This window comes from Trachypithecus francoisi, unplaced genomic scaffold (assembly GCF_009764315.1).
Source record: "Trachypithecus francoisi isolate TF-2019V2 unplaced genomic scaffold, Tfra_2.0 Lachesis_group1, whole genome shotgun sequence".
NCBI classification, from domain to species: domain Eukaryota; kingdom Metazoa; phylum Chordata; class Mammalia; order Primates; family Cercopithecidae; genus Trachypithecus; species Trachypithecus francoisi.
The window spans coordinates 59,946,672-60,018,760 of NW_022681454.1; the positions used below are offsets into that span (position 1 = coordinate 59,946,672).

Below are 72,089 nucleotides of genomic sequence, written 5' to 3' on the forward strand. Positions count from 1 at the left end.
GAGACTTTTACATTACTGATTCAATATCCTTATTCATAATTGGTCTTTGTAGATATTATGTTTCTTCATGATTCTGTCTTGGTAGTTTATATGTTTTATGAATTTATACATTTCTCTATGTTATCCAATTGTTTGGCATATAATTGTTCATAATAGTCTTTTATTATTTGTATTTCTGTAGTTATCAGTTTGAATGTCTCCTGTTTACTTTTTGATTTTGTTTATTTGACTCTTTTTGTTAGTCTAGCTGCAGATTTGTTGATTTTATCTTTTCAAAAACTTATCTTTTAGTTTCATTATTCTTTTAATCATTTTTGTAGTCTCTATTCCTGTTATTTCTGCTCTGATGTTGACTTTCCCTCTTCTACTAACATTGGGCTTAATTTTTCCTTCTTTTTCTAGTTCCTTGACGTGTAACATTACTTATTTGAGAGCTCTCTTTTCTTTCTGGATGTAAGCATTTATTGCTACAAACTTTCCTCTTAGAACTGCTTTTGCAGCAACCTATAAATATTGTATATTGTGTTTTCATTTTTGTCTCAAGACATGTTTTAATTTCTCTTTAATTTCATTCTTCATCCATTGGCTTTGTTCAGGAACACGTTGTTTAATTTCCACACATTTGTTACTTTTCAAGATTCCTCCTGCTATTGATATGTAGCTTTATACCATGGTCAGAAACAATACTATATATTATTTGTATAATTGTGATCAGAAAAAATAGAGAAAAAAAAGCCATGATTGCAATCCTAAATTTGTTAAGACTTCTTTCATGGTCTAAAGTATGATCTATCCTGGAGAATGTTCCATGTGCATTTGAGAAGAATGTGTATTCTGTTGCTGCCGGATGGAATGTTCTATATATGTGTGTTAGGTCCATATGCTCTGACATGTAGTTCAAATCCAGTGTTTTCTTAATTCTGTCTGGATGATCTGTCCATTGCAGAAAGTGCTAGAGTGTTGTATTGCAGCATATCTCTACTTTCAGATCTTTTAGTTTTACTTTATTTATTCAGGTTCTCTTATGTTGGGTAAATATATATTTGTCATTTTTATATCTTCTTAATGAACTGACCCTTTTACCATTATATAATGATTTCTTTGTCTCTTTCTTCAGTTTTTAATTTAAATTCTATTTTGTCTGAAATAAGTCTAGCTACCTCTGCTCTTTTGGTTTCCATTTGCATGAAGTATCTCTTCTACCCATTTACGTTCTGTCCATGTGTGTCCTTAAAAGGGAAGTCAGTCTTTCATAGGCAGCATGTAGTCTTATTGTTTCTTATCCATTCCAACACTACATTTTTTAAAGAATGTAATATTTTTACATTCAAGGTAATTATTGATGGGTAAGGACTTTCTATTACCATTTTGTTCATTGGTTTCTGGTTGTTTTGTAGATCTATTGTTCTTTTTTTCCACTCTTGCTGTCTTCCTTTGTGGTTGGATGACTTTCTGTAATAATAGACTTTGATTCTGTTCTTTTTCTCTTCCATGTATTTACCATAGGTTGTTGTTTTGTGGTTATCATGAGGCTTATATAAACATAGTACACTTTAAACAGGCTATTTGAAGTTGATAACAGCTTAATTTTTGTTGCATGCCAAAACTCTACCCTTTCACTTCCACACACATATTTTATGTTTTTGATGTCATCATCTACATCTTTTCATAATATATATACCTTCCCAAATTATTGTAGTTGTAGATTTGTTTGTTTGTTTGTTTTGAGACAGAGTCTCGCTCTGCCACCCAGGCTGGAGTGCAGTGGTGCAATCTTGGCTCACTGCAACTTGTGCCTCCCGGATTCAAGCAATTCTTCTGCCTCAGCCTACCCAGTAGCTGGGATTACAGGCACACACCACCATGCCCAGCATTTTTTTTTTTTTTTTTAGTGCAGACGGGGTTTCATCATGTTGGCCAGTCTAGTCTCGAACTCCTGACTTTGCAATCCACCCACCTCAGCCTCCCAAAGTGCTGGGACGTGAGCCACCGCATCCAGCCTGTAGCTGTAGTTTTTTAACAGTTTTGACTTTTAACCTCCATGCTAGAAATATTATTTATTTACACACCATCATTACAGTATTAGAATATCCTAATTTGACTTTTGCTTACTTTTATAGTGAATTTTACACTGGGCAGGTGTCCTCACAGAAGTATTTCTTGTGTACGATTGTGGTGGCCTTTGTGCAAAGTTGTAATTTTTGCAGAGTATTTTGTGATAGGTCTTGTTATTATACATTCATATATGAGAACCATCTCTTCATGGCCTTCTCAGCTCTATTTTTCAGAGTATTTAATGCATATGACTCTATTTTGATTCTGAAAATTTCTATAGAGCTTAATTAGTTTCTTTTCATAGTGTTGTAATTCCTTGATACTTCATAATCCTGGTGTGTTGGCATTATGTACATTTGAAAAGCAGCCAGCTCTTTTGGAATTTACAGGTGTTCTTTGGCATGGAGAGAACTTCACTATTTAGTCTAGCCTGGGATTCTGAATGGGCCAGCTGGTAATTACCACAGGCAGGCAGAGTTTGCTGTGACTTCTCTATTTGGACTGGACTTTTGTTCTGACATCAGATGGGGCTGCTAACTTGGCTGCACTTTCTGTGTAACTACTGGGTAGGCACTTCAGTTAGGGAGAACTGATAAAAAGGCATTGCTATTATCTATGACCAGGCAGGTTTGTAGACTGTGTTTCCTGGCCAGGCAGTACTGCTGTTTGCGTTCTTCCATCGGACAGGGCTGTGCACTGGGCCCCGTGTTTAAGCAGAGTTGTTGCTTGGAACAGTCATTAACAGAGCCTATGAGTCAGAGAAGTGCATAGAAGGTCCTTGACCTTTGAGAGTTTGATTATAAATATGTCTTAGGTTAGTGTTAGCCTTTCAATTTTCTCTTTATGTTTCAAGGCTGTCTTGGTTATCCTAGATCCTTTACATTTCCATATGACTTTTAGAATAAGTTTATTAATTTCTAAAAAGAAATTAGGTGATTCTGATTCAGCTTGCATTAAACCTACAGATCAACTTAAAAAGAATTGATATTTTAAAATTATTAAGTTTATCAACCTGTGAATAAGATATAACTCACTCTTTCTAAATGTCTTCTTTAATCTTCCTCAGCAATATTTTGTAGTACATAAGTTATTCACATCTTTTATAACACTTATCTCTAAGCAGAACATATTTTGATGTCATTATAATATTTTTAAAATTAAATTTCCAACTTTTTGTTACTAGTATATAATATGCAAATGATTTTTGTATATTATTCTGCACCTTTCTAAACTCACTAATTAGTTCTATTAGTTTTTTGCAGATTCCATTGGATTTTCTACACCAAAAATTAAGCTATCTTCAAATGAAGACAATTTTAGCTCTTTATTTCCATTCTAGATGCCTTTTGTTCCTTTTTCCTGCATGATTTATTGTTAAAGCCTCTACTACAATGTTCAATAGAAGTAATGAAAGCAGATGACCTTATCTCTTTTCCTTTCCTTAGGAAAAAGAATTCAGTCTTTCACAACTAAATATAAACCTAGCTGTAGGTTTTCATTTATGACCTTTATCAGGTTTAGGAAGTTCCATTCTGCTTTTAGTTTGCTGACATTTTTATCAGGAATGAATACTGGATTTTGTCAAATATGTTTTCTGTATCTATTAAGATCATTATGAATTTTTTAAAACAATAAACATATTGAATTACATTCATTGATTTTTTCAATGTTAAAGCAATCCTGTATTTCTGAAATAAATCTCACTTAGTCATAATATATTATCTTTTTGGCATTTTGCTAGATTTAATTTTATCTATGTTCATGTGCAGGGGTCAACATACTATGGCCCACATGCTAAATTCAGCTTGTAGTTCATTTTTGTATGGCTTATGAGCTTAAAAGGTTTTTACATTCTAAAGTATTCAAGAAGAAGAGAATGAAAGAGGAGGAGAAAGACCACGAGGAAGAGAAGAGGGGAAGGAGGAGAAAAAGAAAGAGAAGAGAAAGAGGCAAAAGAAGATGAAGATGAAGAAAAAGAGGAAGAAGAGGAAGAGGAAGAGGAAGAAGAAGAAGAGGAGGAGGGAGGGGAAGAGGGAAGGATGGGGAGGGGTAAGGGAAAGGGGAGGGGGAGGGGGAGGGGGGACGATGATGACTGTAAATAGGCTGCAAAACCTAAAATACTTACCGAACCTTTTACTGAAAATATTTGCTGACCCCTGTTCATAAGGACTATTGGTCCATAATTTTATTTTTGTGCATTATCATTGTCTTATTTTAGTATCGGGGTAATCCTGGCCTCATAGAATGAATCAAAAAATATTTCCATCTCTTCAATTTTTTGGGAAGAGTTAGTATAGAATTAATATTATTTTTCCTTAAATGTTTAGTAGAATTCACCATGAAGCCTGGAGTTTTCTTTGTGGGAATGATTTTAATTAAAATTTCAATTTCCTTAATACATAAATAACCATGTTAACTATTTGTTCTTGCATGAGCTTTGGTAGGTGTGTCTTTCAAGGAATCTGTCCTTTTCATGTCATTGAATTTATTGTCATAATGTTTTCTTCACAACATTTTCTTCTCATTATTTTAATACTTGTAATACTATCAGCTCTCTCATTCCCAACACTGGTAACATTTTTCCCTGAGAAATCTGGGTAGAGGTTTATTAATGGTATTGATCTAAAAGAACCAGCATTTGGTTGCAGTGATTGTATCTGTTGATTTCTTCTGTTTTCTATTTCATTGACTCTCCGTTGATCTTTATTATCTTCTTTCTCATGACTAGTTTGTTTTTAATTTGCTCTTTCATCTCTAGATTCATAAGGAAGAAGCTAATGTCATTGATTTGAGATCTTCCTTCTTTTCTATAACACATAGGCTTTTAGCGGTATAAATTTCCTTTAATTTAAATGTCACTGTTCTAGTGACATTCTATAAATTCTGCCATGTTTTCAATTTTCATTCGGGCAAAATGTGTTTTTTTTTTGAGATGGAGTCTCGCTCTGTCGCCCAGGCTGGAGTGCAGTGGCCGGATCTCAGCTCTCTGCAAGCTCCGCCTCCCGGGTTTACGCCATTCTCCTGCCTCAGCCTCCCGAGTAGCTGGGACTACAGGCGCCCGCCACCTCGCCCGGCTAGTTTTTTGTATTTTTTAGTAGAGACGGGGTTTCACCGTGTTAGCCAGGATGGTCTCGATCTCCTGACCTCGTGATCCGCCCGTCTCGGCCTCCCAAAGTGCTGGGATTACAGGCTTGAGCCACCGCGCCCGGCCGCAAAATGTTTTTTAAATATGCTTTTGATTTCTTTTTTGATTAATGAATGTTTACAAGCATGTTACTTAGTTAATAGATGTTTGGGGACTTTCTACAGATATTATTGTTATTGATTATTAATTTAATTCCATACTATGGAGCAATTCTCTGGACCCTTCCTTAACTCTTTGTTTTGTTTTTTGTTTTTTTTGTGGGGGTGGGGGACGGAGTCTCGCTCTGTCGCCCCGGCTGGAGTGCAGTGGCGCGATCTCAGCTCACTGCAAGCTCGGCCTCCTGGGTTCACGCCATTCTGGCTAATTTTTTGTATTTTTAGTAGAAACGGGGTTTCACTGTTGTTAGCCAGGGTGGTCTTGATCTCCTAACCTCGTGATCCACCCGCCACGGTCTCCCAAAGTGCTGGGATTACAGGCGTGAGCCCCTGCGCCCGGCCTTTCCTTAACTCTTTGAAAGCAGCATCATTGGAGAAGACAAATTCCTTATACAGTAATCCACAAGTTCTGGGAAAGTAGGCATGAAAGAGATTGGAAGACTTAATTTTTAACAGTAGCTGTTCTGCACCCACCTGTTTTCACCAGTCTTTTGCCCCAGCTGGAGTTTAGTTTAGCCTTATCCCAATATTATGCTGTGGGCACCAAGTAATTTGAGCTACTGCTTCTGATTTATGTTTCACAGTGGCAGTGAAGCAAGTGGCAGTCTTCTTTGTAACTTAGTGTATAGACAAAAGTGCAAGTTAAAATCTATCCCCCAAACCTACCTACCATCTTTCAAGCCAGCTACTCTAGAATGCCACTACTCCCTAATTCTCATTCTACACAACACATACACACATACGCGCATGCGCGCACACACACACACCAGTCTTTAACATCTTCAGTGGTATATTATAGTTTTTATGTTAATTTCTTAGGCCTGTGCTTTTTTCTTTCTCTAGTGTGGATTTTATTAGAGGGAGCTAGCAACCCCTCTAGTTTCACCACCTTATAAGAAAATATAGCCCATGGCATGTAGTATTCCTCCACATATTCAAATAAATATTTATAGAATGGCTATTATGTTTCAGGCACTGTTCTATATGCTGAAGATAGCAGAAGTGAACAAAGCAGACAAAAGTTACTGTTCTCATGGAGCTTACACTCTAGTGAGGCATACAGATATTAAACAAGTAAAATCTAGTGTTTGTCAGATGGTAATAAGCAATTTGGGGGTTGGGAATGGTGCTTCTGAATTGAAATAAGGTAGTTGAGGAAAACATCATCATTTAGCAGATGACTATGAGTAGAAGCTTGAAGTTGGTGATGAAGGGAGCCTCACACGTATCTGAGGGTCTTCTACACCAGAAGGGTCATGAGGGCAAAACCTTGAGCAGGACATTCATTGGTAATTGAAGAACAGCAGGGAGACCTCTGTGTCTGAGCAGAGGAGTAACAAAAAATGTCAGAAAGATATTATCATGTAAGGTCATTGGACAGACTTTGCATCTTACTCTGAGAGAGGTGGGAAGCCACTAGAGGATTTTGAGTGAAAAAGTGACATAATGTTCACTTTTGAGAATAGGGTTGAGGGTGGAGCAAGGGCATTTGTAAAAATACCAATTAGGAATCTATTGCAGTAACCCCAGTGAGGCATATGACTGTGACTGGTACCAAAGTATTGAGAAATAGTCAAATTCTGGATACTTTTTAAAGGTAGAGCTGACAAGCTTTGCTCATAGATTGAATGTGAGGGTGGTGTGCAAGAGAGGGGTCATCAACAAATCCAAAATGTCTGACTCATAAAAACAGACAGATGCACAAGATGGTGGTACAAGTTTCGGACAAGGAGTAGATTCACATTCAATTTGTAATGTGCTAAGTTTGTATTATCTATACATTATCAGCATGGAGATGTGAGGGAGGAAGCTGACATAAGAGCCTGGAAGTTGAGGAAGAAATCCAGGCTGGAGCTATAAACATGTGTTGTCAACATCTAGATGGCATTTAATGCATTGAGTCTGGATGAGTGAATTTAGGTCAAGGAAGAACTCTTCTGGGACACTCTAACATTTAGAGGTCAAAGAGTTAGGAGGACATAGCAAAGAAGATTGAGGTGAAACAGCCAATGAGGTTGGAAGAAAGCCCGAACACCAAGTGAGGAAAATGTTTCAAGGAAAAGAGAGTGATCAATTGTGTCAAATGCTACCGAGAGAACTCAGATAAGCTGAAGACTAAGAATCCACTGTTGGATTTTGCAGTGTGAAAGTTGTTGGTAATCTTGACTACAGCAGTTTAATACCCTGCGTCTTTATTTGCCTAACTTGTTCTGTTAATGAGGTAAAGATGTTTTAAAATCTCCAGTTTGGCTGAGCACGGTAGCTCACGCTTGTAATCCCAACACTTTGGGAGGCAGAAGCGAGCGGCTCACGAGGTCAGGAGTTTGAAGCCAGCCTGGCCAATGTGGTGAAACCCCGTCTCTACTAAAAATACAAAAATTAGCTGGGCATCGTAGCATGTGGCTGTAATCCCAGCTACTCAGGAGGCTGAGGCAGGAGAATCGCTTGAACCAGGGAGTCGGAGCTTGCAGTGAGCCGAGATTGCGCCACTGCACTCCAGCCTGACAACAGAGCGAGACTCCATCTCAAAAAAAAAAAAAAAAAAATCCCGAATTTACAGTTGTACTGGTGTTAATTTGTCCTTGCGCCTCCAATCATTTTTTCTTTAAATATTTCAACAAAATATCATTTGACTCATAAATCTTAACAGTTTTACCTTCATTGTGCTTTTCCCTTAAAAATATTTTTCCTGTTTAATGCTTTTATACTGAATGTGATTTTATTTTATTGTGATCTTTAAATTAATACCTTTTAGAATTACACCAAAATCAGACAAAGTTCATAAATGTTGTAGTACAATTGAAAGCAAAATGTCAAGTAGAAAGTGATCTAGTTAGAACTAAAAGGACTAGGTGTAGTGGTTCATGGCTATAGTCCCAGCTACTCAGGAGGCCAAGGTAGGAGGATCTTTTGAGCCCAGGATTGTGAGACCAGCTGGGCAACATAGTGAGACTCCAACTCAAAAAAAAAGAAAGAAAGAAAGAACTGAAAGCACATTTTATTGCTCTGAAGCCTTTGTTTTGTCCCAGAGCACAGGCCAAGCATGCATGTAATATTTAGATTTCTATTCAAAGTTAATAAGATAAACAGCTTCCCTACTGGTGGACTGGTCTTTTTGTCACCTCTTGCTGACTTTGCCCCTCTCTACCCTTTTCCCTGCCCCATTGCCCATTCTCCATATCTCATGTATTATCTTCCTCAAAGCTAATTATTAACAGCACATCTCTGCTTAGATATCACTTTGGTCCTCTGTTACTCATAAGATATTGTCCAACCTCTTTAGAATAGAGCCATGAGAGTCTGACTTAGCCCTCCATAGCTTCCACATCCTGCCTGACATTCTACATCTCTACCCTTCCTACCTACCCTGTACTCCTCTAAAACTATTCATCATGCTTTGTCATACCCAGTACCTCTGACCATGTTCCCCTCTTTCATAAAATGGACTTCTCTTTTACTTGAACTGATGAATGCTCATTCATTTTCTAAGTCTCTTCTTACATATTTATGGTACCTTCTCTAGTCAGAACCGATGTCACCCACCCTTTGTTTCCCTCAACAATTTGTTGTCAAATTGTGGTCATAATCTGAGGCATTCTTTCTGTGTTGCTTCCTTCTCTACTGAAGCGACTGGAGAACAGTGACTGTACCCAGCACAGGGCCTGGTACTCAGTGAGGGCTTAGTAAACATTTGTGGAATAAAAAATTAATTTATGAAATTATTAATTATATTCAATCAAAGCTACAATATATTTATGTTTTAAAATGTCTGTGAATACAGAACTGTGTAAGATAGAGAAAAAAATAGTTGTGAAATTTTCATAGATCCCATAGAAGAATAATAATTTCTTTTCTCATCTCCAGATTATCTGTTAGAATACTTCAGTGATGGCCATTTAATGAACAAAATGCCCTGGCAGTATCAAATAGTGTTTAACTTGGGAACATGTTTTCAGCTCACCAAGTGATCTAGTACCGTAAATCCATGCTTGGATGGCTTTAATCTCCTATAATAACCAGTACTTAATGCTATTTTAACAGAATCTGCTTCAGACAATGGTATACAAAACTAAAGAAATTATCTATAACTTTTCATAAATAAGCAGACGTGGAAAAGGAAACATTTGGAGATATTTTATTTCTATGATAAGGAAATCTCACATAAAAGTATCATTTCATTAATTCACAAAAAGTTTTAAATCAGTTAAAATTAAAGAGAAAAGTTCACACCAAATGAAAGACTCCTTTTGTCTTCTCCTCCCCTGCAATATGAGCAAAAATATATTAAATATTAATTAAACTAATAACTGCAGTAAGTAACTGATTCTATTATTTTATATCAGAGAAACATTGTATACATAGGAAAGTCTTCTGATAGCATTTGTTTAAGCCTTTTAAATTACCTAAAAGGATTTTGCATAGTTGAGCCACTAATTTAACATGGTGTGCATAATTTTGTTCAAGTGCTTTTAATATAAACTTTTTCTTGAATTCCATTTATTTTTAAAAGAATTAATGGCAATCCTCATGATCTGTCTTATTATGGATTGATATTTCTGGAGAAGCAACATTATATTCAGTCTTGTCTGAATGTTTTGTTACCTGAAGTAATTTAAACTCCCAAAGCAGCACGAGTTTTTGAAATCAGTTTTTGTCCCTGAAAATTAAGAATAAACATAATCAGATAAAGAAATGGATTATTATACCAACCATACAGTTAGCACTCTACAATCTGGGGTGAATTTACAGGTTTGTAGATTAACTAAGTTAAAAATGAAGAAATACATCTCTGATGCCAACAATCTAGGATAGTAAAAGCCAGGGAGAAAACAATATTCATTCATATCGACAGTTTTTTTCTATAACAATCTCCAAATCTGTGCCTATTCTGACTCAATCTTTCCCCTTCCTCTACAAATTACAAGTTATTAAAAATTAAAAGGTTTGCAGATAAAGTACTGCTACTGTTTGTTCATGTTCTCTATATCCAAATAAATGTCTTCTCAGATTATAGAACATTAATCTTGTGTCATGTTTTTCAGAAATGCTTTACATCAAATCTGTTTTACCAGTTTTATCTAATTTGATTATCTATGTCCCACCCCACCTGATCCCACCAAAAACACACACATATACTGATAAGTGCACATATTCAAATGCATCTAATTATATTATTTATAGAAAAACTCTACATTTCTAAATACATCTGTCTTTGGATTTTACATGGCGAGAAACGTAAAATTGACAAAAAGGCTAAGTTATAGAATATCTTTTTAAAGTATAGTGTTGCTATATTCAAATATATGTAGCAATACAAACTAAAAATTTGTAAAATTTAGCCAACTGTCTTGATTGTGATAATCATTTCACAATGTATAAATATATCAAAACATCACATGTATACCCTAAACAGATATAATCTGTATTTGTCAATCATGCCTCAATAAAGCTGAAAAAAGGTAATTTTTTTAAATGTTAGGTAGAATTCCCTAGTTAAAAAAAACCTAGCTAATTATCCATCTAAAATTACTATGTAATTAAAATAACTCCTAAATATTACTCTGTTGATGTACGAAAGCAAGCTTCTAAATGAGTTCAAAAACATTTTCTACAAATATTCTCCTAATACTCTGTTTGCATAATTAATTTGCTATTAAATCGTTTCATCCATTTAGCTGAATTGATTAATTTTAGGCCAGAAACTATCTAAATTACCATCAATTGCTTATACATTCACTTTATGGGTTTCTCTACTGGGAAATAAATTAAAATTTCTAATTCTATCCATATATTTTAATATTATAATTCTTCCTAATATTAAGAAAATGTGATTTTTTAAAATCTTCTAAAATCCTTCAATCTGTTTCTCAATGAAATTTAAATCTCTCTGAAAATATTTTAAAGTTATAAATTTGTAGGGTCTTCCTTTCATTATCCACTACAGAAAATTCCATAGCAAGTATTTTGATTATGAAATGAGCTGCATGTACCTCTTCAGCAAAGCAGACTTCCTGTTCCTGACCTTGGCAGCATTTCTCCAACAGGCCTGAGAAATCTGCAATGACAGCCTCAAGTTGTTCCTCTGTTATTTGTGGCTTTTGCTTCACAAGGTTAATGAGAAACCTGTGATTTAAAACAAAACAAAATACAAGAGAAGTCTGTTATGCAATGCTATTTTTCTACAGCCTTGCTGGTAGAGAATTCTCAGAGCCTAAACCCTTACTCCATCAACCTATCACCAGACTGACCACACACACCTTGTCTAGTTCTTCAGTAGAAAGAGTGAGGGTGAAAACACGCCAAATGTTCCACTGGCCTGGAGTTGTGCGGGTTATGGATGGAACACTATTTCATACTTGACCATACTTATGTGTAGTGGAAGGCAATCTCCTCCCACCCCCTAGGAATATCCTTTCCTGTCCTCTCTTCTTAACTGTGTCTTATCCACACTCGAAGACCCAGATCTCCGCATCCTGCCCATCCAGTTATCACACCCTTATCGAGGCACTGGCAGAGCTAATTGCCTGCGCCACTTATTCAGCAAGCCTTTCATGTTGGACTTAGACCAGAGCAATAGGGAGCAGATCAGAGCAATAGGAAAAGCTTGCCAGAAGAGGCAACATTCTTATCATACCTTGAAACATACCTCAGACTGTGATAGAGGAAAAAAGAGAAGAATGGGTTTTCCAATGAAGGAAGACTACAAAACAAGTGAGGATTAAAATGCATGGGAGTTTGAAGAACATAAGCTCCATTGACTTGCATGACCATCACCATTACAAAAGAGCTCCCACAATGAACTGAAATGTACATGTCATTTCTTAACACCCAAACGGCATGGTTGAATTAAATAAGATAGTTATTCTCTTCAAAGTATAAATAATGTGAAAAAAAAAAGATTCAATGATGTGTTTCCTGTGCTTGGAATGGAAGTACCCAAATTTGCTGCAAAGATACACTCTAATTCCTCAGAATAGATTGCCCACTTTTCCTCAACCTCCAAATACATATCACGATAATAGTTACAACAGAGATTATTTTTACAAACAGGAAATTGTCTGCCCTCATGAATTTTTCTAGACCTGCTTCCCCAATGAGGCTGGGAAGACACTGAGACAAAACTATTTTCAAAGACATTTTAAGTGCTTTGGGAGTAATGCTCTGTTAGTGAGCCCAATAGTGTTAGGTGAGTGAGGTAGAAATCTCAGTTGCTCTTTGGGGTTATCATTCTTTTCCATGCTAGCAAGTAACAGTTTCTTACTCTTGCTTCATCGTTTGCAGCGCTACACCCTGAGTTTGGCACAGATCCTTATGGAAAATGAACTTGTCATCTGAGAATGCAGGAGGGACATATGTTTCATCCACCACCAAGCTGCTGAAGCATGGCCTCCTGTTGGCATATGAAGAAGTGCAGCACTGGCCAACACCAGGGTTTACTGGAGTCGTTTCATGCCTGATACATAAGTGTCCAATAATAATGTCAGCCTGGTTAGGAGAATGAGAAAAAAAAGCAAGGAGATTGGACATTAGTCACGAAGTTGGTCCAGTTTTTCAGAAAACTGCTGCAATAATTTCAATGTCCAGCAATTTACAATTAATATTACAGGAAAATTTGCTATGTAGGATCATGTGACACTATATTGTAAATTCCAACATTTACCCATTTGTTTGGGCTAAGCCTTAGCACGTAGCAGCAGGTAGTCCATATGTGATACTGAGGATAGTCATTTAGCTATTTGTGTCAGCTATTCGAAACATGCTTCCAGTTACATACACACTTCTAAAGGACAAAAATATCTCTGCCTTTATGTTTCCCATGTGTATTTAGTAGAACTTTCCATTTTTCTTTTGAGAATCACTATCTGAAGGTAAAAATAGCACAAACTTACCCCTTTTATTCGTATACATATACACATGTATATACACTTGCAGCTAATATATCATCCTAACTGAAAAGAAATAGGACCAATTTTGCGGGTTTTTAAGACTTTCCTAATGTAGAATCTTGCTACCTTGCCTACTTCGGAGATACTTCTTAATCACCTATTAATAACTTGTATAAGAAATAATATGTTTTGTGTTCACTTTATATATCAGACTAGTGCTGTGTGAGTTACTCAGATTATCTTGTTTAAAACAGCTGTCGTGTGAGAGTGATATAATTTTTATTCTTAAATGTCAGATGAAAAAACTCAAGCTTAATGACATAAGTAGCTTTCCCACTGTGAAAGTAGTGAAAGTAGAATGTGGCTGTAGGCTGGTGGCCTCTGGAACATACACTCCTGAACCATTACACCATCCTGCATCTCTGCAGCCTCCCAACAGGGGGAATTCAAGAAACAATTGAGGTGACGTTTAATCACAGGAAACTCTCCTTTTACTGTTAACCTTTGGGGAAAAATTTTACTACACAAAGACTAAGTAGCAAATAACTCCCCATTATGAACAAGAGGAAAAGGGATAAAATAGACAATTTCATTTGCAATTGTGACTTTATGGGAAAAATATTTTTAATTCATCCTGTAATCTTATGTATGACACTAGTGACATTAGGAAGTAAAGAATATTGGCATTACTGACTCAAAAGTCATTTTACTATTCAGAACATTATATTTATCCTGTGCTGTACCCTATACCCTGTCAAAGGGAACAAATTATTATTAATGTCACAATAATAACATTATACTACAAAAGGTAAAAATGTAAGTATGGCTAAAATAGCATGACTAATTTTAATCAATCAAAGATAAAGTTTTTTAAAACACCAAAGTAAATATATGAACAAAAAGCAGAAATTGTGAGTTGAAGTTACAAATTATGAATTAAGTTATGAATTATGAGCTACATTTAGTCATTCTGTCTTTCCGATATATAAAGTTGGCTCGGATGTTGTTGACTAAACTGGCTGCACTTCCACCAGCCATCCTGAAAGAACAGGAAGCCTGGCCACATGCCTGCCCAGAGCTGAGTCTCACACCTTCCAACTGTGACTAATCAAACAAGCCTCCTAAAGCCATCTCTCCATTGGTTTTTACCATCTTCCCTAGAGGGGAATTATGAGGCTATTTCAAGTCAAACAGGGCAGAAGTGAGATGGGACTAAACCAAGCAGACACTCACCGCTCCCTCACCACAGGCCAATAGTTTGTCCTCACTGAGTTGGCAACAAGTGGCTGCTGTGGCTGCCATTTTTCGGGTGATGGCCATCAGCTCCGATGAGGTCAGCTGAGGGGCTTTCTTTGTGTAAGCAACGAGAAATCTGAAAGAAGCATTTTTTTTACTAAGTCCTGCTAAGTCATTCACGAGTTTTCAGCCACCTTGCTTCTCACAGACTCTCTTCTCTGATGTCAGAAGACATGAGGTCAGCTCATTTATTTCATCTACATGGTATTTGAACCAACTTTTGAGATGCATTTACTCTAACAACCACTCCCTGTACTCCTACTATAGAAGCACGTCACAATGAAAAAGCGAACTCCAGGCAGAAGGCTGACTCGTATTCCAAACCTCAGAGCTTCATTGATTTTAACTGTGATCTTTTGGTGCTTTAACTAGGACAGACTGTGACAGAAGAGATATCTTTACTGCAAAAATTTGCACAGTATGGGGAACTTAAAGTCAATACCACAGATCAGACCTCACAGGTCATCCTTGTTGCTTCCGAAGGAGGAGAATGGGGCAGGCTACATTCTCTTCCAGAATATTGGGTAGTCAGATTACACTGACTTCCAATCTGAAATAGGAACTGAAATTAGAGTAGCTATGGAGTTACTAATTTGTATTTATATTTCCCTTGTCTGTTAATAATTTTAATTCACTAAAAATATCATTTACAAAAACATACGCATTTTGTAAGTAATATTCTCCTAGTTTCTGGAAGAGGCCACAGCTTCGCTTTGCCAATGCTTGGCTCTCCTGGATGTATTTCTGTAATTCTTCTTCCTGAAAATGAAGAATTATTACATATACATTTTTCTCTTCTTGGATGCATAACTTTGTATATAAAAGTTGATCAATATTATATACTATTATAAAACCAATCAGAGATTTGTTAATATTAAAGATGGTAAAGTGTAAATTTTGATAATTAAAGAAAATGGATTTTGGGGAGATTAAGTTTAAAACTTTATGAATCACAAAATCATTTAATGGCAAAACTCAATCTTTGGATAAATGATTACAGTTCTTGCTGTACCAAATTCTTGCCTTTCTAAAGTTATCCAAAAATGAATAATGAATACTACCTTTATTTGTGGATCATAGAACTTTTGGTTAACATTTTTATTTCTACACTTGATCTTAGCCAAAAGGCCCAGAAGCGATTAACATTTTTATTTCTAAAGCAAACCACTAGCTGCTGACTGCTAGTTAATAACAGTTTAATATCTAAACAACTAGTTAATAGATATAACTGGCTAACAACTAGTTAACAACTAGAGACTTTCAAACAAACAGCATTTTTAACAGATGACATCAATCCAGTTTTTCACACTCCCCTAAAATTCTAGAGAAACTTACCCCTTTATCTTGGCATTCAAGAGGGTTTTCAGTCTGGAAACACTTCTCCAATAACTCCTGGTATCCTTTAGCAACTCTTAGAATTACTGAGACAGCAAGCTGAGGATGTCTTCTTGAATATTCATGAACAAAACTGAAATATGTGGAGAAAAATATTTCAAGTTATTGGAACTAAGAGACAAAAGGAGCCCTCACTTCTCTAGTTATTCCTGTATAATATGGCATGTGGAAGTTAAATTCAAATAAATAAACCTGAAAATCAAATATGATTTGAATTATATGAATGGCAAAACTGTTAATGAAGACTGTGATCCTTCAAATTGTCCTGTAAAATGGCTTTTTGTTTTCTCTTGCATCTCTCAATTTGACTTTTCAATTATGGACTTTATATTCATTTATTCAACAGACATTTTTCCAGGGTTTACTCTCTGCTAGCATTGCTTTAAGCAGAATGGACTCAATGATGTGTAAGATAAATACCTGCCCTCTGAAAAGCACACATTATAGGGAGGCAGAACAAACAAACAAAAAATAGGCCATCTCATTTCAGTTAGTGATAAATCAATGAAAATAAAGATGAAAAAGAGGAAAAGGGTTGATACCCAAGGTGGAGAGGCCACTAACTTTGTGTGTGGTCAAGTTAAGTCTCTCTAGGCAGCTGATATCAGAACAGAGATCAGCTGAGTGAAGGAAGCTATGCAAGTATCTGGGGGAAGATCATTCCTGGCTGAGAAAATTCTACTGCAAAGAACCTTTGCAAATGAAGAACTGCTTCTATTACATAATTAGCTTTAGATGTGCATGGATGTGTAAACTTAAAGATAATTCTTGACTTTACTAATGGTATTCCCAGATTATACGATTAGTTCTGTCACCAATAAATTGTCACTATGTGCCTCTTAAATCTGAACTTTATTCTAGCTTACATAATTTTATTTAGCAGTGCAAACCATGTGTGAATGTTTAATTTTAATGCAACAATAGAGTAATATCTTCAGGCAATAGTAAAAAGAAAATTGGACCATTACTTTTATTACTACATTAGAATCAGACTCTTATATCTAGAAAGACCCTTGGAAATTACCAGATGTAATGTCCTAAGTGCTGCACAAATCCCTCCTCTAGTAGTGTCGATAGTTACATACTATACAATAAAAGAAAACGTATTAACTTGATTACTTGCTTCCCTTAAAGGCAAATAGAGTGAGAACGTGACCTATCATTTGTATTAAAACAAACTAATGTACTGCAAGTGCTTCTAAACATGTTTTGATTTTCTTAAAAAATATAAAACATGTATTTAATACATAGCCAATAAACTATTCCTATAAAAGGTCTTCTATCTAGCATTATCTATTGTGTTATCTTTTGGAGAACAGTTTTTCTTTAACATGCATAGCAAGAGTACATTCTTAATCATGAACTCTTCCTATTACAAAAATATCCATATCCTATTTGAAAGTTCAATGGCAGCCTTGATATGAGTAATCTTTACAGGATGACAATGCTTCTGGTTCCAGAGAAATTGACGTGAAATAAAATCCAGCTTCTTAAGCAAAGCAGTTAATGAGTCACAATGGTGAAAGCTTCACCATTATACACCAAATCCCATTACTTATTCCCTAGTTATCTACTTAAATCTATTTTAGCTCAGAACATTCTAGCCAAATATCTTCATATATTGAACTCAAAAACCATAACCATCACTCTTCATTTCAACAACGCAAATCTGTCAGCTACATAATCATTTTTACTTGTATGAACATACATTTACACAGTATGTTACCTTGCCAAGAAGATATTTTTTTCCCCTGAAGAAAATTGGTTAAAATCTCTATCTCCTAAAAACCTCTTTAGATTTGGAGATAGACCTTCAGGTTTTTCATCATTTTCTGCATGAATTATACATTGACCACGTTCCAGTGTGGTCAGTTTGCAGCATTCTGTTATTTTGTTTGACAGAGTGTCTTGTTGAGAACATACATAGGACATAATTTTTTCCTGCAACAGGGAAAATAAAGTATAAGTTTTAAAGGTTTATTCTTTAATAAAGGATCTCAAAGCCAGCTTTAGAAAAAGGAAGAAAAGGAAGAGAGGGAGGGAGAAGGAAACAAGGAAAGAAGGAAAAAAGGCCAGGAAAGAAGGAAAGGGAAAGGAAAATAGAGAGGGAGGGGGGAAGGAGGAAGGAAAGAAGAAGAAAGAAGACATTTTAACTTGTCTCCCATTTTAGTGCTTTCTCCCTACTTTTGCCTTTTCTCATTCCTATCCACTTACCTATTTGTTCAATTCTTCTTTCCATACTTGTAAGCTAAACCCTATTTTATTTTAACTAAAAACCTTTACAAATAAGTGGGAAATGTACTCAAATAAAATGGGATGCATGTTGCTATATATATTTCTATTAGGATTCAAATTTGCCACTAAACAACACTTGCAACTGATGTCATAACATGGAGAGCAAACTTTCTGCTCTATGAGAAATTCCGTAAGAATGATAATCATCTTTATCAGAACATACTGCAGTGACTGACTATGACCTTCAGAGGGCAGTCTATAGATAATAAAACGGCAGTACACCTAAGTGGCCAGAGAGAGGCAGAGCTTACATATACCTGTCATGGGATTGAAAATTCTGCACATTCTCAGCAAAGACAATTAGAACCCATTGTTCAGCTATCAAAATCCACCTTATGTATCATACTGAAATTAATGTTTCCACTTTAAAGGAAAAGGGTGGTTATGAGCTCCAAAAATTGAAAAAACTAACTTTTAAAAAATGACTATGAGAAACAGTAACATTGCCTGTTCAAAATGGGAACACTGAGCTCAAAGAAAATCAAAATATTTCTTGTTGGTTTTCCTAGTATGCAGGTAGATACTTCTAGAAGGAAAACAAGTAAAGCAGTACAGTCGCCGGTCAGGCTGACTCCTCCCACTTCTTCCCCAACTCCTCAGGGACTGTCACTCTCAGGTCTCCCCTGCAGCCTCGGCTTCTTGCTGACTTCAAGCATCTCAGCTGAATTTCCATTGGAGTAGGCTGAAATGAGCATTTTATCTTCACTTTCAGCCTTCTGGAAACCATAGTCCAGTGATAGTTATCAAGCCATTTGAGTACCTAAGAGCAGTAATTTTTAAGCTCCTTGGATTTTAATCTCTTTGGTGTGTCCTGGGGCCCATAGAGAGAGAGAGTAATCTGGGGGTCCACAAGCCTCTCTTATAATATCTAGAAAGTCTAGGATTAGCCAAAATAAGCCAATGCCACACTGCTTAAGTCACCACTGACTAGAGCACACTCAGGAAACTGTTACTGGGTTTTTTAAACGTTGTTTTCTAATTCGCTGAGACCCCTTTATTCACACTTTTTTTTGGCATTGCTAGCTTTTTACCTTGTAGAACAGTTTCTTGTGCTATTTTTATTGTATTTGTTCATTTAACAAACTATTATAGAATGCCTTCCATGTGCCAGGCATTGTGCTATGGAGATAACAGTAAACCAAGGCAGTCCCTAACTCCAAGGAGGTCACTGCCTTATCTCTCCTATCAGACTGTGAATTCCTCGAGGTCAGCCTGTGCATTTATAGCAAGTGTCTGTCACAGTGGCAATCAGATAGAAAGTATTTAACATATATTTATTCATCAAATGAAAGAATAAATGAATGAAAAAACAAATACATTAAAACTTAGTTTCCTCCTGTCCTCTAAGATACTATGTAGAAGCCTTCTGAGAAGTTCTCATAGTTTTTTTAGAAGTAAGAAATAGATGGGCCTTGGTTTCACAAAAGGGGGTATAGCTAAAATGAAAACCAGGATCAACAAAAGATGGTTTAAGTTTTACTACCAACAAGTCTGCAAATGTACGGAGTCACCTAGTTTCCATACCCTGTAACCAATTCAAGTCAGACAACCTTCTCCCTTTCAGAATGAGACAAAAAGAAAGAAAAGGGAGGGAAAATTATCTTTTTTAAGAATTAAGGCCGGGCGCGGTGGCTCAAGCCTGTAATCCCAGCACTTTGGGAGGCCGAGACGGGCGGATCACGAGGTCAGGAGATCGAGACCATCCTGGCTAACACGGTGAAACCCCGTCTCTACTAAAAATACAAAAAAAAAAAAAAAAAAAAAAAACTAGCCGGGCGAGGTGGCGGCGCCTGTAGTCCCAGCTACTCGGGAGGCTGAGGCAGAAGAATGGCGTGAACCCGGGAGGCGGAGCTTGCAGTGAGCTGAGATCCGGCCACTGCACTCCAGCCTGGGTGACAGAGCGAGACTCCGTCTCAAAAAAAAAAAAAAAAAAAAAAGAATTAAGACTCTTCACCCCATCCTGCAGACAATCCAGCACGTCTCCTCTGCAGCAGTGCTCATGTACGTGGGCCACATCCAGGACTAGTTTCTGGATTTCAGTAAAATTAACTTTGGTAAACTTCTGACTCAGTTTAGTAACAGTTCTAGGAAAAAAAAAAAGAAATTAGAAATTAATTTCTGTGTTATCTGTCAAAATAAAATAGAATTTATAGAGTATTACTACAATAGAAGATTCAAAGAGAAAAAAGTGAAATTCCCTTGTTTTTTAAAACGAAAAGGAAACATGTTTTAAGGCTTGATTCCAGCTGTGTCTTTCAAGGTGGTAGCTCTGTAAACTGTGACCTAGCCTCACAAATGGTTTAGAAGTAATTTATCTCTTCCTAAAACATGTCTTAAAAATTAAGGTAAATTCTTTTTGCCATTCTACTCTGATGCTGAGCATTTGTATTGAGTGGACAGAAAACTTTAAAAGAATAAACAATTAAGAAACGGAAAACTCCATGGAAATGTGAACCATTTTTTACTGGGGTAAAAAATACTTCTGAGAATCCAGGAAAGGAGGCGTATGTGCAAATCAATGAAATGGGACAAGAAAGTGGAGCAGATTAAACATTTCAGGCATACCATTGTGCCAAGAGAGTAATGTGGCCAAAAAAGAAGTAAGAAATAAAAATTCTGGTTTCCTCTGCATATTTCATTAAATTTTAAGAGTTGTCTTTGTAAAACCACTGCTCCTAGAGAAGGTAGTGCTATTCCTGCTTCTGATAAAGATGGATCTTCTCTATAAATTTAGACCACTTACCTTTCACTTATGGATAGCAAATGATAAGGTTATTATAATACTATCTCAATTTCTATTTTATTACTAAGATAAATTTAAATGAAGTAAGTAGTAAATTAATCTTTCAATTTCTAATTGAGTTGGAAGGTAGTTAAGGCATAAATCTGACTTCTTACAGGAAGAAATTTCAGTCTTTAGAACTAATTCCATTAATAAAAACTTCATTATAGATTTCCATTGTCTACAGTATGTTTTAAAGTGTTATTTAACCAAACAGCAATCAACTAAACTCTGAATATATATATGTACTACTATTCGATTAGCAGCTCAGATATTTTCATATACTAGAAATGCTTCACCATAAGAGAATTGATGAGTACTTTAAATTAGTTATATAATTTAAAATGTTCTTTTCTCCTGACACTAGATTCTAATATTATTGCCTCAAGGGAATATTTTTATGGGAAGCAATAAATGCTATAAAGAGACTTATACAAGGTTAAGAAACACAATTAATGTAAAGAATTTCTTGTTAAGGCAAAAGTTTTAAATGATACTCAGTGAAGGCTGACTTACTTTGTAGAAAAGCTAGAAAAATATGATCTAGTGATGAAGTATAATTTGACTGCAGACCAGAACTTAAAGTGTCTTAAAGAACAGGTAAATAACATAAACTTTAAAAGTCTTTTCCATGTATTATCTCAGCTAGGCTTTAGTAAGTGTTAAACTGACTTATCCATTGGCTTCCTTCTGATCCTATGAGTTCATGGTTCTAATCCCATTAGCCCTCATCAAAGGGGTCTCAAAGGGGTCTTCATTCTCTAAAACAGCAACAACTAGAAAAATGAACCCAAATTTCAAAAGGGTAGTTCTATAGCTCTCACCCTCTTCCCTAGATAGAGCTTGAACTTACATGGCGTGGAAAGTTCGGGTCCCAAAATTTTTCATTACTGCACATGCATGTTGATTTAACAAGCTGCTTTCTCTTAATTCTTTTGTAATTGATGCTGCCTAGATGTAGAAGAAACAAGATGTCATGAAAGCATATACTAATATTTTCTTTACGAGCTCTAATATTTAGAAAAACAACAAGTGTCGGTAAAATGAAATTCCATAAAATATGTATTTTACTAAAAATTATAAATGCCATACATTATTGCAGAATATTATTGACTCATTTATTCTTTTAGGTTACTTTATATGCATCTGTGCCAGACAAATTTACTCAAAATACCTTGAAACAAAAACATAACCTTTATACTGGGGATCATCAATGAAAAACTGTACTTTTAAACAGCTTAAAGACAAATTGAAGCCTGCTAATTTCTTAAATGTCTTCTCAGTTACAAAAAATACAATTGTATCACAGCTTGACACTAAGAGTAGTCACAATTCTTAAGAAATTTTTGTTGTAGGACTGTTGGTGGCAAGTAGTTGATGGTGGATATTATTCTACCTCTCTAAACCTAAAAAAATATTTTCTTCTCTAAACCTCTTTCCTAGTTTGTTAAAGGACAAAAATACTTACACCTCAAATGTGTTCTAAGAATTAAAAAAACAGTGAGTATAAAGCATTTATCATAGTTGTCCTTTATTTTTTCTCTCTCCTCTGCTTCTCCTTTTCTCTGTTTTCTTTCACTTACTCGTTCCCATTTATAGCACCCTCTCCTTCTCTTTCTTTCTGTCTTTCCTTCTTTATCCCATCAAACTCACTTCCCTAATAATAAAATTATTGTTGACTTAATGAATAGATAATAAAAACCAGCAAATCCAGTTTTGTTCACACGAAGAGTATCAGCTTGCTGAACTATTTCTCTATTCCAAAAATGAAACTCTTCACATTAAGCACATTTTCATTTTTAACTTTGTTTTTTCAAATGAGTCATAGTCAGACTACAATATTGGTTCAGATATCCACACAAATATGATACCTTTGTTTGGAAGCATTCAACTGCATTTTCAGCTTTGCAGCAAGATGGAATTATTTTGTCATAGCGAGCAGCCAAAAGAAGAATTGTAGGTGCATACAGGAAGGGATGCCTTCTTGCTATCTCATAAATGAATCTGTGAAATACAATAGAGCTGGAAGATTTATAAACACCTAAAAATAGGACTACTACTGCTTGGAACTGGTCTCTAGGATTTACTTAAAGATTCAAATAACAACAACAAAAGCATTTGACTTTGTCTTTACTGTGTTTCTAAGGGGAAAATCGTTGTATTTTTTCCACATGTTGTCAAAAGTTTCTTCACTAAAGATGCTGGGGGGAGAAATATCTGACAGATGGTACCAGATTCTATTATGAGGAGAAAAGAGGCAGACATGCTAACTATGAGTCTTTTTTTTTTTTTTTTTTTTTGAGACGGAGTCTCGCTCTGTCGCCCAGGCTGGAGTGCAGTGGCCGGATCTCAGCTCACTGCAAGCTCCGCCTCCTGGGTTTACGCCATTCTCCTGCCTCAGCCTCCCGAGTAGCTGGGACTACAGGCGCCCGCCACGTCGCCCGGCTAGTTTTTTGTATTTTTTAGTAGAGACGGGGTTTCACCGTGTTAGCCAGGATGGTCTTGATCTCCTGACCTCGTGATCCGCCCGCCTCGGCCTCCCAAAGTGCTGGGATTACAGGCTTGAGCCACCGCGCCCGGCCTATGATTCTTATTAAAAGGTCCTTTTCAATAAGCCTACTCAGATATGTTTTAGGGATCAGCAAAGCCAAACTTCTGCTAAGTGCAACAGAAAGATGCACATTGTATCCCTTGTCAGTGCAGAATGGGGTTATGCACCTGGATAGTCACCATAGCACAGATGTTCTAAGGGCAGTCTCTCTATTTATCTGGTTTAGGAAGTAACATGGAAGGCAGAAGTGCTGAAGAGTTACATACAGGCTTCTCCAACAGAGAACATGGGCTCAAATGTACTAGCTGTGTGCCCTTAGCCAGTTGTTTTAGCCTTCCTACCTTCAATTTCCTATCAACAAAATGGGGGAAAGAAGAAGAATGAAGAGGAAGAGGAGAAGGAGGCTTCAAAGGTTGCTTGTGAGTGTTAATCCAATCCTCTGTGCAAGCAGACATGTTTCCACAACATCCTAAGTGTTCAGTAAACTTTGCCATGTCTATGTATCTTGACCATGCTTGGATTTCTAACTTTCATTTCTAGGCAATTAGGTGAATACAAAACACCAATATATGGCTCTGGAAAGCATCAATTTTGTGCAATACTAATATATTCTTGAACAAGGTAAAATTGAAAGTAGAAGGGGTAAAAAGAAAAAAGAAGAAGAAAACAAGGTGTATATCTCTCAAGGGACTAACGGAACCTCTGGTAGGTCTGTCCTGTGGTCTGTACTACATCTAGCATGCTATGGAAACAAAGTTACACTAAATGTTGCTCTCCTAATTACCTTGCCTGGGACCTCAGCAGACACAACACCAAACAAACATTATACCTCTTACTGGGAGTACATGAGTACATTGCAAAAATACCAAATTAGGCTTGCCATTGCTGTGTTTCTGAGGTTTGCATCTACCTTTAAACCAGATCCTTACTTGTTCATGAATGTCTCCCTGTCTTCTTCGTATGCTTCACAACTCGTGACAGGTTCTGGAACTTGGAAAAGTGGGATGGATGCTGGAGTGGGCTTTTTGTGTGCAAGAAAACAGTTATGTCTTCCCTCTTCACTTTGGCTACAGCAGTTTGAAAGTCCGTACTTTTCCAAAATTTCTTTCTCATGGCAAAGTTCTTCCAGAAAGGCAGGTAGCTACAAGAAATGTTTTATGTTTAGTGAAAGACACTAACTTTGCTTTAAAAATCTATAAGACACATGAAACATTTTCTAATGTCTAAAATCAGAACTATAGATTCTGAAAAATTTTCCATACAAATTCTAATGTATTTTGTTTTAGCCTGATGAAATAGATTTCTTTGCTGCCTTATGGAAAATGAAACTTTAATCTCCAAACAATAAAAGGAAAAAAGCCATGCAATATTTTGTTTCTCTTTTTCAATTTTGAATTATTTTGTGTTTCCTTTGTGTGTTATCAAAAATTTGGACTAAGATATATAAGCTTTTATAAATATATAAACCATGTTTCATAGACACCGAAAGGGAAACAACACACACTGGGGCCTGTCAGGGGGTGGGGTGCAGGGAGGAAAAATAGGTAATGCATGCTGGGCGTAATACTCAGGTGATGGGTTGGTAGGTGCAGCAAACCACCATGACACATGTTTACCTATGTAACGATCCTGCACATGTACAACAGAACTTTAAATTTAAATATAAATATAAAAGAAACTGAGCAAAATAATATTTTCATTATTCTCATTAAAGATGTAACTTTTGGAATTGCAAATACATATGTATATATTATGGTATATACATATATATTCATATACACATATCACATTTCAAACATCAATGCTCATTTTACATGCCATCCTTACAAGGCAATAAAAAACTGCATATTATTTTTAATTAGAAATAAAAATGATTTTGAAATGAAATAATGGTTGGATTTTAAACTGGAAAAATGATTTTTTAAAAACTTATTTAAAAAAGTTTTTTAAAAACTTTTCTTGGTCGTAATTACAGATTTAGCCAAAATGTGTTAAAATGTATGTGCTTCCTTGTCTGTGACTTACTCTTACCAAACTCAGATGACAGCACCAATATTCCACAGAAAACCTCGATGAATACATGTGTTTCATGCATCTGAAGAAACTTTTATGTAGCTTTTATAGCTGCTACAGTAATATTTAGAGAATCCTGGAATGCTTACATAAGATTTCTAATTCCCAATCCTCATTTAAAAGGTAGACCTTTAAATTTACAAGAATAAATCAGCAATCTGTAACATTACCTCGAACCTCTAATTGGATGTAAAGTTGCAATAGATAATGTATTTTGTGTTTTTTATGCACATTTTGAAAAGATTATCAGAACAAGACAAAAATAGAGATGCAAAACAGAAATCTTTGTCAAATCATAAATTTCAAAATTGGAAAGTACTTAAACCATATATTTAAAAGGGCATCTCTTCTATGATATTCCAGGTACATTGTCTTTCGGCCACCTAATTAATCCCACCGTAATAAAGTATTCTCTGGGCATGTTGGTTTATAATTGGAGAGTTCTAATCACTATAAAGTTTGTTTCTATGTTAAGATAAAATAAATAATAATAAATATTATTTGTTGAGTTTCTACATTGAAATATCCTTATACTAAGAAAAGTATTTAGTGTTTATCTAAAATTCAAATTGAACTGGGTATTATGTTTTGTTGTTGTTTGCTAACCCTGGCAACCCTAATGATGTGCTATGCATCTTACATTCACTATACTTACAGCGTAATGAAGCTACTAAGACTGTCAATTTCAAGCCAGATGGTCTAGTTCAAATCCTGGCTCTGCCATTTGGTGGTTCCCTTACGAACGTCACTTAAATTCTCTGCACCTCAACCTCCTCAACTGGAAGATTAGCATCTATCTTCAAGCATTATTTTAAATGTTTAATAAATGAATATAGGTAAGCAAAGCTGATATCCTGCCCAGAAGCCCCAGCCAGCATCTCTTGACTCACTGGACAACCATTCTGATTCATCAGTGCTATCTATCCCCTATGTCGTAAAATATTTTTATTATCAATGTACACATTATGCTTCCTAGAATAATGCCAGTCACATTGTGTGTATAATAAAAGTTAGCTACTATTATTGTTATATCAATTTCCATGCTAACTCGGAAATGGGAGCTATTATTATCCCTTATTTTATAGATAAGAAAACCAAAGCTCAAAAAAGTTAATACGCCCATAGTCATCAAGATAATCTTATTTCAGAACCTTAGCTCTTAGTCATCATATTTATATAGTCTCTTTACAATAGCTACCTATTGTTCTCTTCCGCTCTCCTTAGCAATTCAGAAGTAACCTAATCCCTCTTTCATACAATAGCTCTTCAAATATTTAAATGCATTTTTCATTGTTATTTTTGTATCTTCTCTTCAGCATGCTAAATTTTAGTCCAATATCACAATGCTTTTTTGAAATTATTCACTCACCTGGTTTTCTAAACACCCTGCAGACTGTTCATCTCCAGTGGGTTTCTCAATTGCAGTCAATACATCTTTCACCATTTTGCTTACTTCCTTGTAAGTGGCTTCTTGAACAAACTGAGCAAAAAATATGGTAGCCCTGAAACAAAAATACATGTGAATCCTTAAAGAACAGACCTGTAGCAAGCTTATTTTTCTCAAGTATAGTTTTTTGTTTGTTTGGTTTGTTTTCTTTTCTATTTATGTTGTAACCTGTTTAGACATTTGATTTGTAAAATTAGCTTCTAGTCATCTGAGAAGAAACTTCAGTCTTTTTCTTGTTTTCTTTTCCCATAAATATACATATAGATGTTAAAGGCTAAAATAATTATGTGGATTTCCCATAAGAGTGGTTCCTCCTTCTGTAACTATCCATCTACTGCAATGCACCCATAATTGAGGGTATCTATATTCCTTATGGTTACTTTTAAATTTAAGCAAAAAAAAAAAAGGTAATTAGACAGACCTCTAACAGTGTCTACTCCCAGTATGAGCAAGGTCTAAAACCCAAGACTACAGTGCTCATGGATTGACTCAAAGCAGTCCTTATGCAGGTTTGGATGTGCAAGAAGTAACAGCAACACACTACTTTAAATTCTTTGTTAGAAATTTTAAAAATGTGGGATGGAAAGACATCCAAGAGACTAACATACTCTCCACAAATAATAGAAAATAGAATATTTTATCACCTATGGGTTGCTGGTAAGATTTAAATAGTATACGATAAAGAAAACATTATAATATCACCCTGTTGATACTGATGAGAAAAATTCCTGAATTAGTATATGGCTGTCACTGATCAGACACTAATCTTCAGTTTCTGAAATCTGATTTGGTTTGCCTCATGGGATTTCAAGGAATCGAGAAGTTAATGTCTAAGACATTAGTCAACAGTTTAACATCTTCAACATCAAGTTGATATTCAGTATGAGTAACTTTTCTTGAAATTGTCCAAATTGCTTTTGTGCTTTTAAGAACTCACAGGGCTACCCAATTTTATTTAAGTATTTACTTATCCTTGCTTTACACATTTAAAGTAGATTTATATAACCAAACTTACAGGTCAGCTAAATTTATCTCTGCAGTACATTGGTAAGAATCCAATATGGAAGCTGGAAAGCAAAATAAACTTTATGAAACATATTTTCAACTGCAACCAGGAAAGTAATCATTGTTACATATGAATGTTTGTATTTCAGTTAGAACTGTACAGTTTCAGAACTAAAAGAACATTAGGGATAACCTAAGCATCTTAATTTTATACTTGAGAAAACTGGAAAACTAAGGAATGAAGTTAACAGGCATAATTTATAGTAGACCTATCACTAAAACCCAGATTTTGTCTTCCAGTTGTTTGGTTTTTCCCTGTACTGTAGTGCTGTAATTGTCCTGAAAGTTAAATGGTTAAAAATATATTTCAGGCATTCTTTTGAACATAGTTATACTACAGTTTGCCATTCACATCCCAGTCACAGTGTTTCTTCTTCAGACCATCAGATAATGACCTATTTTCTGTATTAAAAATAAAGATGTTACTTATTTTACTAGTCTGAGGGAGTTTTCTATGTGAAGGAGCACAATTTTGGCTTCTTCACATATAAAATTTTATTTACATTTACATATAGGTACATATATGTATATATATAATTTTTCAAAGTTAATATGCATACCAATTAAATAAATGTGTAAAAATTAATTCAACATGAAACATACAAACCATTCATTTGTCACATTAAACACTGCTATAATTTTGTAAACCTCTTGTAAAGTTACAAGTTTATCTTTCATTTAAATATATCCACCAGTTAAATATTTTTTCTCCATGTGGAATAATAAACGTGATAAATAAATCAAGACAAATGAATAAATGCAAATTTTATAATTTTAAAAATTTTGATATAGAGAAAAGACAAGAAAAACACAAAATATCTCACCTATTCCATATTCATTTCTATGCAGTGTTCTGGATTCAGTAAAATTTAGTAGGAAAATTAAAAAAATTGATCCCACCCACTTCATGATTGCTAGTTATTTTGTTATTGGCAGTGGTAGAAGCAGAATATGGAAAATCGTGCTGAAATTCTTTTATAGTATTTTCAGGCAATGCCTGTTAACTAGTAACCTTTTGTTGGTATATCTGTTACTTTATGGTATTTCCTTAGGTTGAAAATGGGACATTTGCCAATAATTAACAGCATAGCACTTATTTGTATTTTATGTTCAAGGACACAGACCTCTTTGGGGCAGAAAAAAAAGACTTGCAAACTTATTTTATTTTGCAAATATAACAAATATTCTCCTCAAAGTACAGAATATTCAAAGAGTTGACTTGTCCCTAAGTTTCAGATTAATTAATTCCTCTCAAATTAAGAAGTTAATGAAGCCATAAAGAAAAGACATCAGATTTGATATGCAATTCATCTAATACATTAATTCTTTAAAACTATCAAATGCCTATTACATGCCAGGCACACAAGACATGGTCTGACCAATTCAGACTCTTCATTTTGCAAGTATAACTAATATTCTCAAGCTACAGAAAATTCAAAGAGATGACTTGTCCCTACATTGCAGGATAATAAATTCATTTCAAATTATCATTGCTTGATAATTTTGCTGTCATTGTTTAGCTCAAAAACACTTTTCACTTAATATGTATGTCAATAAGGTACATTTTAAAGTATTTAGTATGTGATATATGGCTTAACATAGAAAACTTAGAGCATAAGCCCTAATAAACCAAGTCCTATAATAATTTTATTTGCACGTGTCTTTATGAAGTGGATCAGCTGCACCATTCACTTAGCAACTCAAGATGATGATGTTAATACTAAATGATGGATGCTAAGAGTGGTTCACCTCCTATCATCCCTGTCTATGAGGGTTCCCAATCTTGTCTACACATTAGAATCACTGGGGGAACTTTTTGAATTCCCAGTGCTTAGTCTGTAACCCAGACCAGTTAAATCAGAATCTGTGGGACCCAGGCACCAGTATTTTCTTTTTTTTTTTTTTTTTTTTTTTTTTTTGAGACGGAGTCTCGCTCTGCCGCCCAGGCTGGAGTGCAGTGGCCGGATCTCAGCTCACTGCAACCTCCGCCTCCCGGGTTCACGCCATTCTCCTGCCTCAGCCTCCCGAGTAGCTGGGACTACAGGCGCCCGCCACCTCGCCCGGCTAATTTTTTTTTTGTATTTTTTAGTAGAGACGGGGTTTCACCGTGTTAGCCAGGATGGTCTCGATCTCCTGACCTCGTGATCCGCCCGTCTCGGCCTCCCAAAGTGCTGGGATTACAGGCTTGAGCCACCGCGCCCGGCCGGCACCAGTATTTTCTAAAGCTTCACAGGTGTTTCATTATTCTAAAGGTAAGATTATAAAACCAAATGACCCACACCAGGAAATAAATTAATATGGTACATTCATAAAGTAAGATGATATACAGCCATCAAAATAACTTTGTGGAAGAATATTTAATGAAATGGAAATGTGCTCAGAATATATTGCTAACTGAAAAACAGGACAAAACAATATATAGAGAGTGGTCTCATTTGTGTATCTGTTTACCTCCTCTTTATTCCTCCCACCCTCTAAAAAAAGTGTTGAATAAAAGAAATAATGGACAGCAAAGTTTTAACATTGGATTTCTCTAGATGGTAAGGTAAGTGAATTTAATTCTATCTCTCTCTCAAAACTTCTTCAGTGAAAGAGCAGTATGCAATTTTAAACATAAAATTTTTAAATAAGCTAAGTACAGTACTCAAAAAAATAGATCATACTGCAAGCTACTAGGGCACACATTTAAACAAAAAGAGTTTACCATCAGTAGCACTTCCAGCCAATACAAACATTTATCATAGTATAAACAAGGTCTTCAATGCTAATGGAGTAAAATTTCCATTCATTTCTTAGGTTTTTCTCATTTTCTGCTATGTGTGGCTCTCCTAGGTTTTGTCTCCTAAGGAACCAAAATAGGCCTTGCTCACATACTCTCCAGGAAGAGGTAGCACCATCCTTGTCTATCCGTTTGGATTCCAGGGTAGTATTTACAAAGTGCAGTTCTTCTACTCCTCCTCAAGGGGGACTTTACTCAAATATATGAAAGCCAAAGTATTTGTTAGGAAAGAATACCTGAAAAGCAATAGTCACAAAGTATTAGTTATGAAGAACTGAAATGGAGTTTTATGAAGCAAACTACATAAGCTTGCCCAAGCATGGGCAAAATATCCCAAAGCCTTTCACGGTGCCTGGTTCATAGTCAGGACTCAGCAACATTTGCTGAATGAATAATAAATGTATTTGTTCCAACCATGGGTTTAACGTAGAAAAAGGGGTTACATTTGGCAAATTCCACATTCTATAACATCTGAAATCTTTATAACTTTACAAAACATATTTCAGGTTTTCTGATATTTATAGATATACATATATAATCTTCAAGGCCAAGTAATCCAATCTGATCATCTCATCAAAAGATTAGAGGGGACAAATGCAAAAATGCCTGGCAAACGGTAGGCCTTTACTAAATTATGACTATTTCAATATTACAAATATATATATATAAATAGACATATAACTACAAATAATATGTACACATCAAGCCAATGTGTGTTGTGTCAGCCACCAGTTCATCAAGATGTCGATGAGACTACACCAGGAGTAATAACTTTTCTATCAGTCCAGGTCCTATTTGGACTTTCCCTCTGATATTATGTTGCATTTGTGTCGTCCTCCAATCTCCTTCCATATTCTGCCTTACCGAGCAGATGTCTGCCATTCCATGCCATATGGCCAGAGAGGCAGTATAGCACAGTATTAATCATGTAAAGTTGGGAAACAGTTTGAATTTTTGCCCTGTCACTTAGTTACATGACTTTGGGTGAGTTAATTAATTTCTCTGGGCTTTATCTTTATCATCTATAAAATGAGGATGTGATAGTACCTCCTTCGTGGTTAAATGAGAATTAAATACATCAATAAATACAATTGCCTCAGAACTGGGTCTTGCACAAAGTAGCACTCAATAGATGGGGTTTTATTTATTCGTCCAACAAAATGTTAAGTCTGCATTCCAGGCACTGTTTTTGTATGGAAATAATCAGCAACAAGAGACAGGCACCATCTTGCTCTTGTTGAGCTTACTGCCTAATCAAAGAAACAGACAATTATATCAGTAATCACAACATGGTGTGATGGATGCTGTGATAAGTAGAATGAAAAGAGGAACTCCGGGCATCTTTAGAGGGGTCAGGTCAGGCTTTCTAGAGGAAGTAACATCTTAGTGGAGATCTGAAAGAAAATTAGAGGTGAGTCAATTAAAGAGGGAGGATATAGTGTTCCAGAAAAATGTAAAAGGCAGTGGAAAAGCCAACTGGTAAGGGAGAACAATGCACACTTAAGGAATGAGAGAAAATGCAGTTTCAAAGAGGTACAAAGTTTAATAGTAGAACATGTTAGATACTGGGAATTCCTGGCAAAGTTGGCAAGGGCCACTTCTCAAAGACTTTTTAAATGGACTTTATACCTCCTTCTGGGGCTATGATGGACAACAAAAGGGAGCTAATGAAAATCATATTTGTATTTTGAAACTGTCTCTTTTGTTTCAAAAGGGGATAAGACTATGATAAGGAGACCAGTTAGGAAGTTTTCGCAATAATACTGTCAAATAAGTAGGCTGGATAAAGCTGAGCGGTATGAATGAGATAAAGTCAAAGACTTAGTAACTAAGTACATGTTCAGTTTTGGATATATTGAATTTAAGATAAAGCGACCAGTTTACCCAAACAGTGCTGGCTCTATGCCTATTGACTTAGTGTAATTATTAATCAGGCTCCCTTTTCACTCTCATCTCCCCATAGGTGGGATGAGCACTGGGCTAAATATAACTAAATTTTAAGGAACAAGAGGACCCTATGTGCTACAGGACACATTTTAGGAAACATTCTAGGCAAAACTCCCGGGTTTGCATTTTGAAACGTCGTTAAGCCCTCCAAGTGGAGAGGTTGATGTACATTTGAATGCTACTTTTTATCTTCTGGAACAAGATTGAGGCTAGAGATAGACATTTCGGAATCATAAGTTCGTAGACAGTTATTGTAGCCCTGTGAGTGGTTGAGAAAAATAGATAGTAGTGAAAAGAGAAACCATGAAGAACAACAAATTTTCCAAGACAAGCAATAAAGAGGAGCTTTGTACCAGAGTTTGTATACTAACGGCAAACAGTCCTCAATCTGTACGTGTTATTGCTAAGAGTCCTAAGTACAGAGTTCACGGCAATGCTTTTGCATTGATGTAATTCTGATTCCGCTTACTTTTTCATAAGTCTGTGAAACCACTCAGAAGCAACATAGAACAGTAAACTGAACTTTGGTATTAGAAAGATGCAAAACTAATTCAAATCTAATTGTCTTATGGTCAATTATTAGCTGTATGACATTAGGCAAATAATTTAACCCGATTTTTAATTTTTCTCATATATCATGAAAACGATCTATCCCCTGAAGTTTATTTTGAGAATAAATGGAATAATATCTTCTAACTGCCTGGTACCTACAGACACTAAAAAATGAAAGTAATTATTATCATTGTTAGCATGATGTTAGTGTTAAATATTAGATATATTCTTCTTCAGAGCAGTTGAGCTATACATGTGGGTTGTGAGAAAATTCCTTCTCTTTCCTCACTGTTTCTGAGATCATTTTCATTTTTTGTTTGTTGGATTGGGTGGTTGGTTGGTTGAAAATGTTTTCAAATCTCCACTCTCCTTCTCCATCAATGCTTGAAAAAAAGTACCCGACCCTTAAGGTCTATTCAAATAATTATCCATGAATGTATTTCTGATTAGTCCCTAGCTAGAGAAGGGCCCTCTCACCTTTGACAACTTATTAAATGTTTCAGATTACTTTTTCATGAAACCTCTTGTGGATGGTATATCATAGTCATTTCTAAGCTATGTAATTATTCCTGGGCCATTAACTTCTTAAATTCAAAAACTCATCTTTGTGATTCCTGTGGTCCTAAACAAAACATTTGTCACAAGCATAAATAAATGGAAATAAAAGCTTTATAAATAGAAATTGAATGGTACCACCCCTACCCCCAGATTGTTGTACTCGGGATGACATGACACATCTCTCATGCTCGTCTCACCACAGAAAATTATTGAAATGTCTATATTTATATTTTCTCAGATATTCAAGACCCAGAGGCACCAAAACAGATCTGAAAAAAGGACAGTACCTAAGGTCTTGGGAGAAAGTCAGTGAACGCTGTTGCAAGTGGCAGAGCTTAAAATAAGCCCCATAGAACAGATATAACCCAAATGTCATGAGATGGACATCCTCAAAGTCCTCCAGCCCATAGTCTGTCCCTTTATACTTAAGAAAGGAGAGGGAGAGAGAGAAAGCACATTTAGCCCAATGCTCTTCCTACCTATGGGGAGAAAACAGAATTACTATCACCACCCCTACCCCCATATTTCCAAGAATTCAGTGATAGGGGAGTAACGACTGCATTTATCCTTGGCATCACTGGTTCTTATTTCCTAGTGCTGTTTAATTCTGTTTACCAAATACTCTTTGTCTTTTCTCCTTTACATGCTGTTTCCTCCCTGCCTTAAACCCCAGGTCAGAGAGCCCCCAATCACTTTTTCAAAAAACCCCCACCACAAGTTTGTATCAAGGAGCTAGACATAAAACATAAAAGGATCTTTTCCACTCGTGTCAACACCACCTGACACTCTTCTTGTAGAGCCCTGACTGACCTCCTTCTTGCTTGCTCTCTCGCCCTCTTCTTTCTTAATATCTTCCCATCCAGCCCCAGTTTCTATATTCCCCTCTTATTACTGTTTTTAGGCAGAATAAACTATCCCTCCCTTTGTTTAATTTGTGCCTATCTATCTGAATCATGCTCTAGAGTACGAGACTTCACCTTTCCCATTTGCTGCCCCCCAAAAGTTATTTTACTTATAAATAAAAAAGTATTTGCTTAAAAAAGAAGACTATTTCCCTTTATCAAAGGGATTTTGTCCCTGGTTTGTAAAGGGAAAAAAACACATTTTTTTCTCCCTCCCACACAGGAACAAACTCAAAGGAGTCAGTCAGATTAGGCAATCGTTCTTGCCTCCTAAACTTAAAAGGGTAGAAGTGCCTCAAGTTCAGCAAGGTGAATTAAGACATCAATACGGGTCTTGCAGAGATAGAGCAAAGTAAGTCAGGGGCCAAATGAAAAATCTATGTGCCATTAACAGCATTTCTTCCTCTGTGTGTTGGTTGCCTATGCTAGGCTGGGCATAGCTCCTTAAAATAGCCTAACTGCTCCACATGCTCAAATAGACTGTCAACTACTTGAGAGAAACATACTTTTAAAGCATCTCCTAGAACAATAATTTGGACAGAAAATAACACTTCTAAATCTTCATTTTGTAATGACTTTTTCATACGGACTCCTTCTCTTCCCAGCTTCTATAGCAATGACAGGGTATGAGAAACAAAGGGGGTCCATGGCCATCTGCCATCATCAGCATCATTGCTGAATGTGAATACTCCCTTTTCTTAATGTCTTAGTCCATTAGATCATGTGTGATGCCATAACAAAACACTTGAAACTGGGTAAGTTGAAAACAACAGAAATGTTTTTCTCACAGTTCCAGAGACCAGGAAGTCTAAGATTCAGGCACCAATAGGTTCTGTGCCTGGTGAGGACTGTTTCTCATCTAGGTGTCCCCACAAGGCATAGAAGGAAGAGAATGCCAAAAGGGCACTAGGGCACCCTTCAGCTTCTTTCATAAAAGCATTAATCCAACCATGAGGGTGGATTAATCACGTCCCAAAAGGCCCCACCTCTTACTACTATCACAGTGGATATTATGTTCCGACTTGTGAATTCTGGAGTGACACATACATTCAAACTATAGCATTTCACAAGGTTGACTGACGGCTCGTTGTTAGAGAAGTTTCAGAAAAAATCCCTTACTTGGTCAAGAGATTTCACTGTCTGCTATGGACTAGATGTTTTTGTCTCTCACTTCCCCTTAACAAATTCATATGTTGAAGTCTTAACCCCCAATGTGATGATACTTGGAGATGGAGTCATTAGGAGGTAATTAGGTTCGATGAGCTCATGAGAGCAGGAGCCTCATGATGAGATTGCTACCCCTATAATGTCAAAGAGCTTGCTTGCTTTCTCTGCTATATGAGGACATAGCAAGAAGGCAGTCAACTATAGGCCTGGAATAAAGTCCTCACCAGAAATTAAACTTTCCCAGAATCTTGATGATAAACTACCCAGCCTCCAGAACTATGAGAAAATAAATGATGAAGAAAACAAGCAGGGGCGGAGCAAGATGGCCAAATAGGAACAGCTCCAGTCTCCAGCTCCCAGCGCGAGCGACACAGAAGACAGGTGATTTCTGCATTTTCAACTGAGGTACTGGATTTATCTCACTAAGGAGTGCTGGACAATCGGTGCTGGTCAGCTGTTGCAGCCCGACTAGCAAGAGCTGAAGCAGGGCAAGGCATCGCCTCACCTGGGAAGCGCAAGGGGGAAGGGAATCCCTTTTCCTAGCCAGGGGAACTGAGACACACAACACCTGGAAAATCGGGTAACACCCACCCCAATACTGTGCTTTAAGCAAACGGGCACACCAGGAGATTATATCCCACACCTGGCCGGGAGGGTCCCACGCCCACGGAGCCTTCCTCATTGCTAGCACAGCAGTCTGCGATCTAACTGCAAGGCAGCAGCGAGGCTGGGGGAGGGGTGCCTGCCATTGCTGAGGTTTAAGTAGGTTAACAAAGCACTGGGAAGATCAAACTGGGTGGAGTTCACAGCAGCTCAAGGAGGCCTACCAGTCTCCATAGACTCCACCCCTGGGGATAGGGCACAGCTAAGCAACAACAACAACAACAACAAAAAGCAGTAGAAACCTCGGCAGACGCAAACGACTCTGTCTGACAGCTTTGAAGAGAGCAGTGGATCTCCCAACACGGAGGTTGAGATCTGAGGACGGACAGACTGCCTGCTCAAGTGGGTCCCTGACCCCTGAGTAGCCTAGCTGGGAGACATCCTCAACTAGGGGCAGACCAACACCCCACACCTCACACGGTGGAGTACACCCCTGAGAGGAAACTTCCAAAGCAAGAATCAGACAGGTAAACTCGCTGTTCAGCAATATTCTATCTTCTGCAGCCTCTGCTGCTGATACCCAGGCAAACAGTGTCTGGAGTGGACCTCAAGCAATCTCCAACAGACCTACAGCTGAGGGCCCTGACTGTTTAAAGGAAAACTAACAAACAGGAAGGACACCCACACCAAAACCCCATCAGTATGTCACCATCATAAATGACCAGAGGCAGATAAAACCACAAAGATGGGGAAAACGCAGGGCAGAAAAGTTGGAAATTCAAAAAATAAGAACGCATCTCCCCCTCCAAAGGAACGCAGCTCATCGCCAGCAACGGATCAAAGCTGGATGGAGAATAACGCTGATGAGATGAGAAAAGAAGGCTTCAGACCATCAAACTTCTCAGAGCTAAAGGAGGAATTATGTACCCAGTGCAAAGAAACTAAAAATCTTGAAAAAAGAGTGGAAGAATTGATAACCAGATTAATTAATGCAGAGAAGGCCATAAATGAACTGACAGAGATGAAAACTATGACACGAGAAATACGTGACAAATGCACAAGCTTCAGTAACTGACTCGATCAACTGGAAGAAAGAGTATCAGTGATTGAGGATCAAATGAATCAAATGAATCGAGAAGAGAAGTCTAAGGAAAAAAGAAGAAAAAGAAATGAACAAAGCCTGCAAGAAGTGTGGGATTATGTAAAAAGACCAAATCTACATCCGATTGGGGTGCCTGAAAGTGAAGGAGAAAATGGAACCAAGTTGGAAAACACTCTTCAGGATATCATCCAGGAGAACTTCCCCAACCTAGTAGGGTAGGCCAACATTCAAATTCAGGAAATACAAAGAATGCCACAAAGATACTCCTCGAGAAGAGCAACTCCAAGACACATAATTGCCAGATTCACCAAAGTTGAAATGAAGGAAAAAATCTTAAGGGCAGCCAGAGAGAAAGGTTGAGTTACCCACAAAGGGAAGCTCATCAGACTAACAGCAGATCTCTCGGCAGAAACTCTACAAGCCAGAAGAGAGTGGGGGCCAATATTCAACGTTCTTAAAAAAAGAATTTTCAACCCAGAATTCCATATCCAATCAAACTAAGTTTCATAAGTGAAGGAGAAATAAAATCCTTTACAGATAAGTAAATGCTTAGAGATTTTGTCACCACCAGGCCTGCCTTACAAGAGACCCTGAAGGAAGCACTAAACATGGAAAGGAACAACCGGTACCAGCCATTGCAAAAACATGCCAACATGTAAAGACCATCGAGGCTAGGAAGAAACTACATCAACTAACGAGCAAAATAACCAGTTAATATCATAATGGCAGGATCAAGTTCACACATAACAATATTAACCTTAAATGTCAATGGACTAAATGCTCCAATTAAAAGACACAGACTGGCAAACTGGATAAAGAGTCAAGACCCATCAGTCTGCTGTATTCAGGAGACCCATCTCACATGCAGAGACATACGTAGGCTCAAAATAAAGGGATGGAGGAAGATCTAACGAGCAAATGGAGAACAAAGAAAAGCAGGGGTTGCAATACTAATCTCTGATAAAACAGACTTTAAACCATGAAAGATCAGAAGAGACAAAGAAAGCCATTACATAATGGTAAAGGGATCAATTCAACAGGAAGAGCTCACTATCCTAAATATATATGCACCCAATACAGGAGCACCCAGATTCATAAAGGAAGTTCTTAGAGACTTACAAAGAGACTTAGACTCCCATACAATAATAATGGGAGACTTCAACACCCCACTGTCAACATTAGACAGATCAACGAGACAGAAAGTTAACAAGGATATCCAGGAATTGAACTCATCTCTGCAGCAAGCAGACCTAATAGACATCTACAGAACTGTCCACCCCAAATCAACAGAATATACATTCTTCTCAGCACCACATCGAACTTATTCCAAAATTGACCACATAATTGGAAGTAAAGCACTCCTCAGCAAATGTACAAGAACAGAAATTATAACAAACTGTCTCTCAGACCACAGTGCAATCAAACTAGAACTCAGGACTAAGAAACTCATTCAAAACCGCTCAACTACATGGAAACTGAATAACCTGCTCCTAAATGACTACTGGGTACATAACGAAATGAAGGCAGAAATAAAGATGTTCTTTGAAACCAATGAGAACAAAGATACAACATACCAGCATCTCTGGGACACATTTAAAGCAGTGTGTAGAGGGAAATTTATAGCACTAAATGCACACAAGAGAAAGCTGGAAAGATCTAAAATTGACACTCTAACCTCACAGTTAAAAGAACTAGAGAAGCAAGAGCAAACACATTTAAAAGCTAGCAGAAGGCAAGAAATAACTAAGATCAGAGCAGAACTGAAGGAGATAGAAACACAAAAAACCCTCCAAAAAATCAATGAATCCAGGAGTTGGTTTTTTGAAAAGATAAACAAAGTTGATAGACTGCTAGCAAACTAATAAAGAAGAAAAGAGAGAAGAATCAAATAGATGCAATAAAAAATGATAAAGGGGATATCATCACGGACCCCACAGAAATACAAACTATCATCAGAGAATACTATAAACACCTCTACGCAAATCAACTAGAAAATCTAGAAGAAATGGATAATTTCCTGGACACTTACACTCTCCCAAGACTAAACCAGGAAGAAGCTGAATCCCTGAATAGACCAATAGCAGGCTCTGAAATTGAGGCAATAATTAATAGCCTACCAACCAAAAAAAGTCCAGGACCAGATGGATTCACAGCTGAATTCTACCAGAGGTACATGGAGGAGCTGGTACCATTTCTTCAGAAATTATTCCAATCAACAGAAAAAGAGGGAATCCTCCCTAACTCATTTTATGAGGCCAGCCTCATCCTGATACCAAAGCCTGGCAGAGACCCAACAGAAAAAGAGAATTTTAGACCAATATCCCTGATGAACATCGATGCAAAAATCCTCAATAAAATACTGGCAAACCGGATCCAGCAGCACATCAAAAAGATTATCCATCATGATAAAGTGGGCTTCATCCCTAGGATGCAAGGCTGGTTCAACATACGCAAATCAATAAACATAATCCAGCATATAAACAGAATCAAAGACAAAAACCACATGATTATCTCAATAGATGCAGAAAAGGCCTTGGACAAAATTCAACAGCCCTTCATGCTAAAAACTCTCAATAAATCGGCATTGATGGGGTATATCTCAAAATAATAAGAGCTATTTATGACAAACCCCAGCTAATATCATACTGAATGGACAAAAACTGGAAAAATTCCTTTGAAAACTGGCACAAGACAGGGTGCCCTCTTTCACCACTCCTCTCAACATAGTGTGGAAGTTCTGGCTAGGGCAATCAGGCAAGAGAAAGAAATCAAGGGTATCCAGTTAGGAAAAGAAGAAGTCAAATTGTCCCTGTTTGCAGATGACATGATTGCATATTTAGAAAATCCCATTGTCTCAGCCCAAAATCTCCTTAAGCAGATAAGCAACTTCAGCAAAGTCTCAGGATACAAAATTAATGTGCAAAAATCACAAGCATTCTTATACACCAGTAACAGACAAACAGAGAGCCAAATCAGGAATGAACTTCCATTCACAATTGCTTCAAAGAGAATAAAATACCTAGGAATCCAACTTACAAGGGATGTAAAGGACCTCTTCAAGGAGAACTACAAACCATGCTCAGTGAAATCAAAGAGGACACAAACAATGGAAGAACATACCATGCTCATGGATAGGAAGAATCAATATCGTGAAATGGCCATACTGCCCAAGGTAATTTATAGATTCAATGCCATCCCCATCAAGCTACCAATGAGTTTCTTCACAGAATTGGAAAAAACTGCTTTAAAGTTCATATGAAACCAAAAAAGAGCCCACATTGCCAAGACAATCCTAAGTCAAAAGAACAAAGCTGGAGGCATCATGCTACCTGACTTCAAACTATACTACAAGGCTACAGTAACCAAAACAGCATGGTACCAGTACCAAAACAGAGATATAGACCAATGGAACAGAACAGAGTCCTCAGAAATAATACCACACATCTACAGCCATCTGATCTTTGATAAACCTGAGAAAAACAAGAAATGGGGAAAGGATTCCCTATTTAATAAATGGTTCTGGGAAAATTGGCTAGCCATAAGTAGAAAGCTGAAACTGGATCCTTTCCTTACTCCTTGTAGAAAATTAATTCAAGATGGATTAGAGACTTAAATGTTAGACCTAATACCATAAAAACCCTAGAAGAAAACCTAGGTAATACCATTCAGGACATAGGCATGGGCAAGGACTTCATGTCTAAAACACCAAAAGCAACGGCAACAAAAGCCAAAATGACAAATGGGATCTCATTAAACTAAGAGCTTCTGCACAGCAAAAGAAACTACCATCAGAGTGAACAGGCAACCTACAGAATGGGAGAAAATTTTTGCAATCTACTCATCTGACAAAGGGCTAATATCCAGAACCTACAAAGAACTCAAACAAATTTACAAGAAAAAAAAAACACAACCCATCAAAAAGTGCACAAAGGATATGAACAGACATTTCTCAAAAGAAGACATTCATACAGCCAACAGACACATGAAAAAATGCTCATGATCACTGGCCATCAGAGAAATGCAAATCAAAACCACAATGAGATACCATCTCACACCAGTTAGAATGGCAATTATTAAAAAGTCAGGAAACAACAGGTGCTGGAGAGGATGTGGAGAAATAGGAACACTTTTACACTGTTGGTGGGATTGTAAACTAGTTCAACCATTATGGAAAACAGTATGGAGATTTCTCAAGGATCTAGAACTAGAAGTACCATATGACCCAGCCATCCCCTTACTGGGTATATACCCAAAGGATTATAAATCATACTGCTATAAAGACACAAGCACACGTATGTTTATTGTGGCACTATTCACAATAGCAAAGACTTGGAATCAACCCAAATGTCCATCAGTGACAGACTGGATTAAGAAAATGTGGCACATATACACCATGGAATTCTATGCAGCCATAAAAAAAGGATGAGTTTGTGTCCTTTGTAGGACATGGATGCAGCTGGAAACCATCATTCTCAGCAAACTATCGCAACAACAGAAAACCAAACACTGCATGTTCTCATTCATAGGTGGGAACTGAACAATGAGATCACTTGGACTCGGGAAGGGGAACATCACACACCAGGGCCTATCACGGGGAGGGGGTAGGGGGGAGGGATTGCATTGGGAGTTATACCTGATGTAAATGATGAGTTGATGGATGCTGACGAGTTGATGGGTGCAGCACACCAACATGGCACAAGTATACATATATAACAAACCTGCACGTTATGCACATGTACCCTAGAACTTAAAGTATAAGAAAGAAAAGAAAGGAAGAAAGAAAAAAGGAAGAAAGAAAGAAAGAAAGAAAAAAGAGAAAGAGAGAGGAGAGAGAGAGAAAGAAGAAAGAAAAAAGAAAGAAAGAAGAAAGAAAGAAAGAAAGAAGAAAGAAAGAAAGAAAGAAAGAAAGAAAGAAAGAAAGAAATAATGATGTTGTTTAAGTCACCCAGGCTATGGTATTTTGTTTTGACAGCTTGAGAAGACTAAGACAGACACACACACACACACATACACACACACACACACACAGAGAGAGAGAGAGAGAGAGAGAGAGAGAGGAGAACTGTCAAATATTATTCTATATAGAAATACATAGAATAAAAACTAGAATTATTATTTATTATTCTTAAGAAAGTCATGCCACTTCCCAGAAGATAGACTATTTCTAAACAAGCTCTGTTTTATTTAGAGAAATGCTCTTATTTTTGATGTTCCTAAAAAAGAATAAGAACATATGTGCTCTCTTGTATTCTGTGGGATGTAAGAAATTTGTGAGTGGATTTTACTGTGGCCTCACAATTTCTGTCATTAAAAAAAGTCAGAAGCTAGGTTAGAAGAAATCTCCACTGCCATTCTCAACGCCTCCTGGTCCTCTTTGCATTGAGTCAGTATTGTCCAAATAAGGCATCCGTTGTCTGCCCCATCACAAAGTTAGGTAGGCCAGCTGTATCATCCAAGACTGTCCTGAGTATAGAAGAGCTAATCCTTCAGGCAATGGAAAGAATAAGTAGAGCTAGTATTTGGGTGTTATTTGTGGTGTTCTACATTTTTTTTTTCTATTACAGTTTTTAAAACCAAGAGATCATCTTTCCTATATTGCAAAGCATCCTTATTTGGGCACATATTTTTCATGGCAGCCATTGGAGCTAAACTCTGTGCTCTGCTCCTTTGTAGCCTCCGCTCTAATGTCCCAGTGCCAAGCCCAAAGACATGGGCTAACCTCACTGGAAGCTTGGGAGCATGTGTGTGCCTTGCAGGTGTCCTCTTCCATCACTTGAAGATATTTGTGACTCCTAATACTTAACTGGATGGCTCTTCAAGTCACCAACCAAATTACTCCACCTAAGGTAGATGAGGACCTCTCCCCACACAAACAGGATGGACTCCCTCTGTTTGGTATTTATAACACCGCTTATTTCAATTCTGATTTCAAATAGCTCCTTACTTCAATTCTTCCCTTGAGACTCTTAGCTGGGGTTTTAAGAAACCATTCTCCAGAGCACATATATCAATTGACCAAATGAATAAAGATTTTTGCAACAAAAAGAACTGAGTGAGACCTGAGTGGAGATAGTAAATATGGAAAAGTAATTTGTTCATTTGTATGCAGTATTTTTCAGATATTGTCCAAGTGACTGCTTCACACTCTAGTGTTGAAGACATTACACAGCATACACATGAATTAAGTAAAATTGGCAAATGACTATTACTCTCCCTGTATATCAACCATCACACATAACATTTTATTAACATAAAATATTTCACTGGTCAGAAGATTCTACCTTTCCCAAATGATAAATCTCAAAATGTCAAAGTTCTTTTTTGGTGTCACCCATGTATTCACGTATTTATTCATCAGTTACTCACAGGAGAAAGATAATTTGGATAATTCTAAACCAATTAAAGTGGTACAAAAGCGACACCACCATATGAAACACTGCTAAGTCTGCCACTTTTGGACGTGCAGTTCTTGATGCTTCATAATTTGGGGAAATTTTTATTATTCACATTTTAAATAAAATGTAAAAATAAAATGAATCATGGTTATTTTCTTAAAGTGCAAATGTTCATGATTCAAATATTTATAAAATTCGATATACTATATATGCTATTTTGGAAGTCCAGGAAATTATTGTAAGTCAGGATTCTGTGATTTGTAGTTTAGAATATTTAAAGCCCATGGTATAAATTAATTTATTCATCTAATTTAATTGCATACTCACTATGTACCAGGTTACACTAAGTACCAGGGGAGATACATGGACTTCTAATTCCTTCTGATGAGAAACATTATCTAGTTGAAGGGAGAGATATGTAATGAACAGATACCATTAAATGTGTCAGCTTTCAGGGGTCAGAACCTTGTGTGTTCAAATTCAAGCCCTAGGACTCAGATTGTTTATATTTAAAGTAGCTATAAAATCTACAATAATTATAATAAAATATAAATGTGGATATTAGTATGAATCTTTAAAAAAGAATGTGAGTGCTATAATAAGTCAGGTTCAAAGAGTGAAGGACCATTAGGAAAGAAATGACCAACTCTATTCAGAAAAGTTTCCTCAAAGAAGGTAACCTTTCAGCTGGATAAACAGATAAAAAAGAGAACGAAAGACATTCCAGATAATAGGAACCCATGTAGGGAGTCATGAAAAGCATGGTGTGCTAATGAATAGTATGAAGTCCAAACTGATTAGGGCATTGAAGGCAGGAAGAAAAAAGAGATTGGAAGGGTAGTCAGGTCTGGACTTTGTAAAGTAATTAAGAAGAGCAAAGAGACTTGTTAGGTCAGAAGGGAACGGTAGGAATGATGGGCTTCCACGTGTAGTTTCCATGTATCCAGCACATCTGTCACAAAGTAGCTGTCTTATCACAATCTCAGCTGCCCTTTCATAAACCAAATCCCTAAAATGCTAATAATAGTAATAAAAATAGCCCATGTTGCTAAATTCCAGAAGGCACCTTTCACATTTTATTTTACGTTAATAGTGCCCTCTGACTTATGCAACACCAGCATGCACTCATGTGAAGTATATTAATTTAATCTATTAAGATTTAGAATAATGAGTGTAGAAACCAGACTGACATAGTTGCTTACTGTTCAATTGGTGCGCATGAAGATTCTTCTTAATGTTCACACACCATCTGTTCCTGTGCAGGTCCAGGTACCATACCCTGTTGGTACTATTTTCTTTATTGTTAAATGCATCTCATTCCTGGCTAACTCTCTATCTCCCATCTCAGGAAAAAAGTAGCAATGCTGTTATTACTCAAGACACAATGTCTCTTTGGAGGTTGTTTTTACTGAAACAAATAAATCTTCTTGCCTTTACAGTTCTCTATTACCATTTATTTAATTTAAAACTGGTTACATCATTACTTATGATGCTGCATCATCCATCACATCACCCTCAATTCTGGCTTCCAGTGACTCTTGTGTTTTACTGATAACAAGCACAAATGCAAATCTCTGTCATGTTAAATTTACTACTCAGACTTTCTTAACATAAACAGAACAAAACATCTTTTGACCACGTTTTCTCCTAAACTCTTAGGATGTGATCACAGCATTTCTACAATGTGACCTATTTTAATGTTACTTAACACCCCTGCCTTCCACACACAACCACCAACAGAAAGAATAAGTGAGGGGCCTAAGGTGAAACAAAAAAAGTGTTCACATTCCTCCAAGAAATGTTTGGCAGGACTTTAAAACCAAGCCAGGGAAGCATAATGTAAGCACATCGATAGAGGTAAGGGAGGACATCCACTGGAAGGATCCACTGGCATTGCAGACCCATGATCTTCAAAGTCCTTGGAAGAGATAGGTATGGTCACCCTCAAAGACTGCATGACAATTGATGTGGAGTCTGTAGAGAAATGGAGTGACCACCCTGGGTACCTGTGGCAGAGACGCACTGGGTAAAGGATACCCGTCACCACTGCTGCTACCTTTACGAATTGTAGGCAAAGGCTACTTAGGTGGAAAGAGCTGCTGGGTGGCCCACACATACAGCTCAAGCCCAAAGGCAAGTCAAAGGCCAGAGCCCTAAATTTATCTTGTGTTCAGTGTGAATGAGCCACCCAAAGTCACCTGTCATAACTTCACAGAATGTGGTAGGGCAAAAATGGAGCTGACCTACATAACTTTGGAGAATCATGTTTTGACTGGAAACCGTATGGCTAAAGACAAAAGGAACCGTACATAAATACTGCACTCTAGTTAGTAAATTTGCTGTCATGGAGGAATGGGTTTATAACTCTGAAACTCCTTTACATGCATCCTGAGGTTGAACAAATGGGTAGGTGGAGGCTAGACAGTGGAAGAGAAGTTTTTTGCTGTCATAGAGGCAAGGGGGAAGCCTAGAATAAGTCCTGTGGTTCTGGATTAGAGTCAGAGACATCAGTATGCACTTATCATTAACCAGAAAGGTAGCTACATAGACACAGAAATAATTACAGTTATGTATGTGTGTGTATTCAAATGAAGATATGAATATTAGTATTCTTACCTACCTTTCTTAGCTCCGTTCCCTGAAATGGTCTAGAAGCAGTGATATCCCATGAGCAATGAGAATACCCAGCACTCAGATCTTTGTAAAACCATTCTCTAATGAAGAGAACCAGGACTTCCTTAAGAAATGGCCATTTCTGGGGCTGGGAAAGTGAAATATAAGATGAGCCTGAGGCAGCTTGCAGTGCCAGAAAGAAAACAAAGTATAGAGACATGTCAAAGGGATAGGGGAGCCAACCAAAAAGGAGTTCCAAAGGCCAAAGCTGGGATAATTTGAGCAACTAAATAATGTGGCATGGAATTATAACCCAAAGTATATAATATATATTTATGAATTTATACTGGCATAAATGAACAATTAAATAACAAATCTTTCTTACAAAAATATAAATAAGACATGTAGCTACTTCCCCTTTCAGGAACTTATCCTTCTCCCTGTCTTTCAGTGTGGGCTAGATTTCATGACTCACTTGCAAAAAATAGAGTATGAACAGGGAAAAGTGATAACTTTACAGTAGAGAAACTTGGCAAACACCACCTTAACCAAGTGATCAATCTTAATATCCCCATGATAAATCATGTTGATATCATATCATGTACCTTCCAATATTATATGAAAACAACATTTTACACACACACATAAGTGCATGCACAACACATCGATGTGCCTGCACCATTGGTACATTCTGATGTACCAATCTTCCACACCATGCAGGAAACAAACAAACAAAAAAGCCAGCTAGCCAGAGTGATGTGCTTGCCAGACCACTCTCTGAAACTATAGCAGTGGGTCTGGTTCTATAGGCTTAACTGTCGAGTTCCTCCGGGATTCTGGTCAACTCCATAGGAAGCGGGGAAGCTGGAGCTCAGGGTTACCAAATTTGGGGGAGTCTTTTTCCAAAAGTTTTAAGTTCCTCTTTGGTGCCTGAGACTGGCCAGGGTGGCATTGCTATAGATACAGGGTACCCAGACCCCATCCTGTGTGGGTCCAGTTCAGTGACAGTGCTTTATTGAACATTTTCTAGGTCCGTCTCTGGGGCCTTTGACCAGCCAGGGCCCACTATCTCCGTTTCTCTTTTTCTGAGCACTCTCTGACTTTTTTGATGATTGCAACAAATGTGAAAAACAAATGTTTGATACATTCAACATGGACCAAAGTGGGGGCTGCTTAGGGACAGGAGAGTGGAATGGTGGGGAGTGCAGAACAGAACATTCCAGGAATATAAAGAAACTCTTTGTAATTTGGTACTAGAACCTTTTGTAAGCACCACACTTAAAATGAAACTATTAAGCAGTGTTACTAAGAACAAGTTGTGGAATAGCATGCACAGTATGAAACCAATTTGATATAAACTTTAAAAACACAAATTAATAAGGCTAAAATGACTAAGTATGTGGATTAATAGACAAAGATCTAATAGGCCTGTAAATTCAGAGACAAAGGTTTGATAGACTTATAAATTTATAGACAAAGGTATGATATGAGTTACCTCTGGGAAGAGGAAAAAGAGGCCCAGAATGATATTTTAGTGTTTTACAAGAAACGTTCACCCTCCAACTCCTCCAGCTCATCATTTCAGTAGATCTTCATCACTCCTTACTGTATGTTTCTCCAGGTTTTCTAATTCCCTCTTCCAATAAGGCTTCTCCAAACTTCTTACACTCTTTGGGTGTTGCTATTCTAAACTGTCTTAAATTTCTTCTAAGATCATTTTTCCCCAAATTCCGTCAACCTCATTTATCATCATCTCTATCTCCTTTGTTCCTCAAAATTTCTTATAGTGTCTGAATAGTAAAGAAAAGCCATGTTTTAATTTTTTGGCATATAATAAGTATTTAATAAATTTAACACCTACAGGACAAATGGCCCTGCAAATGCTATTGAGTGATGGTATAACATTGCACCATATGTGTGTTTTGTAATATTACTAGCTATTTTTTTTTAATTTTTTTTAATTTACATAGGTTATTGGGGAAGAGGTGGTATTTAGTTACATGAGTAAGTTCTTTAGTGGTGATTTGTGACATTTTGGTGCACCCATCACCCGAGCAGTATACACTGTACCATGTTTGCAGTCTTTTATCTCTCATCCCCTTTCCACCCTTTCCCCCTGAGTCCCCAGAGTCCATTGTGTCATTCTTATGCCTTTGCATCTCATAGCTTAGCTCCCACTTATGAGTGAGAACATATAATGTTTGGTTTTCCATTCATGAGTTACTTCACTTAGAATAATAGTCTCCAGTCTCATCCAGGTCGCTGCAAATGTCATTAATTCATTCCTTTTTATGGCTGAGTAGTATTCCATTGTGGTATGGATATATATAGATAGATAGACATATAACACTATATATAGAGATATACATATCACATATACGTGTGATATATATATAACTGTGATATATATATATGTGTATGTGTATATATATATATCACAGTTTCTTTATCCACTCGTTGATTGATGGGCATTTGGGTTGGTTCCGCATTTTTGCAATTACAAATTGTGCTGCTATAAACATCCGTGTGCAAGTATCTTTTTTGTATAATGACTTAATTTCCTCTGGGTAGATACCCAGTAGTGGGATTATTGAATCAAATGGTAGTTTTATTTCAGTTCTTTGAGGAATCTTCACGCTGTTTTCCATAGTAATTGTATCAGTTTACATTCCCACCATCAGACTAGAAGTGTTCCCTGTTCATGCATCCATGCCAACATCTACTTTTTTTTATTTATTTTTTTATTATGGTCATTCTTGCAGAGGTAAGGTGGTATCACATTGTGGTTTTGATTTGCATTTCTCTGATTATTAGTGATGATGACCATTTTTTCATGCTTGTTTTCAATTTGTATATCTTCTTTTGAGAATTGTCTATTCATGTCCTTAGCCCACTTTTTGATGGGATTTTTTTTTCTTGTTGATTTGTTTGAGTTCATTGTAGAGTCTGGATATTAGTCCTTTGTCAGAAGTATAGATTGTGAAGATTTTTTTTCTCACTCTGTGGGTTGTCTGTTTACTCAGCTGTTTCTTTTGCCATGCAAAAGCTCTCTAATTTAATGAAGTCTAGGCAATTTATCTTTGTTTTTATTGCATTTGCTTTGGGTTCTTGGCCATGAAATCCTTGCCTAAGCCCACATCTAGAAGGGTTTTTCCAATGTTATCTTCTAGAATTTTTATAGTTTTAGGTCTTAGATTTAAGTTCCCTGTCCATCTTGAGGTGATTTTTGTATAAGGTGAGAGATGAGGATCTAGCTTCAGTCTCCTACATGTGCTTGCCAATCATCCTAGTACCATTTGTTGAAAAGGTTGTCCTTTCCCCACTTTATGTTTTTGTTTGCTTTGTCTAAGATCAGTTGGCTGTAAGTAGGTGGATTTATTTCTGGGTTCTCTATTCTGTTCCATTGGTCTATGTGCCTATTTTTATACCAGTACCTTGCTGTCTTGGTGACTGTGGCCTTATAGTGTAGTTTGAAGTCAGGTAATTTGTTCTTTTTGCTTGGTCTTACCTTGGCTCTACAGACTCTTTTTTGATTCCATATGAATTTTAGAATTGTTTTTTCTAAGGTAAAAGTCATGTTTTATATTCCTTACTTATACTTTTTGCTCTTTTATTCAGAATTATCATAATGTCAAAATATTATTTTGAATATTCATAATCCATAACTTAAAATAGTATTAAAGTTTTATTTAATTAGCCCACAAGAAACTAGAAATCCTCTACTGAAGTGGAGTAAGAGAGAGCACTGGAACTTCCACAGAGCATACAGAATTTTCAGGATAGCAACACACCTTTGAAAAATAACAGTGCTGGACCACTCTATTAGATTCTTTCCATTTTTTATTAATTGAAGCACAGAGAAAAGAGGCAAAATGATTAAAGAAATTTATGGTTTTTTAGACAGGGTGTTGGCTTTATACCAATGAAAAAGAAAAACAGATGAATAAGCTTTTGATCTTCATTTTATTTCTCTTGTTCTCATGGTAGGCTGGAAAACAAAAGGACAAATATGTCTTATTTGTAAAATGGCATGTGTTTTTCAAATCTATTAAAATAAATGCCAAATTATTTAGATCATCTTTCTGCAATAAGTGAAAACAAGTTAAGCCTGCCTTAGACTTATGGCTGCTGAATTTTCCTTCTGTGGGGGTAGGCAAGGGGACACACCAATAAATGTTGTTAAGTTCTTTTTTCATCATTGGTGAAAGGGAACACTATTGGTGCCATCAGACTCCTCAAGCTTCAAAGTCAGAGGCTTTTCATCATCACTCCTTGGAGTTATTTACTCAACTCCTACTTCTCATCTAAGTTATTACAAGCAAAAACATATCTTCTCTATTTTTTTTTATGGTTTATATAAAATTCTTTTTTTTTATTATACTTTAAGTTCTAGGGTACATGTGCATAACGTTTATATCATGTATAACTCCCCAATGCAATCCCTCCCTCCTCCCCCCTCCCCATGATAGGCCCCAGTGTGTGATGTTCCCCTTCCCGAGTCCAATTTTGAGACAGAGTCTCGCTTTGTCTTCAGGCTGGAGTGCAGTGGTGCAATCTCAGCTCAATGCAACCTCTGCCTCCTGGGTTCAAGCGATTCTCCTCCTTCAGCCTCCTAAGTAGCTGGGCCTACAGGTGCGTGCCACCACGGCCGGCTAATTTTTGTATTTTTAGTAGAGACAGGGTTTCACCATGTTGGCCAGGATAGTCTAGATCTCTTCACCTCACAATCCACCTGCCTCGGCCTCCCCAAGGCTGGGATTATAGGCGTGACCCACCGCGCCTGGCCAAAAACGTATCTTCTCAAAGTTAGAACCTTATGAAGAAAATCTTTCCACTGAGTACCAAAACAAGTCACATTTTCACATGACCAAATTTGTGGAGATTCAAAGTTTCTTTCTTGCCTGAATGCATAATATGCAGATATTATCACATGGGCAAAGAGGAAGTTAAATCATAGTAGTGGAATAGACATCACAGTCAAATTGGAAAATATGAAAATAATTCATATTTAAAAAGTAGTTGAAGCCAAGCGTGGTGGCTCACACCTGTAATCCCAGAACTTTTTGGGTGGGGCTGAGGTGGGAGGATTGCTTGAGCCCAGGAGTTTGAGACCAGCCTGGGCAACATAGAGATACCACCCCACCCCCGATCTCTATTTTTTTTAGAGTAGTTGAATAACTTATTTTTAACAAAAACATGTTTTGTTGTTATTCTGTTTTTCAATTCTCCCAAAATATTATAAACAAAGTGGGTAAAACATGTTTATGTTCAAAGATCTACATTTTAAAGTGGGCCCTTTTGTCATAAGAAGATAAGTCCTATTAAAGTTCAGCATGTTGACAAACTGGAAATGTAATAGCAGATTGTTCACTATAAAGTTCACAGAAGGTAGATCCATCATATTCTCCAAAGGAAAGGATGAGTTGAACTATTAGGTTGAACCATGTGAAATCATTGATATTCAACTGTTTTTGCCCTATAAAGCGCTCTTTCATATGGTTCAGTCTAATTCCTAGAGTATTCTCCTGCTGAGCCATCACTTACTTGGATGGCTCTGTGTACCACATCATATAAGTCAAAATAGGACGATGGGCAACACTGAAACTTTGGTTTGAATTTTGAATTTTGACCCTTTGGAAAATTATTTAACCTATGCTTTGATGTTTATCTTCATTTTCTCATCTACAAAATAGAAATAATAGTGATTCTCAACTCAGTAACTATTTTGAGAATTTTAAAAGCTAATATGTACATATATAAATAGTTTAGAATAGTGGTTGGTGCTGGTCTGTATGACTCTTGGAAAGGGTCAGTCAATCTTTGCTATTTTAATAATAACTATTATAGTTACTTTTTTAAAAAATTCAAAATATAGTTACCCGAGATGCTCTTAATTGTGATGTTTTTAGGCTAAGGCAGCTTGACTTGCAGCAACAAATTTTGGACCCTGAATACAAAGACATGACAGACGTTAGGAAAATATTAGCATTATTATTAGGATACAAAATTAACATTTATGAAGCCATTGATGATTGCAAAGTGATTTCATGTGCATCAAATCCTTTAATTCCAATTTACTACTATAATCTCTGGACGGAAGCTCACGAACATAGTTGTCCCCGAAGGAATTAAAAAAAGATACTGTCAGGCCATAAGGGGCAATTTTAAGTGATTTAGACATTTGAATGTAAATTCTCCCACTAGCCTATAAAATCAACTAAACCACAAACCACCACTTTTCATGAAAATGTTTAAATAAATTAATGTTTTGATTTCATAATCAAAATATTTTAGGCCTTACAAATATTCCTATTAATATTCATAAGCATCACAAATTTGGAAACAGAACAGGCATTATAAACATTTAATAGTATGGCACAATAGAGCAGGAGATAAAAACAAAGTGCTATTTTATTCATTTTGTAAGACAATTGTTTGTAAAATAAGATCCCTGTCCCACATGTACAAAGTCTCCTTTGATATATGAATCCCTAAGCCGTAGCCTAACCAAACATGCAAAAATGAATACTGGACATATTAAAATGAAGAAAACTGTAGTACCTCCTCGGCAAAGCAGGCCTCCTTATCGTCAGCCTTGCAGCACTTCTCTACAAAAGCTGCGAAATCCTCCATAACAGCTTTCAGTTGCTCTTTTGTTGCCTTAGGCTTGTGTTTCACGAGCTCAACAAGTGCACTGAGTTTGAATGGAAAAAAGAAAAAGAAAAAAAAAAACAGAAAAACATTACTCACATATAAGAAAAATGGAGATAGTAAGGATGATAGTCCCATCATTTAAGATTATAAATTTTGGAGCCAGGCAACTCTGAGTAGTTTGGGGCTCAGGCATACCACTGTAAGTCTCAATATTCTCATCTGCATGATGAGGATAATAAAATCCACCTTCATGGAGTTGGTGGGAAGATCAACTGAAATAATTTGTATAAACCACTCATCACGTTATGTAGTGTCAACAAATCTCTTTTCAGTAAATCTCTGGAAAGAGTATGTCATTGCAATTATATATTATTCAGATTTTGGAAGTGCCACATTATGTCATATTGAGTTTTATAGCTACTTAAGAGCCAAAAATGATCCTTAAAAACATAATTATCTTGGACTTCATTTAAAATTTTTCTCATCTATAAAGATGAGAATCTTTATAGTTAGTCCTTAAACTTCGCTCCATTCAAAGCTAATAGTGGGGAGGCTATAGAAAATAACGCTATCCAAACTCATGGGAGCTGCCGGTTCTCTTTCATTGACATCTGCAAAGACAACAATGCCAGGGAGAGATTTGTGTGGGCATGACAGGTTTTGTAGTATTACTCTTAAGCCTAGACCATGATTACAGCCCACAAGAGATAACAGTAACTTTCTATATCTAAATTTCATGCAATTATAACCCCTGTGATAGCAACAGGGAGTTGAGCTTCAGGGCTTGAATTTCTAGATGCTTTTTAATCCAAGTCTCATTCTCAAAAGTCACAACTTGGGGGTTTGTTTCATATGTGGGTCCACCATAGCACAAACTTAAAATAATTATTTACATCTAGAAATAAATTATCCCATGGTTCCTACTAACTAATTTGCCATGTGCACAAATTTATCAGTTAATTGTTTATCTTTTCCTACTGAACATGGCCTAAGATGTTATTCTACTGTGGCTTTAATCCACAATATTACTCTGAATAATTTTAGCAATATTATAACAGAGGATTTTGTCTTTAAAAAGTTATTCATTTCATTCTGGGTACTTTTATCAGCATAATAAGGGCAACACTCCAATACTTTCCTCTAAGAAATATAATCACTACTTCAGGAAAATGTTGCTAATTTGAACTGACAGTTCTTGCTATGAAGACTATAAACACGTGCAGTAATGAAATACTCCTCACGTTTGTTTCTTGACTTGTTTCTCCTTCTCAGAAAGTGTGCACATATCTGCATGGAAGGTGAATGTTTCAGCATTAAACGGTTTGGGAACATATGCTTCATCGAGTTCCAGAGCAGAAAAGCATGGTCGCCTGTTCACCAAGGATTCCGTGCAGCATTTGGTGACTTTCTCACTTACTGGCGTTTTCTCATGCAACACACATAACCGGTTCAGGACCACGGACAGCTAAAGAACAGGCAGGAGAGCAGAAATTCAAAAGAGGCGAAGCTGAAAATTTTCTACTAAAAATAAAAAAAATTAGCTGGGTATGGTGACACGTGCCTGTAGTCCCAGCTACTCGGGAGGGTGAGGCAGGAGAATCGCTTGAACCCAGGAGGCAGAGGTTGCAGTGAGCAGAGATGGCACCACTGAACTCCAGCCTGGGCAACAGAGCCAGACTCCGTCTCAAAAATATATATATATATATGTATTTATATATAATAAATATACATATTTATTATATAATATATATTATTTATATATTATATATTATTAATACATAATATTATTAATTTATATAACAATGTATTGCCTTAACATATTAATTAATATATAATTAATTATATACTTACTATATAATATAATATATTAATATAATACTATTAATTATATTAAAAATAATATATAATAGTATGCAATATTATATATTATTAATAACTAATTAATATATAATGTATTGGTAATATATAATAATATATACATTATATATTGTTATATGTAATAAATCTATATACATATATACTTTGTATATTATTATATGTAAAATATATATAATCTAAAATATATATCTATATATATATAATCTTTGGGACCCTGGCTGCCAATATCACAAATACACATGCATACATGCACACACATGCACACAAATATGCACACACACATTACTCCCTTCTGCTTATGAAAGCTAGCATTATCAATATCTAAAGGTAAAATTTTTTCATTATTAATTTATTATATTTTTAAAAGACTCACATAGTCTTCTGCACAGGGCATTCTTTTTGCTTCAGGAAGTTTACAACATTTGCTGCCCACTTTTCCTAGGTTTCTTGCGACCTCTACAAGAGTTGGAGTTGACACTTGGGGTACTTTCTGGGTGTAACGAACTAATAGCCTGAAAAAAAGAAGTCCATGTGTTTTCAGCAAGGCAAGAAACTGTCTAGCATAGTAGATAAAACAGAGAACACTTGGCCGGAATCAACTAAGATGTTCCTATATTCCATTCATCATATTATCTCCATCTGCAGAGTAGTGGGCTAGTGGAGGGGAGAAAACTGACTCCTGAACAACTAGTCAAACCTGGCTTTGAGTTCCACCTGTACTACTTGTATAATCTTGGGAAAGTGAGTTACCTACTTCAGTGACATTAATAAATTTATTAATTTCTTCTGTCAATAAAACCTGGAGAGAGCTTCATATATATCAGCATGTGCTAAACTTGAAAGATACAAGTAGAAAATGGAAGGAAATATATCTGACTCAATAAGGATAGTTCAAGGGTTAAATTAAAAGTAGTAAAGTATTATAATTAATCTGACATGTATCTAATATATAATAATCATGTATTAAGAATGCCAGTCACCATTAAAAGTCAATGTATGACTGTAATCTACTTGAGGAAAGAAACTATGTCTTGTTCACTGTTATTATCCCTAAAACCAATAATCAGAAGAGCACTATGTGTATGAGCCACACAATAAATATCTACTGTATAATATATCTCTTCTTGTTTTGAACCTTCATAGATAAGGTTCTATTGAATTGGGACATTAGTCCACAAGCCATTCTGTCTCTGTCTCTTCCATGGAGGGAAATTCCACAGAAACACAAGGTTTAACCATCAAAGACTAGGTGCATCTCCCAAACAACCTGAATTTAATATTCAAATATGAATCTAAATTCATTCATTACATTTTGTGTTCAGCTTACATATTACTTTTTGAGCGAATGCTATTCAAGGCCTACTACTTCCTGCTCTACAAAATATTGCCATGTTCTAGTTGCCCATTAACTAGTTCTTAACCTTTGAGGGACATCCTCAGTTCGATATACCAAGATTTCGTATTTACCCTCCCAGTCTACATACTTCCAGTCTTAAGAGAACAATTTTTAGACTACATTCAAATATAGGCCTCTCTACCCCATCAACTATTTTATCTCTCCTCTCCTATCTTTCTTGAGACAGAGTGATTAGAAATATGTAATGTATTTTCATTCTTAGAAGTTCTATGCTAGGTGGCTCATATATTAAGTCTTAAATAATTACAAATTGATCAAAAATCAGTCAATAAAAATTACTTACGCATTCTGGAATTTGTATTCTCCAAGTTGCTCAAAAAGTTCACAATTTTGTTTGACTAAATTCTGAGGCTCTTCCACAAGAGGTTGTAATTCATCAAGCTGAAACATAGAAGAATTGTGTTGATAGTATTATGCCTGAGGATCAGATGCAGGTTGTTTTTCACCCTTCTGGTCAGAATGATATCCTTTCTCCTTTCAACTCAAAGCCACACAAACAGATGAATATCAATGCCACTCTGTCACATTACATTCAAACGATTTATTTGGTGAGCTTGCATCATGTAAGTGGCTAAGAATATTCAGGCTCTGGAGTTCAATGACCAGTATTTGAGCCAAGTTATCTAACTCATTCTTCAATTGTGCAATTTTACTTAGCATCTCCACATTTCAGAATCCTTATCCCTAAAAGAGGGCAAAGATGGTACTCATCTCATAGACCTGCTCTGTAAACCAGTTAAGCTGATAAAATTAAATAGTGCCTTGCATGTAATAAAAGTTTAATAAGTTATGGCTATGATTATACATATTATTATTATTAGTTCACCTTTCTAGTTAGATTCTGGGCTCTCCAAAATGAGAGATTTTACCTTGGTCATCGGTCATGCATGGTGCCTGGCATATAGTAGCTTCTTGATAGAGGAAAAAATGAGTTTCCTCTGATTCTGAATAGTTTGGAAACCGGTACATATGCTAGTGGGAACCCTAAAAGTCCTCCAGAACAGATTTCCTCTCCTAACTTAATTTCCTGTAGAACTACTCCTAAACATTCTCAAAAAGATTTGAAAATCTTCTGAAGGGACAGGTTCTATAATTTGCCTGAAAATACTAATTATAGTACTTGATTAGTCCTGGGATCAGGTTAACTCTCTTTACATCTAAGTTAAATATCTTCCAATTAACAGTTAAATTTACTTTAAGTTCTCAGGATTATGAAAAAGAGAAAAAAAGATCAAAATTTCACAGAGATTGCTCTACTCAGATCTTTCTATTCTAGACTAGTCTAAATTTTGTTAATCATTCTAAGGCTACTTTTTCTATCATGTTTAAGATTGCAGAATTGAAACCATCTCAAGAAAAGATCTAAATTGCACTGTATATCATTTTACATTCTTGCATTATTTTTCTTTCTCATCATTGGAATCATCAGTCAAAGAGCAACTTTTTTCCCAACAATAAACCTACCACTTTGGCATAGCATTCATGAGGATCTGCAGTGGCACAGCACTTCTCTAGAGTGGCTTCATATGCCTTGGCAAGTCTCAGCAGCAGCACGACAGAGTAATCAGGATGCCTTCTTGAATATTCATACAAAAACCTAATTAAGATGAAAACAAAATAGACTTTGTTGGACAAATGAGCACCAAAAAAAATCACAAAGCTAACCTCAAAAGTAACTCATATTCCAAAAGTCTTAATTTGACTAAACCCCATGCAGTAAAGCTTAGTAGCTAAGGACTTGTGGTCCAGAGTTAAAGTTACCAAGGCTCAATTCCTAGCTTTGCCATTTATATTACTGCATCACCTTAGGCAACTTATTTAAATGATCAGAGCCTTCATCTCCTTCTTGGTAGAATGGAGATAACAAGATAACAATAGTATTTGTCGGCTGGGCGCCGTGGTTCACACTTGTAGTCCCAGCACTTCAGGAGGCTGAGGCAGGCAAATCACCTGATGTCAGGAGTTTTAGACCAGCCTGACCAGCATGGTGAAACCCTGTCTCTACTAAAAATACAAAATTAGCTAGGCATGGTGGTGCGCGCCTGTAATCCTAGCTACTCGGGAGGCTGAGGCAGGAGAATCGCTTGAGCCTGGGAGGTGGAGGTTGCGGTGAGTCAAGATGGCGCCATTGCACTCCAGCCTGGGCAACAAGAGGAAAACTCTGTCTCAAAAAAAAAAAAAAAAAATGTTATCTGTCCCAGAAGGTGGATTATGAGAACTACACGACATAATCTACACAAAGCACACACTGCTTGGCACATATGAAGTCTTTGATGAATGATACCTGTTATTTTTATTAATATTTTGTTTGATTTAAACTACATCTCAAAAGGATTTTGATAGATGGGTAGAGATATGTTCTTAAAATACTCTGTTTCTTCTCTGTATGCGTGAAATCTTGTAAGGTACATAATTTTATGAAATATTATTTAGTGCATAGGATGTTATCATAAGCCAACAACAAAAATGCAAACTTTATCACCACACTTTCTGACAATATATAAACGTTTATTTTGTAATTGAGTTGTATACCATATTGCCATTATACTGAACTTCTGGTCTTTTCACTAAATATAAAGCACCTGGTGTCAGACTCTATATTTCTTTTTATACTTCTTTGCTACCATTGTATAGATTAGATAGATAGACTGGATTAGATTAGATTAGTTAGATAGACAGGCAATACGTAGTCACACACATATTATAGATGTTCAAGAAATACACCTGGAATGAATGAATGAAGTATACATAATTTATATATACCCAAAATGTTTCTAGAGGTATTTTCAGAAATATCCCTAAGGAGTAAGGAATGTTGAGCTTTTGCCATGAGCATACATTATTTTACAATAATGTATTTGACTAATTAACTATTTCAAAAATTGTTAAAGGCTGGGAAAGGGAAGGATGAAGAAACATTTTGGGCAGCAGGGAAATTGTAGCAATTCCACAGAAAAGCCTAGACTACCTCCTAAGTTGTGAGGTCATACCAAAGCTATAAAAGAATAGTTTCTTATCTACTTACATGCCCAGGAAGACATCCTTTGCCTCAGCATAGTTTTTGCAAACATCCTTACTCTCAACAAAATCAGCAGCTAATGAAGGCAAGTCAGCAGGCATCTCATCATTTTCCACTTCGGCAAGGCAGTGGGATTTTTCCAACAGAGGTTTTTCACAGCATTCCTTCAGTTTACTGGAGACTGAATCTTGATTTTCACACATATACTTGGCAAGGTCCGCCTATAAGTAAGTTGGTGGAAATTGTTCAACACGAATTGACATTGCTATACTTTCTCCTTAGACCTTTATTAAATTGGCAGAACATATTCATTGTATTCTAAGACCATACACATGTGCCTTCTATGAACATACTCTGTTTGCTCCTAAACCTGGAGATGTAGATAGGACTACAAAAACATTCTCACTTGATTAAAATAGACTGATCAGTAGCAGGTGTTCAGCTCAGTTATTTATTAATTTTATGTTTCTACTGTTAGGGCATTTAAGGTTTTTTCATTAAAACTCAATGCTGTTTTTCCAAATAATCCCCCCAAAATTAAGTGCAGGCCTTTTGAAACCAAATAACCAAATAAAATATGGAAGATTTTTAAAAAATGAGTCAAGATCATAGTCATAGTCCCTGCTTACGTACATAAAATAGCTGCCTTAAATTTTTCAGAAAGTGCCACGAGAGATTAGGATTCTAGTATTTGCCCACAAGTTTAATCTTAAAGAAAGGGAGAAAGAAAATATTATAAGTTTGGAAAAAAGAGATATCATTCCAAATATTTGCATGTCTAACAAAGACAGTTAATTAAGGGAAGGAATATAGAGAAGAAAAATACGCCATTTCCAAAAATCTCTTCAAGTAGTGACCTTCTCCAAGTCCACCTACCTCCCTCAAAAATTCTTCTTAGGCTGAGTACGATGGCTCATGCCTGTAATCCCAGCACTTTGGGAGGCCGAGGCGGTGGATCACCTGAGGTCAGGAGTTCGAGATCAGCCTGGACAACATGGTGAAACCCCGCTTCTACTAAAATATAAAATTAGCCAGGCATGGTGGCGCATGCATGTAATCCCAGCTACTTGGGAGGCTGAGGCATGAGAATCACTTGAACCCGGGAGGCAGAGGTTGTGCTGAGCCACGATCACACCATTGCACTCCAGCCTGGGCAACAAGAGTGAAACTCTGTCTCAAGAAAAGAAAAAAAAATCTTCTTAGACATCTACCTTGCAGATGTTCTACCAAGTAGAACCTTGTAACTGTTCTACTTCAGTTTAAGCCTTTATTTACAATTAGAGCATGAGTGAAAGGAGTTTCAAATCAGTGAATGGGTTTATCAGGTAATTGATAGCCAGGTTAAAAACAGAAAGGTATCACCACCATAGGCAGGGAAAGATTGAAGATAGGGCAGACAAAAGCACAGAAGACAATCTCAACCCACTGTCAGCTATCACTAATGATACCAAACGCATCCATTCTACCAACTTGAGCTTGCAAGCTACCAAAGAGCATATCGATGACTCTTTACCCTGTCATCAGCACATTCAAGCAGATCTCCATGGCAGCATTCCTTGTGGACCTTGGTAAGATCTGTCACTAACTTGGAAACTTCTGCAAACTCAGCTTTGGGAAATTTCTGGCTCAGGCGAGCTACTGCCCTAAAAAGAAAATCGCCAATCAAAATGGTATTATCATGCAATATTTTATATGAATATTGCAAATACTCTTTCTCAAACGAAAATTCAAAATGAACATACAGAAATAATTTTTAAAATTCATTAGTTCTAGTTCTGAACCAAACGGTAATCATTTTTACTTAGGGCAGAATCATCCATTTAAGAGTGTGTCTGGTGGGTAGAAATCTAGTAAGTCATAAAAGCAGAAATAAAAAAGGAACTCTAAAAGGGGTAACAGGCTGAGAAGCATCAGGTCTGGTGTCCAGACTTCCAGCTCTGGCTTTATCACTTGTTAGCAGCAGGACTTGTTAGCAGAGGGCTCAGCCTCTCTGAGCTTTAGCCTCTGTAGTGCCATGACAACATGCTAAATTGAAGAATTCTTTTGAGGATTAAATTAGATAATACATACAAAAGCATTTTATAGGCCGGGCGCGGTGGCTCAAGACTGTAATCCCAGCACTTTGGGAGGCCGAGACGGGTGGATCACGAGGTCAGGAGATCGAGACCATCCTGGCTAATACGGTGAAACCCCGTCTCTACTAAAAATACAAAAACTAGCTGGGCGAGGTGGCGGGCGCCTGTAGTCCCAGCTACTCGGGAGGCTGAGGCAGGAGAATGGCGTAAACCCGGGAGGCGGAGCTTGCAGTGAGCTGAGATCCGGCCACTGCACTCCAGTCCGGGAGACAGAGCGAGACTCCGCCTCAAAAAAAAAAAAAAAAAGCATTTTATAATCTAGGAAGTACTACACAAACTACAATTATCTTTTTTCTCAATTGAAATACATTCTTTCTGACTTCTAAAGGTCTCTTAGAAAAGAAATCCTATAACTTCTACAGAATGAGGGAGTTTTTATTGATCATACTTATAAAAAGAAAGATCCAGCACTATCTTCAAACTCTATGACAAGATGTAAACATCTAATTTTCTTCATTCTCTAGTCATTTCACAGTTGCCAAAATCGGGTAAAGAAGACTTCTTTCCCAAAAATCAATCATAGCCTGTTTATCTGTGTATAATTTTATGTTGGGGTTGTTTTGTTTATAAATTTGGTTGATTTTGGTGGTGTAGATGGTAGGAATGATGAGCAAATACAGTTCAACTGACAGTTTCTAGACAGCCTGCATAACGTCTGTTATTTTCATTTTATCTCCTGTTGTGTTGATTTGCTGTTGACTAACAGGTAAGGAGTGAGGGTGAGGGGGCAGCTAGTATTTTTCTTGACATGGCTATTAAAGTATGCTCCCAGAACCAACTAAGTGATATGAAAACAGAGGCTCAGGCAAAAACATGAGATGAAGATCAGAGCTGGAGTTATGCAAAAATAAGAAGTAACTTCAGCTTAGTTGGTGACTGAATTTAACTATAAGACATAAAAGGACAAGCAAATAGTTTTAGATCATTGAGGGGGAAGATAAAATTAAATAAAGGGATTATATATGTTGTATACTTGTATCAAAATATCTCATATACCCCATAAATATGTATACCTACTATGTATCCACAAAAATTAAAAATAACTTTAAAAAATGAAATAAAGAACCATGCCTACAGCTCTATACAAATAATGAACCATTAGAATAAGAGTCCAAGTTTTCATAAATAAATAGAATTTAAATATCTGTCCCCTTTTTTAGGACAAAAAGGACAGTATCCTCTAAATTATTTGACTATTTAGAAAAGATTAAAAATAATGTCAAATTGTCATTGATATTTGATTTTTACCTCTATTAGAGTTTTACCTTTTAGACAACCAAAGAAATGTATTTGACAGCACTTTGCAAAATGCATAAAAATGTACAATTTTGTCACTGAAGCATTATCATTTACATCATTATAAAGATGCTAACTATGTTCAAAAATATTTACCATGCTTTGAAAGCTCTGTCTCCGAATTTTTGGAGACTGGCACACTTGAGTCTCTGTTTGGCAGACGAAGCCTTCCCTTCATCCCGAAGTTCATCAAGCTACAAAAAGGAATAATTTGGTGAAAATTAGAAGAAAAATTCTACATAAAACACTCCTCCATAAGCTCAGATGAAACTGTCAAATTAAATTTTGAAGACATAATTTATGCCTAAATTCCCAAGTACTCCTTTCGGTGAATAATGATTTTGCTCTGTAAGAAAAGGAAAGATCATTGGATCATTCTGGTCACAGCGGAATTCCCTACGCAGTTAGAAACCAACTGGAAACATTGCCAGGGAAAAGAGTCTTAAAAGTGGGAGAAAAGTCAGAGAAAGAGTACACTAATATCCCAGGGACTGCAATTTTGCTAATTTTTAAATTTTGTGTATAATTCATTTCAGTCTCTCCTCCACCAACATCAGTAAACTCCTCAGAAAAGAAAATAAAGCATTCCATAATATATATTTATGGAATGAATGCATGAACTCAGGGCTCTAGATGCAGTAAAAGTCTCTACTTTGAATTCCCTCCCTAATAAAAATGATCATGAAAAGACAAACAAGAACTGTGGCCCCTTGCTGTGCAATTTGACAAATAAGTTTCAGTATTTCACTATAGTGATCACTGCCATAAAAAGTGGTGAAATGTTTAAACATATGCACAGTGACTACTTCTGTCAGATCATCATTGGCAAATCTTAAAAGACGAAATGAGAGTGTAGGCCTTCAAAGATGAAAGATTTTCAAGAGAGATAAGAGGAAGGCTTTTTTGGCCATGTCGGGAAGTTTATATCAGACACTCAGTTTCCCAAAATCTAACCACAAAATGGACAAAATCAGGTTGGATTATGAACTCCTTTTTTCTCTTCTTTCACACAATACCTTTGGAAAGAGGCAGGCAGCTTTATCAGCAGCTTGGCAACATTCTGTAAGAGCAGCTTTATACCTTGCAGCAAAGAAAAGGAGTTCTGGGGCATAAAAGTAAGGATGTCTTCTGGCAACTTCATATAAGTATCTAAATTTTGAAAAAGAAAAACAGTCACTTTTCTATTGCAGACAGTATTACAGAAATAATTGTAATTGACATTCTCCACAGAACCTCCAAAATCCAAATATATCTAATTAACCAGTTAAGCTCAATTTGCACATGATGGTCTTGTCTTTGACATTCTTTAAGTCTGTGGAAAAAAGGGTTAAGTTTATGTGTGCGTGTGTGTGTGTGTGTGTGCGCCTAAATGGTTAAATGTTGGCAATATAATGTTGCTGACTAAAACGAAATCAATTATGACAACTATATATACATATCTTCATAATACATTAAATATGTCTATCTTAAATTTTTCAGAAAGATTGTATCCTGTTTTGATAAACTTCAAAATATCTTTGATCATATTTTTTGCTGTGTAGAATTTTGGGGTATCAAATACTACTTCTCTAAAAAATCATCATAACAAAACTTCCAAGTCTTAATGTTGAAAATATTTTTGTTATGGTAATTTTTATAGAGTGTTGGCCTATGGAGTTGCTCCATGCTTTTTAATTTTGAAGTATAAACATCCGATTACTTACTTTTTCAAAAATGTCGCTTCATTGTCATGAAAGGCAGTGCACATCACATCAGCCTCTGGTCTCACCAATGGGGGGAGGTTTGGATTGTCATCTTTGTGTTGCAGGAAGCATTCATTTCTCTCAGGTTCTTGTTTTGCACAGCAGTCAGCCATTTCACCATAGGTTTCACGAAGAGTTGCAACTGTGCATAATTTGTCTCCAAACAGAGTATGCTAAATGGAAGAAAGCAGGTTTCAGTTGCTGGACAATATCTTTTTTCTTTATAGCCAAAGAACAGTAGAAAGGATTTAATATACTGGTTAAGCTTGGTGAGGAAATTATTTAAAAATCCACTTCTCCTCCCAACCCAGGTTTAGAGTTTCCGATGATTTAACCATCTCTATATAATTTTCATAAGAATTAACTGTCACACTATAACTATGGTGAATAAAACAGGGCAAAAAGACAGTCAATAGCTTTAAGGAAAGTTTTATGACTCCTATTTCAAAACCTAAAACTAAAGGGTAAGAGCAATCATTGTAACAGAAATCAAGGGAAAATAAGCTTCTAAGCAGCATGTGAATTCACCTAGGGCAGAAAAACATTCAGATAGTTTCTCATCTCATCTGCCCCCTTTCTAGAGGGCCATTTTTTAGTATATGCTGTTGAAAACTGAGGAGTAACACAATCTATCATATATTAAGTGACTATTAAGATGTAGACATTTTTCTTCTAGAAATGTTATCTAAAATCACTTTCCAATAAATGAGTCCTTTCCTTATCTCTAATTTTTATTATGAAAGTAACTGTAACCCCAGGGAAAATATACTACTCTAGACAGAATTTATCAATTTTTTAATGTATTTTTAAGAATTCTTATGTAGCGCCATAATATTGTGTAAAGTTAAAGTCCTGACTCTGCTATGAGGGAGAGGTACATAGTAAGAAGGGGAAAGGCTCCAGTGATAAAAACTCACCTTGCCCACAGAAGTATATATGGATTGAGTGGTAAGAGAAAGATAAACCTGTTCTTGTTTTGAAGATTGATCTGGAAATACTAAAAATTTAAAGTTCTTCAACATGACTAAGTATTCTGCTTTTTTATTATATGCAAAAATACAAAGATATGTAAAATGAGGAATATATAGCTGTATTATTATTCCACCCAGGTAACAAAATTAGCATAGAAATCAGTTGGTGTTTTCTGATGATAAAAACTATGCTATCATCTCTAACAGATAGTAGCTCTCCTGTGTTCATTGCCACACTATTCATAATAGTCAAGATGTAGAAAACCAACCTAAATGTCCATCAACACATTACTAGATAAAGAAAATGTGGTACACAAATGCACTGGAATATTATTCAGTCTTGAAAAGAAGGAAATTCTGCAATAGGCAACAACATGGTTGGACTTTGAATGCATTATGCTAAGGGAAATAAGTCAGTCACAAAAAGATAAACAGTATATGATATCACTTATATGAGATAGCTAAAATAGTCAAACCTATAGAATCAAAGAATATAATGATGGTTTCCAGTGGCTGGGGGAGGAGGAAATGAGGGGTTACTAATCAATGGACACAAAGTTTTAATAAAGTAAGATGAGGAAGCTGTACAACAGTGTACCCATAGTTAACAATAACGGATGGTACACTTAAAAATATAAGGGAGTAGATCTCACATTAAGGGTTCTTACCATAATAAAATAAGATAAATAAATAAATAATACATGCTATCATATCCCTATTAGCCTCTACAAAAGGAAACCAAACCTCAAATTTTAAAAAGAGGTGTTTACAAATGACAAATTGCCATTTAAATACACCATGACTGTTGTGTTTGGTCTCAATAAAGAAATGATTTTAAAACTGTGGGCAGAGCTAAAGCATCTCTATCCCAAAAGAAACAACGGCTTTTCAGTCTATGAGCAACTTTTGAGTGTTTCTTACAAATCAGGACATTTAATAATCATTGAGAAAACAAAACAAAACAAAACAAAACAAAAAAAATTCCTTTGAAATGCTTGGGATTACTTCAAACAGCAGGAAGAATCTCCAAAATTAGAATGTACTTACAAGTGATTTGTCACAATTTTCAGCTGACTCATCAGCAACACATGTTTTTGCAAATTCAGTTACTTCATTCACTAATTTTACATGCTCTTCAAATGGACACTGCTGAAGATACTGAGAAAAAGCAACCAGCACCCTGAAACAAAGGATGTAGAAAAATGTGGTATAATAAAACTGTAATATGTAACAGGTTGCTAAGCTAGAGAACAAATCAAATGGACACTGCTGAAAATACTGAGCAAAGGCAACCAGCACCCTGAAACAAAGGATGTAGAAAAATGTAGTATAATAAAACTTTAATATGTAACAGATTGCTATGCTAGAGAACAAATCATGTATGGGTATACGTTCTATCTTTTATACATCTTCTTCACCATTATCCAGAAAGCCTATTCATATCAGGTATGATCTGAGGCCTAGATAGGCATGTGTGGCTTCCTAGGCAAAGAGGATAGTAGTTCCCTGATGTTTATATGCATGCATGTGTCAGTAGATGCACACACATAGATCAAGCAAGCAAATTGTATGCCAAATAGATCTAATTGTCAAGACTAGGCATTTTAAAAATCCTTAGAATTACTTAAAACTAAAACAAATCCCACACTTTTCCTTTTTTGAGACAAGGTCTCACTCTGTCACCCAGGCTGGAGTGCAGTGGCACAATCGTGGCTCACTGTAGCCTTGACCCCTCAGGTCCAAGCGATCCTTCTACCTCAGCCTCCTAGGTAGCTAGGATTACAGGCATGTGCCACCATGCCTGGCTATTTTTTTTTTTTTTTCAGAGACTTGCCCGGGCTGGTCTTGAACTCCTGGGCTCAAACAATCCTCCTGCATCAGCCTTCCAAAGTGCTGGGATTACAGGTGTGAACCACCACACCTGATCCCCACACATCTCTTTAATTAGCCGGTAGGATTAGGTAGACTTTTTAAAAACAAACTATTTTCTCATTTTTTACTAGATTAAAAAATATTTAAATATTCCCAACTCAGCACAGGAGTGTTTGCTATGTAAAGAAGATTTAGTGGGTAAGCCACCAAAGGAAACCTATATTAAAGTCCTTTCCACCAAGCAAGTTCCAGAGCTGTACTGTCCAATACAGTAGCCATTAGCCACATGTCACTATATACATTTAAATTAACTACAATTAAATACAATTTAAGTTTTTGTTTCTCAGTTGCACTTGTCATATTTGAAGTACTCAATAGCCGTGTGACCAGTGACTACCTTATTGGATTGTCCAGATACAGAATATCTTCCTCAATGCAGAAAACTCTACTAGACAGCACTGTTTTAGAATCTGAACCCTGATGACAAGGAAATAGAAGCATTTTAGAATAATAAACAACACTGTTAGAAACATTAAATTTGATTCATCGGTATTTTAACTTACAAGCCTCTGAAATGTTCTTCTCCCAAATCTTTAAACCGATGGGCAACCTCACTCTTGTCTGGGCAAGGGGAGAAAAAAAAATTGTTAAATACTGAAGAAAACAAGAAGTAATAATGTTACTTTTTATATTTCTTTCCATTTGACTTAGATTATGCATTTGTTTCAAAATATTGGGCTCTGATTCTTACAGAAAAAGTCAGGATAATGGTGAATTATTTCTTCTGCCTTTAAACAGAAGAATAATTCAATGACCAAGAATACTATTTTTAAAATTATTAGATATTTATAGCTTTATATTCAAACTTAGGTAATATCTAATACTCTTTTAGTGTATATGAATAGCAACTGAGAAGACAGATTAAAATGAAAGTAAATATAAATACACGTTCTATTTATGAGATCAACAGCACAGGTTTTGTGATTTTTAAATAAAGCATAGTGCAATGGATAGGTCTTTGGGACAGTTACGCATTCAATCTTCAACTCTGTTCTGCGAAGTTTAAGTCACTCTAAGTTACTTTGCACTTTCCTTAGTGTGCAAAAGAAAATTACAGCCACTAAACAATTCTGACCTTTTATTTTAACTAGGATGTTTGAATTTTATTAATAAGATAACCTTGTAAGATTTCATAAATACAAAATACTATCCCATTTTAGAAATAAATGACAAAATAATTATTTAAAGATGCAGAGTTTACTAAAACTTTATTTTACTAGGAAAATAGAATAAAAGTTGAACAATAGAAAAATGGATTTCTTACGTGCATCTCGACGAAATACACCCCTGGAATAAGCCGAGCTAAAGAGAAAGAGAAGGGAAATAAAGGTTACCCACTTCATTGTGCCAAAGGCTTGTGGGATTGACAGAAGAGAAAAGCTAGGACAAACGGAGGGAAATTAGCACTAATATACTTCTTCAACCAATAATTGTAGATTATTAACTAGACTCATCTTTGTATTTCATTGGCTCCCAACAGATTACAAAATTCATAATATTCTTGCCAAAAAATTGTTTGACTAAATCCCTTGTGTATATTTACCATCTGGAACTGTTTTCTCCACAAGACCTTGTCAATGTATTAAAGTTGTGTAAAACATCTTATCAAATTTTACATAAGAGTTTAAATGATTTGTATCTTTTATTCATTACCATGGCCTTACCTGTAATTTCCCATTTGAACGTTTTAGTTCTCGGTGTTTGCAATTTAGTTCTCAGTGTTTAGTAATTCGTAACCAAACTAAATACTTTGCTTAGAAATAAGACATACTGAAAGAGTTAAGTCCCAAATTGCATCTATTGCTAATTCCAAGTGTGCTTTTATCTATAATGAAAAATTTACACACGAGTGCTCATGCATGCACACACACCTATACATACATACATATTTTAGGGCTTCTGTGTCTTTTTTACTATTCTGAAGCCATTCTGTCTGAAAAAGCTGATGTTGCCTCAGATACAAACTAAGAAAAAGACATAGCAACAATAACAAGTAAGATAGGACTTAGAAATTCCATGTTCCCATTTCTGCTGTGGCCCACATGTGATTCAGGCCCTGAGATAGGCTATTTAGATTCAGTGTGGGTATATCACATGGGATCTTCAGTTAAGGAGAGATGGAGAGGAAAATGGACCCAAATGAGATGACGATTATCTTTGCCATAATATACAATGGGACAGGCTGACCCCAAATTCCCTGTAGGTTATGGGAATCCTTGACCTTCACCAGGCATAGGATTCTTTCCATCCCTGTTTCATATTTAATTCTCTCTTTCAATAAGTAGAAAAATCACATGTTCTTTTATGTTGTTTTACATTTCAAAATAAATTGAATATTATGTCTAAAAACAAAGCAAGGGAAGAATAATTTTTTCAATGTTTCATAAATCTTCCTTCCCTACCCAAGGTTCTTATCTCTACCTTGGAAAAGCTATCCTACCTCTGCCCTTTCGCTCAAAATATGAAGAACTACTGAGCTCAACAAGTAGGAAAAACAACCTTCTCTGACACTACATAATAATAATTAGTACTAAGCCAGTTATTTTACTTAAATAACCAAGTCAGTCAAAACCAGCAGTCAAATTTCTCCATGGCACATAGAGGCACAGAGACTAACAAAGCATTATTTATTCTACTCAGTCTTATAATGAAAGAAAATTTTTTCTATTCAGTCTTACAATGAAAGAAATTATTTTCTATAATCTTATGTCATTTTATTTCTTCTTCAGAAATGGGTGCTAATTAAATAATAAAGCACGGAAGAGGAAAAAATCAAAGCTAGATGGATGATAGATAGATACATAGATAGATAGGAAGATTTTTTTTTTAATTACTCAAGGGACTCCTGAAAGGAAATACCAGACTTGTCTTTCTGACTACAGATGAACAGACATAAAACAAGTGTGCCTGTGGAATTATTTCCATTGACGAAAAACAAGCATTTTTTTCTAAAGCCAGAAAAACCTACATCTGAAAAGAAAAAAGAAACTATTCTGTCTTTCTAAATTAAGAAGATAATTATTTCTTGGATAAATTATGTCAACTTTAACTTCCTAGAAATTGTAGGCATTATTTATTAGAAGTCAGTAACCAATCCTAGGTTTTTCCTTATAGAAGTCACTGGGAAAGGCCTACCCAAACATAAAATCCTTACTGTTGAATATAATTGCTACTAATTGACAAATTCAGGCCTTTGTCACTCATGCATATACTCTGTGCATACTTTTTCATTTAACAAATGAAAAGAATAATATTAGTCCATCTAGTTTTCACTGCAATATTATATTGTAATATATTGTTACATACAAAGAAACCTAAAAAAATCTCAAATTCATCATGACTGAATAGAAGCTTTGAATTGATTTTCCTATATCTAATGAAGAGCCCCAGCTTTAAAACAAAATTGATGAAAACTAAAAGAATCTTTTCTTACAGTACGAATAAGGCATATGTGCATCCTACTAAAAGATTAATAGGTAGTATAGAAATTAAAATATTTAATTCTCAATGATATCTGCATATCTGCATACTTAACATCAATGTTTCTTACTAAGAAATACTTGAACAATTGCACCTTCTGGATTTGCAAAGTAAAAATTTCTGCATTTTTCTCTGAAAACCTCTGGCATTAATTCTATATGAACATTCTATACTGAGAGAAATAAACCTACATAATTGTTAGTTATTTCAAAATTTCCTGTTCTTCAAACTTTGAAACTCTGTTTAGTCAGTCATCAATGGGCTCTGGCATGAGGGTAAATGCAAATATTTAGAGTAAGAGTTATAAATATGGTTTAGAGATTCTCTTTACTCGGTAAACAGAAAAATAGCCCCAACGATTTTTTAATGTTTTCTCATCTTTGTGGGAGAAGTTTAAAAATAGAGAGTAGTTAAGAAAAGTATTTTCTTTAGAAAGAAAAATAGTGCACTGATCATTCAGAAAAGAAAAAAAAAAACAACCTCAATTGAAATGTACATATACCTGGGATTTAAACCTAAGCCTTTAACCCTTTTGTTCTTTGTTTTGCATTCACTTTGATAGGATGGAAAAGGCACAGGTTTTAGGTAGATGAAATATCTCTGAACCAGTCTCCCATTTTCTGGCCACTCTGTCACTTTAAATCTTCACCCTTCTGCTACCCTCAGGACTCCCGAAGCTTCTCACTGAGTCATTCACACCAGGTTTGCCCTCCATCTAGCAATTTGTTTAGTCCAGCTTTTATGCCGTCTCCCACTCTGATAGGTTATACTTCTGAGTCTCCTTCTCTTAAAGATAAAGGGA

At 36.2% G+C, this 72,089-nt stretch overlaps 2 protein-coding genes across 2 annotated transcripts; both read right to left on the reverse strand.

Annotated features, from left to right (window-relative positions):
* Nucleotides 1-9,467: 9,467 nt before the first annotated feature.
* Nucleotides 9,468-29,098, reverse strand: AFP (alpha fetoprotein). The gene is made up of 15 exons (XM_033214466.1): nucleotides 28,970-29,098; nucleotides 28,096-28,147; nucleotides 27,003-27,135; nucleotides 24,490-24,701; nucleotides 22,881-23,013; nucleotides 21,863-21,960; nucleotides 20,182-20,311; nucleotides 17,659-17,873; nucleotides 15,873-16,005; nucleotides 15,199-15,296; nucleotides 14,475-14,613; nucleotides 12,617-12,840; nucleotides 11,346-11,478; nucleotides 9,958-10,012; nucleotides 9,468-9,617 (listed from the first exon to the last, which is right to left on the reverse strand). The coding sequence occupies exons 1-14, from the start codon at nucleotides 29,052-29,054 to the stop codon at nucleotides 9,968-9,970; spliced, it is 1,830 nt and encodes a 609-aa protein (XP_033070357.1). The 5' UTR covers nucleotides 29,055-29,098; the 3' UTR covers nucleotides 9,468-9,617; nucleotides 9,958-9,967.
* A 21,487-nt stretch (nucleotides 29,099-50,585) lies between these two features.
* Nucleotides 50,586-69,234, reverse strand: ALB (albumin). The gene is made up of 15 exons (XM_033214469.1): nucleotides 69,072-69,234; nucleotides 68,311-68,368; nucleotides 66,923-67,055; nucleotides 64,866-65,077; nucleotides 64,179-64,311; nucleotides 63,259-63,356; nucleotides 61,245-61,374; nucleotides 59,738-59,952; nucleotides 58,177-58,309; nucleotides 56,996-57,093; nucleotides 55,669-55,807; nucleotides 54,659-54,882; nucleotides 53,325-53,457; nucleotides 52,643-52,710; nucleotides 50,586-50,751 (listed from the first exon to the last, which is right to left on the reverse strand). Exons 1-14 carry the CDS (start codon nucleotides 69,148-69,150, stop codon nucleotides 52,669-52,671), a joined length of 1,827 nt encoding a protein of 608 aa, XP_033070360.1. The 5' UTR covers nucleotides 69,151-69,234; the 3' UTR covers nucleotides 50,586-50,751; nucleotides 52,643-52,668.
* Between the last annotated feature and the right edge of the window lie 2,855 nt (nucleotides 69,235-72,089).

Bases quoted from the DNA above. Each gene is read 5' to 3' on its own strand.
- AFP (XM_033214466.1), bottom strand. From the start codon at position 29,054: ATGAAGTGGGTGGGATCAATTTTTTTAATTTTCCTACTAAATTTTACT. The intron at 28,148-28,969 runs GTGAGATATTTT...TTTGCTTTCCAG, and splicing joins TAGAAATGAATATGGAATAG to CTTCCATATTGGATTCTTAC. The intron at 14,614-15,198 runs GTATGTTTTTGT...TGCTTCTTTCAG, and splicing joins GAATATTACTTACAAAATGC to ATTTCTCGTTGCTTACACAA.
- ALB (XM_033214469.1), bottom strand. From the start codon at position 69,150: ATGAAGTGGGTAACCTTTATTTCCCTTCTCTTTCTCTTTAGCTCGGCT. The intron at 67,056-68,310 runs GTAAGTTAAAAT...CCTTTGTTTCAG, and splicing joins GAAGAACATTTCAGAGGCTT to GGTGCTGGTTGCTTTTTCTC. The intron at 57,094-58,176 runs GTAGGTTTATTG...TCTATGTTTCAG, and splicing joins ATGAATGCTATGCCAAAGTG to CTTGATGAATTACAACCTCT.